The 65404-nt window shown below is 43.0% G+C and overlaps 1 protein-coding gene across 1 annotated transcript; it reads right to left on the reverse strand.

Moving 5' to 3' along the window:
• Positions 1–20398: 20398 nt before the first annotated feature.
• LOC308154429 (creatine kinase, testis isozyme-like) lies at positions 20399–60317 on the reverse strand (the record flags this gene model as incomplete). The annotated part of the gene is made up of 9 exons (XM_080527590.1): positions 20399–20594; positions 20721–20910; positions 21098–21221; positions 21479–21650; positions 22687–22819; positions 22944–23098; positions 23352–23506; positions 59970–60067; positions 60282–60317. 9 exons carry the CDS (start codon positions 60315–60317, stop codon positions 20416–20418), a joined length of 1242 nt encoding a protein of 413 aa, XP_080383716.1. The 3' UTR covers positions 20399–20415.
• Between the last annotated feature and the right edge of the window lie 5087 nt (positions 60318–65404).

Raw genomic sequence — 65404 nt, forward strand, 5'->3', positions numbered from 1 at the left:
GATGCATAGGTTTGACAATGTTAAAGGAGCACAGTCTAATACTGGGCTACTGAGATGCTAACCCGCGGACTCTGGTTGACGCGCCGTGCGTTCTAGTTTGATGTGTTCTGTTGGTTATACACGATCCGTAGTCATTGGTTTGCTGCATAAAAAACCTTTATTGTGTTACTAAGTGCCACATTCCAAATGGCTTAATCACTGGTATAAAACAATAACAATCACAAACTCAGCGCCCTTGCGGTCAAACCTATTTGCCCTTCCGGGGTCAACACCTGACGATAACAACAATTGTACTACCTTATAAAGACCTGCCTCAGGTGTGACAGCGCCACCCCATGCCCACACAGTGAATTACCACACATATGACAGGACCATATCTGGCTCTTACCATGATAATTAACCTCTTCTGCATGTGCAGCCACTCCCCGTGATAATCTGACCGTAATCCTGTATGGTGGTACGATGCTTGTAGGAGGTGCTCTCTGAGAGACATACTTAGATAGAGAACACTTTAATTCATATATTTGTATTCATTGCCTATTATCTTGTTAAATGTTGATATTTAATTTCTATATATTTTTTTCTTTCTTTATATCCTAATGCTGTATGTAAAGCACTTTGATGCAAGAATGACACTATTTACAGCGCTGTCAATTTTCAAATATTAGCATATTTATTATTTAAAGCACTATTATTTTAGCACTTTGAATTGCCCTTGTTGTATAAAATGTGCTATACAAATAAACTTGCCTATGTAACCCTGTATATGTTCCTATTCTTACAGACCAGCAGAGCTCCAACCCAGGTTCAGACAGCGAGCCCAGCTCCACCACACCAGGAAACTATCAACAACACAGGAGCTCGAGGCGGAAGAATCACCTTAAAACACACCCACAGATTTACACCGGAGAGAAGACCTACCGCTGCCCACTGTGTGGGAAGCGTTTTAGTGTAGCAGGAGCCCTGAAGAAGCATCAGAGAATACACACCGGAGAGAAACCATACCGCTGCTCCCTTTGCGGGAAGAGTTTCAATCAATCAGGAAATCTGAAGAGGCATCAGAAAATACACACCGGAGAGAAACCATACTACTGCTCCCAATGTGGGAAGAGTTTTAGTGAAGGAGGACATCTAAAGAATCATCAGAGAATACACACAGGAGAGAAACCATACCACTGCTCCCAATGTGATAAGAGTTTCAGTAAAGCAGAACATCATAAGATTCATCAGAGAACACACACAGGAGAGAAACCATACCACTGCTCCCAGTGTGGGAAGAGTTTCAATCAATCAGGAAGTCTAAAGATTCACCAGAGAATACACACAGGAGAGAAACCATACCACTGCTCCCAATGTGGGAAGATGTTCAGTCAAGCCGGACAACTAACGATTCATCAGAGAACACACACAGGAGAGTAACCATACCACTGCTCCCAGTGTGGGAAGAGTTTTAGTGAAGGAGGAAGCCTGAAGATGCATCAGAGAACACACACAGGAGAGTAACCATACCACTGCTCTGGAAACGACCGTAGCTCTACGTCGGGTATTACGGTACCTACTGGTTATGCAGAGTTATTTCAGGCATGTGAGCCGCACTGCCTATACTGTAATTCATGCGAAGTGAATGTGGCTCGTAATAAAATTAACGATGTTGTTATCAGCCGAGAAAATGAGTTAAGAAATGATTTTCTTTTACAACTTGAGTATAAGCATTTGCCTGGTTAGTAATCAAATGTTAAATCACCCTTCTCTGCCCTCTCCCGCTTCCAGACCAACGCCTACCCTATATTTTAGCACTTGGCTTAATTCAGCCGCTTTTCTTTGAGCCGCTATTCACCTGCGTTCAATTTAAAGTATATTTGGTATTTATAGAAGGAAGCACGTACGCAATGTTAAACAAGCGCAGCTCGTTTTATAAATAATGCTTACGTCCGTTTAGAAAAATTTGCTTACGTGAAAGTCAAAGATGACGTTCAAGTACCTTTTTATAAATGAGGGGTGGCCAACCAGTTGGAGACTAAGAGCCCCAAAGAATTGTTGGGGTACCAGAAAGAGCCACATCATACATGCAGGCTCACAAAAGCTCTCACTCACACACACGCAATACATTTCCAATAGGCTATGAGACTAGTGGTGTCATTTCAGCAAAAGCCAAGGTATGGCAAGGTACAGAATAGGGGGGGTTGAGGGGGGGTTTCAAATCAGTTGTGCAATTCATAGCTTTCAGTCACGTGGTTTCTTCCCTAGCAACCACCAACCTGACAGGCAAAAAGTATCATAGCAACATCGCTCAACATGGCTGCCTACTATTTAGACCACCTCACTCATGAAGAACTATCAAGATATACGACGGTGATAGGAGTGGAGGATTGACACCATTCAAATAGTGTTGGATTCCCTGTCTTCTACTCTATCCGGACACGTTGGAATTATTTTCCTAACCCCCGGAGAATCAAAGTTATTGACCTGCAAAGGGTGCCTCCTTGACCGGCTTTCCCGTGAATAGAACCGGTTATGGAGGTGGTACAAACATAAGACTATTATTGCTAAATTCACCATCAGTATACGGTCATTTTGAGCCCTTAACCACCGCGCTGACACCCCGAGAAGATATACTTTTAATATGAAACTCGATCAACCGGGCGTTCACCGGCTGCTGGACGAAACTCCCAACTCTCGCTGTCGGCGAGGCGAGGCGAGGGAATATTTATATATCCGGGAATTCGCTCCTTGCTGTGTCCACGGTGATAGGAGTGGAGGATCGACTCCATTCAAATAGTGTTGGATTCCCTGTCTTCTACTCTATCCGGACACGTTGGAATTATTTTCCTAACCCACGGGAAATCAAAGTTATTAACCCGCAAAAAGTGGGTTTTGCCCGTGGGTTTTGCCCGCAAAAAGTGCCTTTTGCCCGTCAGGTGGGCGTTTCCACTATGCTGTGACGTCACATGAAAGCTATGAATAGTCTATTTTGGTGAGTTGTTTCTATACAATTGACTTATATTACATTAACTCTTTCACCGCCAGAGTTTTCTGAAAAAGTTGCCAGCCAGCGCCAGCCTTTTTGATCATTTTCACTCATCTTCAAAAATTCCCAGAATATTCTGTTCTATGAATATGTAAACATTGAATACATCAGAAGAAAGAAGAGACCTTCTTCTTGCACACAAAAAAAGTTTGATTCTATCTTCTTCCTAGCATGTTCAGTGAACACTGCAATGTTGGTGATTTTCATCAAAAAACTAATTTTCGGACAAAAAACAGAGAAAAACGCGTTTTTGTGAAAAACTGTTTATTTTCACCCCCAAGACCCGTTTGACCCATTTAACATTATAAAACTATAATACACATATATTATAATATAATACACTACATTTTATGTATTTATTTATTTTCTAATATTCATTATAATAATAATAATAACAATACATTTATTTTATAAGGCGCCTTTCATGGCACTCAAGGTCGCCGTACAACAACAAATTTAAAAACAGTTACAAAATTCAAAATACATAGAAATACACAGTATAAACATAGCTTTATGAATCATTGCCAATATTTGTCCTTGGTGTGGTACAGTGTGGTACAGCTAGTGTGTAAAGGGACATTACAGGCTTTACAATGGAACCATGTCTCTTTACGTTTTCCCTTTTTTATACAAACCCTGCAACGCCTGGTTGGGTTCTGCTTTTTGGAAGTTGGGGGGATTTTTACAAGTGTATGGGCTCCCATATTCCCATCCAGCCTTCCCTGAGGGTCCTGGTTTGGTGCTCTAAAGTAATGAGGTCTGGGGTAGCCTCTTGCTTCCTCAGCACCAGTTTCCTCACCACCTGTCTGTCTGTCTACCTCAGCACCTGCCTCAGCACCTACCTACACAGGCGAGGCAGGTGCTGAGGTAGACAGACAGACAGGTGGTGAGGAAACTGGTGCTGAGGAAGACACTGCCTTGCTGGTCCATGACCTCACAACCCTTTCAATGAAGGAGTGAAATGTGTTGCATCTGCCCTGTGGGTTTCTAGCTTTGTAGATGACAAAAGCATTGAAAAAAAGCATTGAAAATGTCAAAGAGATATGTAATGAACTTCTTTGGCCACTTCTGTGTCTTCCTGACAAACGGGTAGTACACAATGTTCTGGTCTGGTTTGTCAACTCCATTCATGTTCTTATTATACTCAACAATGCAGGCTGGCTTTCTCTTTGCTACTTTTTCTTTGCTGCCTCTCTCCCAGACCTCAACAGTTTCCATGGTGTAATCATGTAGAGTTGGTACCATTTTTACAATATTTTTGTCGCGCCAAGCGAGGACCATGATGTCACTGTGACGCATCAGTGTTTCGCCCACCTTCAGGTCAGCATTGGACACATTTGTGATCACTGGTGGTTCACCTCTGTGCATCCTCAGGTTACCACAGACGTGTGTGTTCAGACGAAGGAGGCGCTCAGACAAAGCTACAGAATTATATAAGTTATTCATGTACAATCTGTAGCCCTGACCTGCTAGTTGACCAAGTAGAGAGACAGCTGTGTCTCCCAGGGGAGCGCTCTCTCCACAGTAGGGCTTCAGTGTGTAACAGTACCCTGTCTCTGAATCACATAATATGTATGACTTGATGCCATATTTGATGGGCTTTAGGGGATTGTACACCCTGAAGGTTAGGCGACCACGCCACAGAAGCATACCCTCATCTATGGAGATATTGGTGTTGGGTTGATACATCTCTTGAAATTTGGACCCAAGGTAATCTAAGATGGGGCGGACCTTGTACATTCTGTCAGTACAATCGGCTGGCATCGCTGCATTATTACTAAAATGAAGGTATCTCGATATGTTTTCAAACCTGTTGCGAGACATGACAGAGTTGAAGTAGGGGGTAGCTAACATTTCATCAGTGGACCAGTACATTTCAAGCTCAGGCTTACGAATGATACCAGTGAGAAAAAAGAGCCCCAGGAATGATTTCATCTCTCTAAGTGTGACAGGTTTCCATGCATGTGATCGAGCGTGTGGTGATTGTGGAGAGCCACTCACAGCTTCAATACATTGAGCTGCATACAAGTCGGTCTGAACAACTATGTCCTGGATCAGTTCATCAGTAAGGAACAACTCAACATAGTCAACTGGTTGTTCTGATGCCAGCTCAGCAGCAGCATTGATAGGTCCAGGTTTCGCAGTGAAAGGAATGTATTTTGCCTGCCAGTCTTTGTCATGCCACACCTTCGTCATGCCACACCTTCTCACCAACAGGGGCCCTTGCTTGGTCACCAGCTGCGCCGCGCCCACGACCTCGTCCACGGCCACGTCCGCGCCCAGCTCTGTGCGGTGTTTGATCTGTAAATAATTAGAATTAGTATATTTATTTATTATTTTATTTATTTATTTATTTATATATTTATTTATTTATTTATTTATTTATTTATTTATTTATTTTATTTTATTTTATTTTATTTATTTATTTATTTTATTTTATTTATTTATTTAGTATTTTATTGTCTGTCAGCTGGTAGAAATATAAATACAATAACATTATCTGTGTCTTTTTTACACGTGGGGCAGGGGAACGTGACCTTGCACGCGACGTGACCTTGCGCCCACGTCCGCTCATGTCCACGTCCTAGTCTGCGCCCATGCCCGTGCACAGCTCTGCGCAGTGTTGGATCTGTAAATAATTAAAATTAGTAGGCAAGGCCAGGTAAGTTTATTTGTATAGCACATTTCATACAACAGGGGCAATTCCAAGTGCTTTACATGTATTATTTAAAAATACAGCAAGAGGAGCATAGTAAGAAAATAAAAATTACAATGAATAAAAGCAAATATAACAAGTAAATAGATAAAACAGTTAATAAGACAATGTAGCTGGTAGAAATATAAATACAATAAAATGATCTGATGTGTGTTACCTTGGACAGGGGAACGTGACCTTGCACTTCGGGTCCAATCTCGGTCTGAACCCGGGTCTGAATCTGAATCCGGCAGGGGGGGGCTTGAAGGCTTAGCACTGTGCACTGTTTGATGTCTAAATAATTAGAATTAGTATAACACTAACTAAAACTATATTCCCGCCCGCACCAGCTGGTAGATATCTGTGTCTTCTAGCAAGGGAATGTGACGAGTCACTTGTATCCGACGAGGGGGGGCTTGCAGCCCTCGCTGGTCCTGATGTTGCCGCTTCATTCAGTCTTCGACGCATAGCAGTAGCACTGTGCACTGTTTGATGTGTAAATAATTAGAGTTAGTATAACACTAGCTAAAACTATGTTATAAAACTAAGTTGTGCAGCAAACTCTTGGCATTCTACTGTTGACAAAATACATCCAACATCTAAATAGCAAAAAAGATCGTTTTAGTAATATTGTTACTAACGTCAGAACTGGAGTGAGAGATAGCCATTTGCACATGAAGAGAGAGTCTCTAAAAGACTCACTTTTTTTTTCTCCAAAACCGCCTCCGGTCTTGCCGACTCCAGAGGGATAAAGTTTATAACGTTGACCCAACGTTACTGTATGATAATATTGCACATTAAAGAGTACAGCATTCAGTGAATTGTCTTACCTTGTCCATCATCTTCTACCAGTGGCGGCTGGCCAATAGAGGGCGCTGGGGCGCCGCCCCCACCTTCACTTCCTAGTTGCGACTTGTAAAGGTTTTTTAAAAATAAACATTGTTTATTCACAAAATGCGGCTGATATTCTGTCGGCGCCTATCAGCATTCATTAAAAATCCTCCAATACAATAAACATTTTATCTGTGTGTGTGTAAAATTCACTGTTAAAATACATAGGGGAGGAGTCGGGGCGCCGGCCGAATGCAAGTCTATGGCACTGCAAATACTTTTGGCTTACACGTGAGCTGTAGCAGCGCTCCAATTGGCTGTCTCCTATTTCTCGGCCGGATGCGCAGATTATAGGCTTACCTAGGCTGCAGCCTAGGGCCACTACCACTAGGGGTAGTAAAAATTAAAAAAATCTCTGAATATCCCTGAATATCCGGTTGTTAAGTCTGACGTCAAACGTGACGTTTTGCAATTTGCGGCTCCAAACCAGAAATTCTCCGCACCAGAGTACCAGTGTACTACAGCGGTAGAATGACAGTTTAATCGTTTTTTAGACTCTGATCTATTCATACAACAAGGGACACGGCAGCACTTTCCCGTTGTCCCCATATTGTCAGGGTATTTGAGCCTCGGAAAAGCGCTATATAAATATAATTAATTATTATTATTATTGCGGCATTTCGAAGACAGCGCTTCAGCCAACTTTGGACCCGGAAACGACAACAGGAGAGGAGAGCAATAGAGACAGAACTGAGGTGATAACAAACAGTTCAGTATGACAGAGACAACTAATAGAAAGACAACTGTATGATTATAGAGTTTACATGTTCAAGGAAATATTGTATGATAATAGAAAGGTACACTTTAATTTAATTAAAGAAGTAACAAAGAACACATTTATTATCACAATTGCATTGTGTTCCATGTCTTTCTCCATTTGAATAAATAATGCCTAGTTGAATGGCTAAACAAGACAACTGTCTGGACAGTACTATATACAGTATATTCTCATGCTAAAATCGACTGTAAATCCAGATTTTAAAGTTGATATTCTTCCCCGTGGAGCATGCCCCCATAACCTGTGCCCCACCCAAAATGTTTAGCACCAGCCGCCATTGCTGATACCACTTGGACAAATAACATGTTAATGAAACTTAGCTGATTGACACGTCTTGCCATACAAATGCGGAATGCGCTACAAATTACAATTAGCCTACTCTGATTGGTATGGTACCAATTTGGACAAAACGTAGGTGTCTTGTTATAGAGATTGTTAGAAGCTTCGAGGTGACGCGATTGTCCTTTATTTAACTTGTGATGGTGCAGTTAGTGATAGTTTGTTATAATTAAAAACGGAATAATAGGGTGCAAAGAGGAGAGCGCGCCTCAGACCGCACCTTTTGGGCAATAGACTGTTTTGAAGTAATACTGTCAAATCCTTGAAATGAATCAAATAAGCACTACAAGCTCCGGTAACTTTTCAGCCTACTCAACTCTTCAAATAAATGCAAAATGCTAAAAAGTAATTTTTAAAAAGTAAATGTTTAAATTGACATATTCGTCTATTACTTGTCATTTTATATAGGACACATATAATGGACTGTATACAAATATTGTGCCTTCATCATGGCTAAACTTTAGTACCAATCTACTCAGCAACACTTCTGGAATATGGAGCGAGTGAGTTTCAACCATGAGCTGTGTCATACATGTTGATGCCCTGTAGGCCTACACAAATATTTTTCCAAGGCTAAACTTAGGTTAGGTTATTTACTACCATTTCACTCAACATTTCAAGAATATGGATCAACTGAGTCTCAACCATATGTCTGTACAGTCCTTTATACCCTCAGCTGCCTCCCTGTGGTTACAGGAGTAACGTTCAAATGGTATTTTCACTAACTCTTAGCAAGACTGCTTTTGAATAATAATAATTTTTAAAAGCATTGTGACTGCCAATGGCACCTGGGGGGTGTTCCATCAACAGCCATATTTTGATAAGTCTCGCGAGACGACCATAGATTTGTGCTTGATTTGTGCTTGGTGACTGATGTGTGACTTACTTTAGACAAATGTACTTGTACTTGTAAGTCGCTTTGGATGAAAGCGTCTGATAAATGTAAAAAAGCGTGCATACTTTTGTTGCAAAACACAGCCATAATAGAAAGTCTGATAATTCCAACAGAGGGCGCTGTTTACTTATAGTAATGTGCCTCCCTCAGGCTAAACAGGGAGACATTAACCGTAATCTCATAAGAAGACGGCAGACACACCAGATAGGACTGGCTCAGATAGGACTGGCTCAGAGTTTTCTCTCAGTGAAAATGTCACAATCAATAACTTTTCCCATTCCATCATAACGCTGGAGAGAACAAGTATCTCTTAAATACTGTCTTCAAAAGTCTCTCCACTAACTCAGCCAGCATGGTGTTTCTGTTCAGAACAGGCCTTAGGAGGAGAGTCTCCCTACGCTGGGGCGGCTGTGGACACCCGTCTGGTCATCCTGACACCCGTCTGGTCATCCTGACCCCAGCAGCTATTGATCCAGTCCATACAGTAGCTGTGTCCATACAGTAGCTGTGTCCACACAGTAGCTGTGTCCATACACTAGCTGTGTACATACACTAGCTGTGTACATACAGTAGCTGTGTCCATACAGTAGCTGTGTACATAAAGTAGCTGTGTCCATACAGTAGCTGTGTCCATACACTAGTTGTGTCCATACAGTAGCTGTGTCCATACACTAGCTGTGTCCATACACTAGCTGTGTCCATACAGTAGCTGGTCCATACACTAGCTGTGTCCATACACTAGCTGGTCCATACACTAGCTGTGTCCATACACTAGCTGTGTCCATACAGTAGCTGTGTCCATACAGTATATGTCCATACAGTAGCTGGTCCATACACTAGCTGTGTACATACACTAGCTGTGTCCATACAGTAGCTGGTCCATACACTAGCTGTGTCCATACACTAGCTGTGTGCATACAGTAGTTGTGTCCATACAGTAGCTGTGTCCATACACTAGCTGTGTGCATACAGTAGTTGTGTCCATACAGTAGCTGTGTCCATACAGTAGCTGTGACCATACAGGAGCTGTGTCCAGACAGTAGCTGTGTCCATACAGTAGCTGTGTCACAGGTAAGGGTCACCGGATCCTTCAATCGATCCAGACAAATCGGGCATCTGAATTGGTCCTCCTCTACAAACATTTTAGCTGCTCCCATTTTGCCAACAGTCTATACACAAAGTTGGAATTATATCAATTTTGAGTTTTGAACAAGTTGTGCCTCAACATTGAATGTGTGGTCGTTCTGGTTGAACTGGTACAACAGTCACTGGCTGCAGTGCAGTGTTCTTCGTCAATATAGTGTGGAACAGTCACAGACTTGGGACCTAACACACAGTGCCCCTAGCATGGCACAATGCAGCAGTCCCTCAGCCGCTTCTCCGGGGTTAAAAGAGTAGGCACTATTTTACCCTCTACCTGTTGAATAGAATACTGCAAGTAATACATCTTTTGAATTACTTATATTCAGTACTCAAGTTGTGAAAGAAAATCAGGGGGGATGGTGGATTTTATCATATGGGGACAATTTTAGCATCCCCACAGCTTCAGTGACTTCAGTGTCAGTGACTTGGTAAAAATGTCATTGCATGTGTGCGTGCCCCACCCCCCCCACAGTATTTTACTCAATATGCGCAAAACTAAATGTTGAACAGTGTTTCCTCCAGGAATTTTTACAATGGTGGCGGGTGGCCGTGACCGCGCATGAAACGCGCACGCGCGCTCAAAACAGCGTTTTTTTTTTTTTTTTTTTTTTTTCTAATCACAGCCAAAACTAGAGGATGGCCAAAAAAAATAAATAATGAATATACAGAATATAAACTTGTGACTGACAGTCACATACACACACAAAGATCATCAGCTATAATATAATACGAAGTAGGCCTACATGAGCACAAAAGCGGCTAACGTTACTGATTAACTGTTTACTGTAGTGCAGAGAGATGGTAGTCGTAGGCGGCGTATCAAATGACAAAGCTAAACGTTTAATGAAGGACATGAACGATTGTCAACAACACACTCAAGCATGCCTGGATATTTGTAAGAACTCTCGCGAGATTTATCAGACTAAACCTGGATTTTCCCTTTAGCGATGTTGATGGAATACCCCCCGGATGTCACTACGGTGGCCTGTACACAATAACAATAATACCACAGTTCACATTTAGACCAATCAGGAGCCCTTGTGTCACGTCGTCAACTGAATGTCATTAATCTGATTTTGGATCAGCGGTTAGAGAGAGATGGGCGTGGATTTAGGTGCACTTTTAGTCAACATCCATTATAGCGCTGATCTAGGATCAGATATATTTTAATCAGCTAAAATTTTTTTTTTTTTTTTTTTTTTTTTTGGGAGAAATCTGAATGGTGGCGGAGGAAATTCCTGCATGTAGAGGAAACACTGTTGAAATTGCAGTAATACCACGTTCATTGATAAAATGACATAAGGGATGGAAAGGGTGGATGGCAGTTTTCGTGGGGGGATGATTTTTACTGTTTTTATTTCAGGGGGGATGCCATCCCCTCAACTTGAGTGCTTGCTTATATTGTCTTGTGTGTGAGTGTGTGTGTGAGTGTGTTTGTGATTATATTGATTCATTATTATTAAAACTGCACTACACCAGCGCATATGTAAGTTAAAGAGAACACACCTGTGATGATGTCATTTCACTAAAGCGCAGGCGCTTCTGACGCTTCATCAACAATCATCTGTCTAGACCTCGAGACCTGCACTGGAATATAGTCCAGCAGCAACCACAGGAGCCAATATCGATATTATAGACTTGTTGAGCTGTTTTTTATTTTGGAATATTTGACGTCTACTTGATACAACATTCTGCAAACAGACATAGCCCTGCCCTGAGTTAGAACAAACTGTAAAGAAAGTTAATACACTAAAAAGAAAAATTAAACAAAGTTGCTGACTAAATCTGAATTTCCGGGAAGAATTTCCAGTGATCATACTTTCTAGTGAAGAAGTAGACTTCATCTGTTTCTAGGCAACCAGCCATTATACTGTAGCATAGAAGATAGGTAACCTGGGTCTCTACCTGTTTCTCTGCTGCAGCTGAGACTGTACCATGGCCTTTATGAGCATCTACTGTACATAGATAACAGATACATTGATTATTAGTCCGGCAGTATATCTCCAGCAGTTTGTCATGAGGACAGCATATCCCAGCCTGAAGTTGTTCAGTTGTTCAGTTGTTCAGTGGCACCAATAACCTTGTTTTTTCCCGGGGTTTAGGTCATGGTGAAGTTTAAGGCAGTGGTGTAGTCTAGTTTTTTCTAGTGGGTATATTGTGATTTTTCCCTCCCAGCCTCATATCGTTCATTTTGGAACGCCATAAAAATAAATCTGCGCTCCCTGTCTAACGTTATATATCTAACATTACATAACATAACATTACAAGGTTATAAGGTTGATCTGTGCATGATAATGCTGCATTTTGACATATTTCATGTCGCATTTCCCCCCGTTGATGGTGTATGACGCTATAGTCAGTCCCAATGGTCCAAAAGTCAAGTGCTTCGTAACACAGACAGGGTGAATTTTATGAATGAAAGTGTGAAAGTTCTGTCACAAAACGCTGTCACGTATCCTCGCACATTTTTAAGTGGGTATACGGAAATCCTTGGCCTTTCCTAGTGGGTATACGGTGTAGTCCTGCGTATCACGTAGACTACACCACTGGTTTAAGGTGACTCTCACAATAGTTGTGTATCATAGCCCACACCCTGTATTTTTGTATTTTTGTATACTTCACTATATACAACATATTTATCATAGCCTGTAAAATTGGACATTGTATATAATCTCAATGTATATATACCACTGCACATATACATCCAGTCACCATTGTATGTCATTGCACATCACGCTACCATTTGCACTTAACTGTATAGATTGCTGTAAATACTGCTGTAAATACTGCTACTTATCACTGCAATATAATTGCTATTTTTGCATTTCTGGTTAGACGCACAATAATTTTGTTGCATTTTCTTGTAGCCTACTATGTAATGACAATACAGTGAATCTAATCTAATCGAATCTGTTATATATTGAGTACAGTCCATTATGTGTCCGCTATACAGTACAGCAAGGTTAATTTTGATATTACGAACCCTTAAAAACACATATTATACATTGAGATGATTATTATGTTTATATTATATATAGGTATACCCCAGCAAGCACCGACGGACCTGGACGAATTCGGACCAGCCCGATAACGGCCAGACCACGTAATATCACAACTAGTTAGTATCTGGCCCAGAATACCACCCTATTTCAACTAAAACATTTTTTTTTAAAAATATATATATTTGTCGGGAGAAAATACCCAAATGTGAACCCCCAGCAACAACCCGTCAACTCTGTTGTGACAGACATCAAAGTGGTTTTGATAAAACGGGCCGATTGCGTCACAGTGATGAGCGTGACGTCACGGGGCGAAAACGCCATAAATAGCGGAGGTTCTCCGTTGTTCAGACACTCCCCTTACCACCATCATGCCCCGCAGACCAGCTCGCAGAACCTCCCGCCCCGTCCGTCGCCGCCGGCGCCCCAGGGTTAGCCGGAGGAGGAGGAGGGGAGGCCGGAGGAGGCGGTAAGACCGAGCCGGTAGGGGAGGCCGGAGGAGCCGGTGTTACTTTAAATCATTCATCCCTTATGGAAGGGAGAGTGGACGGAGGGGGCCTTCCTCACCGTCCCTCCCCCCTCCCTAAGGGGAAGGATTTTCTCTCATTTTGCGTGTCTGTCTGTACGCACAGAGCCACACAATAAAACCTGCATCAATTGGAGATCACCTGCTCTTGTCTTCACTGGTAACATAAGCAGTTATGGAACTAAGTAGGAATTAGAAGGGTAAAAGAGAACTGATCAAATATGAATAAAACATTAATAGAATGTAATAAAGATAATTTAAAAAAGAATATTATAATACAGTATGACATCACAAAGACACGTGACCGGTCTCTTGAGCTGAGGGGCATGATTTGTCCAAAACAAACCCAACCAATTATAATGTGTCGTTGCTTTATCCATTTATTTGGTATTTCTAAATGCTTAAACAAGTTTAACGTATGCGCTTTTATGTTGATGAAATCTTCACTGACAAACATTTGCACCGAGCGGAAGTACTGTAGCAATGACAATAAAGACCATTCATTCAAGAAGGTGGGCGGAGATCCACTGTTGGAGCTCAGAGAACACGGACCGATGGGACTGGCCTGGGTCACACTTCACTTTGGGCTTTGTGAACGAGACGAGTGAAAGGTTATGGCTGTGTTCCAATCCTGCTATTAGAATAGGCCTATATTGTGGTTCTACCCAGGGCCGCTTTAAGGGGGGGGCTAGCTGGGGCGGTGGCACAGGGCCTCGCGCTTTGGAGGGCCTCGCGTGAGGCAGGGTAAAAAAAATTTTTTGTTATTTTTTGTACCCTGGCTGGCGAGGCCCTCCAAAGCGCCAGGCAAGGGACCATATTATTATTTTTGCCTTTAATACATTTCTAAATGTTCACACATGACAGGGAGATTCTTAGCAACAGAAAAAAGTAATTTCCCCCTATGACACCTTACGTGAAACGTGAAAAGAATTTTTGGCCGCGCGTTGACACTTGTTGTGCATAGTGACTGCTTAGTGCAACGGACAAAATGCAGAGGGAACGAGACCGAGGAAGAAAATGTTAATCGGGTGCTGAAAAAAGAAATACAAATAAAAGAAAGGAAGGCTTCAGGGCCTCGCTTAGAGGTTCGTTCGAAACATTTCTAAAAACAAGTGAGTCTCCCGTTAGCACCGAAGAAGCTAACGTTACTGCTAGCACTAGCAATGCTAGTAGTAGCACGGCACAGCCCCCCCTGAGAGGCAAAGATGATGTCTCTGAGGTGGAGGAGGACAACTGCTACACCGGCAGCAGTGGGGCTGCCCAGCCCCAGGTGATGATGGTCAGGCGTGGCGAAGTAGAGGATACGGAGGCGGAAGATGGAGCTACTCAGAGCAGCAGCAGGGCTGAGAGTGATGGAACGCAAGACGAGCCTACGGTGTTAGATATGTCATGTATGATGATCCTGGTAAATTGGCCGGTACATATGGACTCTACAGTTACAGAAGTGATCATTAGAAGAGGTCTTCTCATCTGACATCCACTCTTATCCAACAAGATTCAATAATGACCTCCACTTACCTTTCTGTCGAACTTCTAGCCACCAATTTAACATTTGTTATAGAGGTCCGAAAATCTGGAACACCTTGAGCTCGCCACTGAGATCAACACCTCGATCGGCTTTCAAAAAGCAGTTGAAAAAATATTTAATCTCGTTATAAGCTGTTTATTTTATATTGTAGTGCTTTTCCCGTTGAAAGGTGGGCTAGATGGAAATCTATGTTTATTTTTTTACTAATCTTACTATCCTTGTATCTATTTTCAGTTATTTTTGTTTGTTTTGTTTTTGTCTTGTGTGTTTGTATGTGCTATCCTACCTTTCTGCCCGATGGATATGATTTTGTTTGTGGTTTCTTTTCTCCTATTGACGTGCAGTAAGTGTCCCTTGATTTTCATTTGAAACAATGATATGGACGTGGAGTGGAACTCTGTACAAGCCTTCTGGGCTTCGTTCCCTCCTTGCACAATTTCTTGTGTGCTAAATAAAAAAACTAAAACTAAACTAAAGGTCCCCCAAAGATGAAACCTGGATTTAGTTATCCTAAAAATAATGAGAACAGGAACTTTAGTGAAACTTTATTTCTCCGAAAACTACCAAATGGGGAAAAAATAGAAAGAAAGTGGCTTGTGTACTCTCAAAAACGGGACATGTCTTTTTGCTTTTGCTGTAAGCTTTTCAACATAAAGGATAGGCCTACATGGTGGTGAGTAACATCTCTATTCATGTCAATAATGGCTTGTGCGTATTTAATGTTGGGTATGATGACTGCTTTATCCTAAATCCTAATCCTTTACGAGTATAAAAGGTTTGAAATGAAACAAACATGGTTGTAAACTATCTAAATAAGTAGATATGCTATTGTCTATCAGCACAGCATGTGAGCGCATTTCTTGCAATATATCGGTGCGTGCGTGTCGCGCGGTTATAACAGTAGCCTACATCATTATAAAAGGCCTCGGATACATATGTATTGTGTATCTAAATCTAATTTTAAAAATAATAATAATAAAAATAAAAATAAATCCTCCAATACAAAAAAACAAACAAAAAAAAAGGCCTCGCAAATCTGACTTCGCACAGGGCCTCGCATATCTCCCAAGCGGCCCTGGTTCTACCCCTCGCAGGGCACTACACAGTGTATTCACTTGACACGTCTTGCCATACAAATGCGGAATGCGCTACAAATGACAATTAGCCTACTCTGATTGGTATGCTACCAATTTGGACAAAACGTAGGTGTCTTGTTATAGAGATTGTTAGGAGCTTCGAGGTGACGCGATTGTCCTTTATTTAACTTGTGATGGTGCAGTTAGTGATAGTTTGTTATAAATAAAAACGGAATAGGGTGCGCCTCAGACCGCACCTTTTGGGCAATAGACTGTTTTGAAGTAATACTGTCAAATCCTTGAAATGAATCAAATAAGCACTACAAGCTCCGGTAACTTTTCAGCCTACTCAACTCTTCAAATAATTAATTAATTTTTAAAAAGTAAATGTTTAAATTGACATATTCGTCTGGCAAGGCAAGTTTATTAGTACAGCACATTTCATACAACAGGGGCAATTCAAAGTGCTTTACATACGTTATTTAAAAATACAGCAAGAGCAGCATAGTAAGAAAATGAAAATTACAATGAATAAAAGCAAATATAAGAAGTAAATAGATAAAACATTTAATAAGAATGGAAAAAATACATTGATAGAAGTGTTTGTGTTTAATCATAACTGGTGCAAAACATTAAGGTTTTTAGCATAGATTTAAATATTTTAAGGGTTTGGGGCCTGTTTGATTTCTTCAGTGAGTTTGTTCCAGGAGCATGCAGCAGCGTGACTGAAAGCTGCTGCACCGTGTTTTGTTTTTACTCTTGGAACGATTAGCTGATTAGCCTCAGCTGACCTTAGGGACGAACACTCCCATGATCCCATCTCTTTCCTTTACCTTCTTTGGTGCGTCTTTGTTTGTCACTCATTGTATTTCTTATTTCACAACATCTTCGGAAAAACTCTTGGTTGGATGTAACTCGGACGGTCTCATCTCTGGTCTCAGTGGTTTTTTAAGTCTTTGTCTGTTTCACCTTCACCCTTCACCTCAGTTCTACTGCTGTGTGCCTATGTCTCCTCCCTGACCTTTCTGTGACCTTTAACCTTCGACCTCTCACTGCTCTTCCTCCCCCTCAGGGTCAGTATTGACCCGTCCAAACGGCAGACAGCCAAACCTTCCACCCCTCCTGCACAGGGAGACAAGACTCTTAGTAAGTCTTCTGTCCAACCGACCTCTCCTCTCCTCCTCCCACTCCCTCCCTCCCTCCTTCTCTCCCTCCTTTTATCACCCCGGCGTTTGCGGCCTGTGATCCATGTCTTACATTCTTTCTTTCTTTCTTTCTTTCTTTCTTTTCATGTATCCGTAAACAAAAACAAAATAAAATATATACACTACTTTTTTTCAGAATCCATATTTTCTTCCAGATTCAGGAGCGGAAGATATAGAGAGTTGTAGGAAGTCGCAGATGGAGATATAGCGACAGCGTAAGGGATCATTAAAAAACCCTACCCCCCCCCCCCCCCCCAACCCTAACCCCCCCCCCCACAAAGAGAGCTCTCACCCTGTCTGTGTTTCAAGTTTATGTGAGAGAACAAACTCTGATGATGCACACCCCAGTCCTGTCCTGTCCCGTCCCCCCTTCTCCCATATGTGTATGTAAAACCCTCACAGCCCCCCCCCCCTGTCCCACATAACAGCCTCAGAGCCTTTTTTTCGGCCCTTCTATTCTTGCCCCCTATCTTCTCCTCCGCCTGTCCTGCCCTGTCCTGTCCTGTCCCCTGCCCTGTCCTGTCCTGTCCCCTGTCCTGTCCTGTCCTGTCCCCTGTCCTGTCCTGTCCTATCCCCTGTCCTGTCCCAAGCCAGCCCAGAGACCCCCAGGAGCAGCTTCTCTCTGCCTCCCTGCTGGCTGACGTCCAGGCTGGTCTGCATGTCCTGATGTCCTGATGTCCTGATGTCCCCAGCAGGGGACTGGGCCTCATGTCCCTACCTGTAGTCTCTCTAGCCGTCTCTGCGCTCTGCAGCGGCCTGTCCTGTCCCCTGTCCTGTCCCACGGTGACTAGCAATCTGCTTGTCCTCTCCTGACACACGTCCAAGAGAGAGAAGAAATAGAGGACACACCTCCTTCGCCTCCTAAAGAGACACTGTCCAACTTTCACCCCCACCTCCCCTCCCCTTCCCTCCCCCCCTCCCCTCCCCTTCCCTCCCCCCCTCCCCTCCACCCTCCCCTCCCCTCCCCTCCACCACCCAGACCAGAGTAGACAGCATGAGTCCTCCCACACCAGCAGCAAGTCCACATGGTGGCGTCTTCTGCATGCAGTGGAAGTGATGCACAGTGTGTCTGGTTATGCGTGGACTGTAGGTGAAGTGTGTGTGTGTGTGTGTGTGTGTGTGTGTGTGTGTGTGTGTATGTGTGTGTGTGTGTCTCTGTGTGTTTGGGTGAATCTCATGTTCTCATGTTTATCAAGCTTTACACAAGCTGTCATCTGGTCATAGCATCATCACCATCACTGTGTTCCCTGTGCTGTGTGTGTGTGTGGTGTAGAAGCATCTCTTCTTCTTTGTTACTTTTTAAAATCTGGGTTTCAATGTTTTTGGTGAAAGAAGCAAGAAAGTGTGAACCCCCAGTCTGACTGATCATGTGACTGGTCATGTGACTGGTCAGCTCGAGCTCCATTTGATTTATTCCAGATATTCTTGAGAGAATCGTCAATATTTTGTCCTGTGTCGGGGTTTCATGTTAAGATTGTTCTGATGAGGTGATGATATTTTGGTGGTGGCTTTCTTGTTTTTATAACTTCCAGTTATGTAACTGTTACTTGTTCTCTCTCTGTGTATGTACGGTAAACAATATCTCTCTCTTGTTCTCCGTGATCTTTCAATGATAAAAAAACGTTCTTTGGGAAGTCAACATTTCAGTTTTTTTGTCTTCCCCCCCCCATCCCCTCTTCATCTTCCTCCGCTTCCTCAACGTCTGACAGAGTCTCAACCGAGTTTGAGAGAACCGGGAGATTTGAGGGCTCAAGGTGAGGTATCTGCGCTGGTCCTGACCCCCACAGGCTTCAAGCCTCCTCCTCCCGCCACCATGCTATGAACCCCCCCCCCCCCCATCCATCCAGTCAGTCAGTCAGTCAGTCCCTAGCCCCCCCGGTCCATCCAGGATGTCTTCCCCCTCCTCCCATTAGAAGCTTATGAGGGGATCTGAATGGGGTGTGTTGGTGTTGTTGGTGCTTTAAGTGCGTGCCCCCCGCCTGTTGTGATTGTGCCCCCCCCCCCCCCCCCGGTCTGCATGACGCCACTCTGCTTGTGTGCTGCATAACCGCCAGTCAGTCGCATGCTCACGACCCCGCAATCAACAGCATGGTTGTGTTGTCGGTTTATTGAGACCTCTGTGTGTCTGTACAGGTTTGATGGATACATTTTGTCCATTTCCTGTCTCCTGTGTGTCATTTCCTGTCTTCCTGTCTCCCACCCTGCAGTCGCCATGTACCTGGGGATCAGAAAGGGGAAAGGGCGGGCGGTAAACCCCGCTCCCTCAGGTTCACTTGGAGTATGCGGACCACCAGCTCCCTGGAGCCCAGCCACATCATGAGGGAGATCCGCAAGGTGCTCGACGCCAACAACTGCGACTACGAACAGCAGGGGAGTTTCCTGCTGCTGTGTGTCCACGGAGACGGACACGCTGAGAACCTTGTCCAGTGGGAGATGGAGGTGTGTAAGCTGCCCCGCCTCTCCCTCAACGGCGTGAGGTTCAAGAGGATATCCGGCTCATCCATCACTTTTAAAAACATTGCTTCCAAAGTCTCCAACGAGTTAAAGCTCTGAACACAAGGGCCGAATATGATCTAGAACGTATTTAAGCTGTACAATCATTAAAGTAGCAGTTTCCAAATGTTTTTTAACAAGAATACACAGAGTATGTATTGAATATTATAATGTATAGAGTAATGCTTTGGCAATAATCACTGAATAACTTACTAATAACTACAGTATAATCTGGCCATATTTGGCCAACATAACGAGTTGAATATGATTTGTCATGCTGTGAACGTGGACAAAGAGCATTTATAGTCTTTGGTATTATTTATTTCATCTTTTCTCTCCTCATGAAACCTTAGCATTGTTTTCAGTGTACATAATGTATCTTACTTCCAGACAGCCACACATTGTTATACTCCATTTTTCTTTTATATTGTTTAAAAGTAGAGCTCATGGAATTCATGTAAAATGTATGCTCACAAGGTCAGAGTCACCCGTGTCTCAATTAAAATGTCTGTAAACATGGTTCACAGTCTTGACTTCTCATGCTAAGGGTCGATCGTGTGGCTTATTTAAATACCAAGAAGGATCATGGGTAACTTCAGCACGCATGCAGTGACAAAGAACAAACGCAGTCAACCACAGATCGAAACATTTTATTGTTGTGTTTTCAGATCCACTCTCACGTTGAAAGAAGACCTTGAGTGAGAGAGTAAGTGCTCTTTAATACAGAGTGCATTCCAGGATAGTGTCACACATTCATTCAGACATGGGGAGGGGGAGGGAGGGAGGGAGGGGGGGAGGGGTGTCCAACCAGGGGAGAGTTTACTTCTGGGCGGGCATCAGGTCATCGATTGACCCGCCCTTCTCCAGCTTCTTCTCCATCTCCACCAGCAGCTTCACGCCGTCCACCACCATCTGCATCAGCGCCACCTCAGAGAAGCCCAGCCGGTCGGCGTTGGAGATGTCGAAGGTTCCTCCCACAGCCGCGGTGTCCACGCCACCTGAGAAGAGGCCAGACCGTTAGTCACCAGCCATCAACACAGGGGTTTCAGAACCGATACAGTATTCCTTCTGGCAAATGTATTGTCAGCATTACATGACGACATCATCATCATCATCTCCTTTACCTGTTCCGCGTTTCTGAAGCCTCAGCTTCTTGAGGATCTCCTCAAACTTGGCGTGCTTGCTGACGTTGGGGATCTTGACGTGGACGCCGGCGCGCAGCCCCGTGCCGAGGTTAGAGGGGCAGGTCAGCACGTAGCCCAGGTGCTCGTTCCACATGAAGGCGTGGCCGTTGTCTTTGAACAGAGACTCGATCTGCGGAGAAGGAGATTCGGGGGGTGGGGGCAGAATTTAGTTAAGGTCGACATCGACGTTACCACAGAGTCGATAACTAGCAACATTTTTATAAAAACACCACGTTCTGAACGTGTGACGATGGTAAGTTACGGTGGAGATGATTGGCAGGTCTAGCTCGCCCAACCAGACGCCCCCTGGGTCTCACCTTGGTGAGGCCGGTGCAGAAGCGTGTGAACACCTCCCTCATGTTGCCTCCATTCTGCATGGAGATGACCCTCAGGTGGTCCTCCTCGTTCACCCACACCAGGAACGTCTTGTTCTCGTTGTGCCTGAGACAGAGGAGAGCCTTAAACAACCTTCCTCTGAGCTCAGGAAGTAAGGCTTCTGAAGCACCAAATGTAATGTATGTATAAATAAGCCTTATTAACACCAGAACAGCCGTGGGTGGGGTCTTTTGACCGTGAGAGTAAAATTATTTTTATATCTTTGCACTTGATCAAATTTCAGGACCACTAGTGGTCGTTGTGTGTAAGTAGCAGCTTCCCATTGTAAAGACTATGGTCGTTTGACCCCCGAGGCGCCTCACCAGATGCCCCGGCCGTCGGGCCAGTCCCGGCCCATCCCGGCGGACAGCAGCAGAGGAGACACGGGCTTGTCGAACAGGAAGTGGTCGTCGATCAGCAGCTGCTGCTCCTCGTCCGTCATGTTCTTCAGGGCGTAGTACTTCCCCTTCAGGTCACCTGACAGGGCGGCCAGGGCTGGAGAGGAACGGACATGTTAGCTCCTCTGGGGCTCGGGCGGTAGAGCATGGCGCTAACAGCGCTTAGGTTGTGGGTTCGATTCCCGCTGGGACCGTATATACTAAAATGTATGTATGCACTCACTGCAATGTAAGTGTCTTTGGATAAACATGTCAGCTGAATGGTGTATGTTATTATATTATTATATCAGCTCCGTTTGAGTCTCCGTTCATCTGGAGGATTAAATGTGTGGTGTCCCTCTTCTTACCTTCACTAATCCTGCCATGTAACAACAGTATTATTAACACCAGTATTATTAACACCAGTATTTACATTACAAGCCACAAATGACCTGTTCAAAACAGCCAAACAAAGCCAGTGACCTAAAACTGTTTAACAAAGACATCCCCATACGACTCGCCAACTCTCCTGTCAATAACTTGCATTAATTCGGCTTGCCACTAGAGGGGAACCTCTACACAGTAATGTGGAAATGCATCATGACAGGGTGGCGTGCAGAGCTCCTGACCCGTTGCTGTGCAGAATGCTGTCTGTCCTCTGCTCCGTTATAGGTCATGGCTGGACAGAAACATCCACCTTTATCCTAAGCCTGCTTAGTGGTGCGTCAGCTTCTGTCCACCGCAACCCCCTCCCCTGTCATCCTCATCTAACCCCGCCCCTGTCACCCTCATCTGAACATCTGTGCTCAACTCTACGTACCACCCTACCCCTCTATGTACCACCCTACCCCTCTATACCCCCCTACATACCACCCTACCCCTCTATGTACCACTCTACCCCTCTATGTACCACCCTACCACTCCATGTACCACCTTATCACTCCACTATGTACTACCCTACCCCTCGACGTACCACCCTACCACTCCATGTACCACCTTATCACTCCACTATGTACTACCCTACCCCTCGACGTACCACCCTACCCTACCCTACCCCTCCATGTACCACCCTATCCTACCACCCACGTACCACCCTACCCCCATCACTCCAAGTAACATTTAAACCCTCGCCACACGGCCCCTCTCCTCCGTACCCTCTATGGAGAGCTTCTCGATGCCCCTCCTCTCCCCGCGGCTGCAGTGGGGGGGCAGGCAGAACCCGCGGACGCTCCGGCCTGTCCGGACGCGGGAGCTCAGGACGTAGTTGGGGTCCAGGTCATCTCCGCCCTGCAACAACACACAGCGGTTAGCCTCTCTGCAGGAGGGTAGAGGGCTTCAATAAACCATGGGTCTCCCATCTCCAGAGAGACAGACTGACAGCCGTGTGTCAGGGAACAGAACAGCACCGGACCTTCAGGTTCTCTGGGTTCAGGTCGGTCTTGTGCTTGTCGGAGGGTTTGTAGCCTCCGTGTCTCTCCTCGATGACGGGGTCCAGCAGCTCCTTGAACACCTCGTAGGTCTCCTCGTCTCCCGCCACGCACCCCACCGTCATGATGAAGGGATGGCCTGGAGGAGAGACCAATCAGGAGGGGGCTTAGATGGAGACACACACTCAGGACCAATGACCAGGGTGGTGTTCCATCAACAACGCTAAAGGGAAAATCCAGGCTTATTCTGATAAGTCTAGTTATCCAAAATAAGCCTGGATGTTCCTTTATAGACGTTGATGGAACAACCCCCAGGTCACTGACCAAAGCTCAGAATGTCATCAAGCTCAAGGCCTATACTGAGACTGAGACTGGGGATGGGTGTGTGTTACCAGGATTATCAACCCCTGTCTGAATGACCCCGTCTATGGTGAAGCCGTTGGGGGTGGCTCTCTCTCGGAGCTGCTTGTATATGTCCTGGGTACATATACAGGACTCCTCGTCAGGCGACAGCCTCTTGATTGTCACTTTGGCCATTTGGTCATTGCTGAACAGTAACAACAAACACATTCTACAGGGTAAGGGGAAGCTACCTGTTATGCTTTAAAAAAATGCATATGGCATTTTTGAAATCTACATTCTCCTTAAAAGTGTTCTCCTTACTTGGTAGGCTAGTAAGGTAGGTTAAGTGTTGATTGTAAGTCGCTTTGGAATAAGCCGGCGTCTGCTAAATGCCAAAAATGTAAATGTAAGGGGGCAACTGTCAGCTAGTGATATTCTTGTTGCCTGTTAAATGTTATTATGGCATGCCTGACTAACCAAATAATTGACCTATGTTCCAGCTACTAACACTGAGTGAGAGGCAGACCAATTGAATAAACTGCAACTATACACTTGATGCCGAAATGTTGCTGTAATGTTTTAACCCATCGGCAAGGTCATTGTGCAGAACAGAAGTGTGTCCTTGAAACGTGACGATCAGAAGCCGCCACATCGGATCCAGAGACGCCCTAAACGCCCCTCGCTAAACCCCGTTACCAGGCAGGACAGGTGTCTGGGTGGTTGAAAGCCGCTTGACTCTTTACCTGGGTTATCTACCCCGGTCTGTCTTGTATGTAAACCAATACACTAGTCTTGTATGTAAAACCAATGCACTAGACTTGTATGTAAACCAATACTACACTAGTCTTGTATGTAAAACCAATGCACTAGTCTTGTATGTAAACCAATACTACACTAGTCTTGTATGTAAACCAATGCACTAGTATTGTATGTAAACTTTACATACAATACTAGTGCATTGGTTTACATACAAGACTAGTGCATTGGTTTACATACAAGACTAGTGCATTGGTTTACATACAAGACTAGTGCATTGGTTTACATACAAGACGAGTGTGTTGGTTTATTTGGGAATCAGAAGAGCTTCATAATAATTGTTTGGGATTGTCAATGTCTCCATGTAGAAGAAGAGCAGTATTATGTATGCATCAATGCAATCACGATTCCCAGTTGTTAACTGACCACTAAAACCCATTAAAACCCATTGAAACCATTAAAACCCATTTAAATCATTAAAACCCATCTTTTTAATATTGCCTTTAAATTACTAAATGGTTAAATGATGATTACATAATGATTAAAGCATTTGAGCTGCAATGTTTGCAGGAAAAGTGCTATACGAATAATGGTTATTATTATAACCATTATTGTTATTATTATTATTATTATTATTATTATTATTATTATTATTATACAGTTTCTCCTCCTGTCTTTTTAAAAGATTCCGACGTCATCAACTGGAGCCGAAAATAACACATTTCAGTCGTTTGATCGCATCTACGAAGCGCAGCGTTTGCGCCGATTCACAGATCTGCACCGCATCTAGACCGCCTCGTACTTCAGATGTCAATGTAACTGAAGCAAACACGGTGTCATAGTCTGTAAACCTGCGCCTCTTCCGCCCAGTTACAACACTCACCAACCAGGACACGTGGAGACTGATGTGAGAGCTCCTGGATCGCCATCCTCATTTGGAAAACACCGTGATATCAACAGCAACCTTTTATTTGATGTTTTAATCCAGCTGTTTTTCAGAAGGTGGGTCAAGAAGCTGATGAACGGTGTGAGAGGTGAAAGCGTAGCTACTATAGCTAGCATCGTTGAGACCAGTTCAGTTGTGCACAGGGACCTTGCCGGATAACACTAGCTGGCTAGTTTGCTTGTCTGTGTAGATTAAAGATGTGTACAGTTTCTCCAGGTTGTTTATTGTTAGGCTATGCTTGCACCCTTGGCTAGCTAGCCACCGCTGCTCATGTAGCTAACTGCTCCTTTAGTTTAGTTTAGTTTAGTTAGGGTTAGTTTACTCCACTGGGATATATTCTATATCTATATTATATATACTTACAGTTTCTCCATATGTTCTGCCGTGGTTGTGGCTGTTTCAGGTGAAGCCGTCAGGTGAAAATAAACGGTCAGTTAATCAGAGTTATGATGATAAACTGTCACTTTAAATGATACAATGTTTGAATCTAAACAAGGCGCGTGGCGTGTGTGGCGCGTGTGCATGCATTTGATGATTAACAACATTTTGTAGAATGTTTATTTTTGAGAGAGGAGATTTCTGCCTGCAGGCAGGTCAAGGGTTAGAATTGAGTGTCATAATTTCTAGGTTGTTGTTATCTATCTATCTATCTATCTATCTATCTATCTATCTATCTATCTATCTATCTATCTATCTACATACAATATCTGTGTCCATACACTAGCTGTGTCCATACAGTAGCTGTGTCCATACACTAGCTGTGTACATACAGTAGCTGTGTCCATACAGTAGCTGGTCCATACACTAGCTGTGTCCATACAGTATCTGTGTACATACACTAGCTGTGTCCATACACTAGCTGTGTCCATACAGTATCTGTCCATACAGTAGCTGTGTCCATACAGTATCTGTCCATACACTAGCTGTGTCCATACAGTAGCTGTGTCCATACACTAGCTGTGTCCATACAGTAGCTGGTCCATAGACACTAGCTGTGTCCACACACTAGCTGTGTCCATACACTAGCTGTGTCCATACAGTAGCTGTGTCCACACACTAGCTGTGTCCATACAGTAGCTGTGTCCATACAGTAGCTGGTCCATACACTAGCTGTGTCCATACACATACACTAGCTGTGTCCATACAGTAGCTGTGTCCATACAGTAGCTGTGTCCATACAGTAGCTGTGTCCGTACAGTAGCTGTGTCCAGACAGTAGCTGTGTCCATACAGTAGCTGTGTCACAGGTAAGGGTCACCGGATCCTTCAATCGATCCAGACAAATCGGGCATCTGAATTGGTCCTCCTCTACAAACATTTTAGCTGCTCCCATTTTGCCAACAGTCTATACACAAAGTAGGAATTATATCAATTTTGAGTTTTGAACAAGATTAAATGTAGAGCTGAGATCGACGCAAATGTGCCTCAACATTGAATGTGTGGTCGTTCTGGTTGAACTGGTACAACAGTCACTGGCTGCAGTGCAGTGTTCTTCGTCAATATAGTGTGGAACAGTCACAGACTTGGGACCTAACACACAGTGCCCCTAGCCTGGCACAATGCAGCAGTCCCTCAGCCGCTTCTCCGGGGTTAAAAGAGTAGGCACTATTTTACCCTCTACCTGTTGAATAGAATACTGCAAGTAATGCATCTTTTGAATTACTTATATTCAGTACTCAAGTTGTAAAAGAAAATCAGGGGGGATGGTGGATTTTATCATATGGGGACAATTTGAGCATCCCACAGCGTCAGTGACTTCAGTGTCAGTGACTTGGTAAAAATGTCATTGCATGTGTGCGTGCTAGGGGTGGGCATCAATGATCGACGATCGATAATTGATCGATAAGGATCTTGGTCGATCACAAAATATTTTAATCGATAATCATTAATAAATTAGTTTTTTTTTTTTTAAAGGACATTAACGTTTTCAGTCATCCTCCTATTTGTGAGTAACTGTTTTTTTTACTGCTCCTATGGTGAGTTACGTAAAATGTGTTTTTAAGTTAAACAATTTAGGCTACTCACTGCCTTGTTTAAGAGGATTGTTATCTGACTGATGAATGTGTGCAATAGCAACACAAATAACGTTTTTCCCCCAAGGAAAACATGCTTGTTATTTCTTGTAAAAAAAAAGAAAAAACACTTTTTTTTTTTGTAATGAAAAAAAAGCGTATCGATTAATCGATAATTGGTCGTTAATTCTTGCGATTATCGAAAAAGAAATGTTGATCGTTTGCCCAGCCCTAGTGCGTGCCCACAGTATTTTATTCAATATGCGCAAAACTAAATGTTGAAATAGCAGTAATACCACGTTCATTGATAAAATGACATAAGGGATGGAATGGGGGGATGGCAGTTTTCGAAGGGGGATGATTTTTACTGTTCAAAACAATGTAGCCTACATTGAATCAAAAGGTCTGGTGTCAGCTCCATAGAGCTCCCTCAGCAGACACATGATGCGATGCTCTCTTCCTTCTGTCCAGTCGTGTTACCCCTAACTCACCCTTGGCCCAGCGTAGAGTAATTGTGAAATACCAGGTTATTTCTTGCGTCTTATTTGAACATAATCATATGGTCACCAGTTTGATGGTGATGGAGCGCTATCTGACAGAGAGAAATGTTATTGTCACCACTCTAGTGTCTTTTTGGGGGTTTTTTAAGTAATTTTTTCTGAGTGGGGCAGTCCCACTCACATTTGTCATTTTATTGACAGATACAGTAGAGAATCTAGACAGGAAGGATGGGTGAGAGAGAGAGAGAGGAGGGATGACATGCAGGATGTGTCCCCGGCCGGAATCGAATCGCTTACATGGTCAACGCTTAACCCGCTACGCCAACCTAAGCGCCCCCACTCTAGTGTCTTTATGGTGTTTTGTGCATCACACATTTTTTCATCCATCATACGTAGTATTACATGTTACCTGCTCACAGTACATGTCCTGCTCACAGCATGAAGGGGAGATAAGGCAACGTCTGGGTGGGGGCCACGGGTGTGGTTAGAAAGGCTTGTGTTTGTGCCTAAGGCAGGGGTAGGGGTCTAGCCAAATAAGGAGGACAATGAAACTGATTGGAGAGGAATCAGTCGAGTCGAAGATGCTTGCGCAGAGCACGATAATATAATTTTGAGTTGAGTGGTATCTCAAACTGTTTTGATAACGCTTCCAGAGCATTTGTTGCAGGCAACTTGTATACAATGTCTCGACTCTCAGGTGCAATGAAACATGCCTGATTGTAGCTATATCCTATCCTTACCTTATGATTATAACGCATATATATTTTGGGGTCACCAGTATTACTTTGCAGTGAAGTTATGTGTGAGATTCTGAAACTGAGTTTGGTAGGGAAATGTATAGGGCTGGGTATCGCCACTGATTTCCCAAAACAATTCGATTCCGATTCACAGCTCCCGATTCGTTTCGATTCACGATTCGATTCGATTCGATTCCGATTCGATTCCGATACAATATCAATTTTCCTTGAATATGAAGAGATTCTCAGAACTAATGCTATAAATGGTTCAAGGAACCCTATAACATGTAGCATTGTTAAACATATCAATGTTTACATTAAGAATTTACTCCAAAGCAGTTACATGAATGTACTTCTTATTGGAACATAAATGAACATCATTGACCAACATTTTGCTAAATCAGACACTACAAAAAGTGCTTTTTAACGTGCTTTACTGCAGCCAGTGTAAATAAAGGGGCTACAAACATAGCCTATCGGTAAACAAGACATCACATATCCCTCAGGACTGTCTCAAATAGCTTATTTGCATAATATATATATATATAATACAAAATAAAAATGTGCAAAACTCAAACGAAAATAGTGCAATAGATGAGGGTATTTTGGGGAACAAAAAAACACATAGTAAACCATAATGTCCATGAAACTAAAGCCCTTCATTACTGCTTTCTCACTTTTTGGAGATTGGAAGATTTTATTCAGGAATAAACATACTTGGAAAATCAATGATTATTAAAATACTGTAGTATACAGTAACAATAAGTTAGTGGAAACACCACAAACACCACAGGCTTGTTTCGGATCCGCTTTTCCATGTTTCACGTCAGGGTGATTCCTCAATAAGTGGTTCCGTAGATTTGTGGTGTTTCCACTAAATTTAACCTCCACTGCGCACAGCTTGCATATGGCTTTGCTTTTGTCCTGCTCATCTCTATCGTCATAATTTTTACATCCAAAATGCACCCAGACATCTGCCTTTAAGCCTGGTCGTTGCGTGAGATATGATAAATTCTTGTAGCGCGAGATCTGGCCACGAGATCTCGTTGCGGGTTGAAGCTGCAAGCAAAAAAAAAAGAAAAAAAAGAAGAAAAAAAGATCGATCTCGGGATTTATGAATCGATAATCGCTCATTCAATGAAGATCGATTCAGAATCGGGAAATCGATTTTTTGAACCCAGCCCTAGAAATTTATGAATTTCAAAAATCTAAAATGCTGGGAATTCATTTTCTCTGTCTAAACGGGAGGGCTGAACAGGGATATTCTTGAGCACAACCTTCAAGTAATGTTCAAACTAATTAAGACATTGAGAAGTAAATGCTTTTATATTCCACAATGTCTTGTGTTCATTTAGGAATACAGTAATCTCCCTGCATATTCAACAGATACAATAGCTGATCAGATTGTATAGATTGCAGTTATTCATGGAAGAGTTGTTCTGTGCCAAATAACTGTGCGTGTGCGTGTGTGTGTGTGTGTGTGTGAAAAAAAAAACTAAACTAGCTTCATGTTATATGTGAAATTATAAGATGGTGTCATGTTTCGACCTCTGTAGGGCCGCTAACTTTTGACTTTATAAGTTGTTCAAAAAGCCAGTGCAATTTAGCGCTTTTGATATTCCCTAGATCTGTTAAAGCTGTGAAACTAGCTATTGTCTCAATATTTATTGTCTCAATGAATGGACCAGCTGCAGGGGAGAAAGAAGAATGGGTTGAAACTAATCTAAAATAATGCACATTAAGAACAAAGGAGGTAGAAAACACACACACACACACACACACACACACAGACACACACACACACACACACACACACACACTCTTATTTACTTGGTGCTGCAGGAGGCGACAGGCCCGAGCCTAAAAAGGAGGAAATACAAAACATTGTAAGTTCCTCTGTATTTCTGACCTCTAAATATTATTATTATAGTTTGCTCCTTACCAGAAACACACACACACACACACACACACACACACACACACACACACACACACACACACACACACACACACACACACACTTTGACATTATGAAAACAGTCAGTTACAATAGTGCTGAATTGACAACCAGTTATGCCTATAAAACAGACAGTATAAAGCTCATGAGTACAAGAAGCACTGCCTTCTCCATATTGAGCGGCTACCAATAATAGCAGATACTGAGCAATACTTTGCTAACTGTTTGGCCCTTCTCTTAGATAGGCCAGCCATTTGAAGGCCTCTGACAACAAGCTTGTGAACATGGCCCAGGCTGCCAAATATGACAACTAAAAGTTTACATCTGTAACCCAGTTGTGATATGGCCTGCTCCAGCTGTTGGTATTTCAAGAACTCGGTTGAAAAGGCTTCCTCTATGTTAACCTCACAGTAATTGTTTGATTTCAAATAAACCAAACAAACAATGTTTTATTAGCCATGCAATCGATCATTCAATCATAGGAATGTGGTCATTTTTTACACACACCCAAAAACACCCTGAAGCTTTTGGAGTGTAGAGCCAAAAGAGGAAAATATGCTTCACTGTCCCATTACTTAAGTGCAGGGCACTATAGATTTATAACTCATGCGCTTGCTGAAAATATAATTGTTTTCACTAGCAATGATTCATACTCAGCCAGACTCTGTGTGCCATCTCCATTCAATGTTTAACCTTCTTCCTTTCCTCTCACACTTCCAATCTCATGGTTGGTTCTTTGGAGGGCCCAGAGTCTGGCTCCCAGGTTGAACCCTCCTACATTGTGAGCATGGGGCCTCTGGAGGCACCTGGCCGGCAGCTTTGCATCGTTGCCCCTGTTTTTTCTTTTTGTTGTTGTTATTTTTTCCGAGTGGGGCAGTCCCACTCATATTTGTACATTTTATTAGACAGATACATCGAAGACAGACAGGAAAGTAAGGAGAAGAAGGGAGAGAGAGGGCATGTCAGCAGGGCATGGGCCGGATTCGAACCCATGTCGACATGGGCATGTGTGCACTGTAGACCGTGGTGCTAGACCACTGGACCACCCCAGGCCACATCGTTGCCCCTGTTGATAGGATGGCAATACCCCTGCCTCGAGAGGGCCTGAGTTAATGCTCTTGACAAGCTGTTCAAGCTCTTGCGGGTGTTTGATCTGGGTTACCCAGAGCAGCTTGGCTCCTTTTATGGCTTCCTGGAGCACTTGTATGGTTTGGATATGACCCCACACGCTGCCCAAGACTCGCCCTGCAGCAAGAGGTCCAAAGTGCTTGAACTGGTGTCACGACTCCACATGCCTTCCTGACAAATAGAAACGGGACACATAAGACATGACTTCCCCCCCGACCGCTGTTTTCTTTATCGTGTCATGTTGCCTTCTCAGTGTCGTGTGATGTGACAGGTGTAACTCAAGACTGAAGATTGCTTTACTATATTTATTAGCAGTTCCTCTATAGTGTATTGGATTGTTTTACCCAAAATGTTTAAAAAGATATATGTTGTATTGAAGAGTATATTGCATTATGGATATTGGGCACTGAAGTGATGCCTCCTCTTTTGTATTGAGATATTCCTGATCCTGTCATTTTTTTGGTAAGAGTCATATATTTGATTTTTTAAAGAATAAATGTAATGGTTCAGAAAAGTGATGGTACGCAGTTTGTCATGTGAACACCTGTACACTGCACAATGTATCATGATCTGAACATATGAGATCACAAATCTTCTTGTTATACTGTATGTGTGTGACTACCATACCATTAAACTAAGATAATAAGATGGTTGTCATCATTTTTCAAATCTTTATTAATAAGTAATTACAGAAAAAATAAATGACATTTCTGTCATGGCTTCCGCATTTACGAGAGAGTCGGAATGTGAGAAAGCATAATACTTCTACGTGATCCATTTTTAAAAGCGTATTATTCCTATATTAAAATAACACATTTTATGCTGATGAGAATTGTATTCCAACTTCATATTCCTTATGTTTCTAATGGACAATGTTCTACCCGTCCTGGGTACTGGACTGCAACTGTGGCAGTCAATTATTTGACCCAGGGTTGCCAGATGGAGCGTATTCCCGACGAATGGGTTACTTTTGATCACATTTTATTTTACAAATATCATTGGCAACAGACATACAGGCCTCCTACCCAATGGGCACCTACCCAATAGTAAATAGCGGTTTTCTGACAATCTAGGTTTTGGGCTGGTTTTTGGTGGATTTAGCTATTCTTAGACTGTAGTTAGGCTGGAATTGTTGATCCCATCTGGCAACCCTGTTGATTGAACGGTCGCGGCTCCTGTTAAACAGACGTTGGACGAACTTCTTCTGTGTTCTGGAATAATACGGTATTTTATATATATATATACTCACACACGACATACCTATACAAACTAAGGATATGTAAACAAACACCTTATCTGTCACTGAATTAGCTATTTGTTTGATCATAACTTCCTTTATTTTTCGAACAGTGCAATTACATACCCAGCCATCACCGTGTCTTGAGACATCTTAAGACACATTTGACATCTTGACAGACAAAATGTCTTATTTTGGTTAATTAAGACATCTTAAGACACATGTGATGATATTTTGGTTAATTAAGACATCTTAAGACATCTCAAGACAAGGTGCTGGCTGGGTATGTACCATACGAGCTGCTAGCTAGCTAGCTCAGCAGACACGTCGACGCTCCGGCGCTCTCAGAGCTCATTTACGAACGCGGCCTTTTGTTACCAGGCTTGTATTATATCATATATATTATATTCCTTAAGTCATTGAACAATAAGTAATTGATATAAGTAATTGATTCCATAAGTATTTGAATAATATCGATGATTCGGTGACAGTCCATCTATCCACCATCATCACCTATGCTACCTGTCGAGTCAGTTGGCTAGCTGAAGGTGATTCAGATATTCAATACAATTGAGTTGACACGTATTTGACACTTGAGTGACATTCTTGGCATGGATTGTTTAATGTATCTAGCAAGCTACAGACTACAGGTATATAACAATATAATATAGAGGTTTGTCCCGTTTCCATGGGAATGTCTTCATCATATTTTCATCCATTGTTGCTGGGTCATGATGTCCTTATGCAGACTATGAGCTGAACATTGACTGTGTGAAGAGGTGGAGACACTTCTATTCAAACCAAAGCGTTCCTGTCTTGCTGTCATAGCCAGCTCAACCACGTTGGCAGAATCATCACTTGAGTTTATTGTTGTGTGTGTGGTGGGGGCTGTATTATTATTGTTATTATTATTTTAGCTCTATTCTCCAACAGTTTGGATTTGAAATCAAACAATTACTGTGAGGTTAAAGTAGAGATTCTCAGCTTTAACTCAATGTTTTCTTTTTCTTGGGTTCACCATTTAGAAAGTGCAATGTTTTTTGACATACTCCCCCTATTTCAGGGCTAGAGTAAAGGTATTGGAAAAAACATATAATGTCCACATGAAGTAGGCTACTCATGTTTAGCATTTGTTCAACAATACTTTGCTGCAATAACTGGCTGAAGTCACTGACTCTTCCGGATGCTTTTTGCCTAAAATCGTATCATCACCGCTTTTTGACTCTGAAATAAGTTGCTATGGCTATGCTCTGCTATGTTTGGGGTCATTGTCTTGCTGTATGATGAAGGGTCAGGGGTCATGGTCAGGTTTAGGGGTCAGGGTCAGGGTCAGGGTTAGGGGTCAGGGTTAGGGGTCAGGGTTAGGGTCAGGGTTAGGGGTCAGGGTTAGGGGTCGGGGTCAGGGTCAGGGTTAGGGGTCAGGGTTAGGGGTTAGGGGTCAGGGTTAGGGGTTATGGGTCAGGGTTAGGCCCTGTGGTGAAGCTCCTCCTCCTCCCATGATGCACTGCAGCGGGTGGGCTTCTAAACAGCGGCGTGTGTCTCTGTCTCTCTAACTCTGTCTCTCTGTCTGTCTCTCTCTGTATGTCTCTCTCTGTATGTCTCTCTCTCTCTAACTCTGTCTCTCTAACTCTGTCTCTCTCTCTGTCTGTCTCTCTCTGTATGTCTCTCTCTGTATGTCTCTCTCTCTCTAACTCTGTCTCTCTCTGTCTGTCTCTCTCTGTATGTCTCTCTCTGTATGTCTCTCTCTCTAAACCCTTCCTCCAACTTGGATCTGGATACCCTCAAATTAAAGAGGGTGTTTGACAGTCTGCACTTTAAGGCCATATTCATTCTATGACTATAACTTGAATATGTTTTGGTAAACAACTAAAATAACAACAGTTCTGTCAAAGAGTCCAAATGGACCTAACTGTAGCTTGGCTACTGTTTTCCAATTCTGGAAAAAGAAATGTTCAATGTTTTGATTAAATTCCGTCACTCTGTTTTAATATTTTGATCATCTGTGTTGGTAGGATTCCCTGCACTGTGAACTGTCCATCTGGGCAGAGAGATGGAGGCTTCTGCTTACTCAGTGTCGGAGAGCCAGAGGACACACCTTGGGTCCCCTGATGCAGAGGCAGAAGGACAGAACCACCGGAAGGACAATCTTATTAGGCTCCAGCCACCACCACCACCACCACCACCTCCCACCCACAGGAACCATCACTCTCCCAACATTAAAGAAGAGTACGACACACCGTGGGACAGGTTTCTACGGGACTTTATCAAAAACCAAAAGGCCAAAGATGAGATGCTCAGCAGAGAAACGTCAGGGTGTCACCTCTCTGAAGCAGCGAATGACATGGATAGTGACAGTAATGACATGGATAGTGACAGTAACGGCAGTTCAGAGGTCAAGACTGGAGGTCAGGAGGTCAGGAGGTCAAGATCGAAGAGTGCTATGGTAGGAATTCCTCTCAGCAAAGGCCAACCACAGGCCGCGCTAGAGCTGACCAATCACATCCTGAGTCAGGTGGTCACAAGAGCAGCTCAGTGATTGGATTACAGGAGCAGCAGAGAAGGACAGCGGCAAAGGAGCAAAGGAAACATAGTTGTGGTCATGAGGACATGCGCCAGTGCTACGTCCAGTGTGGGAAGAAACTAAACACGGCGGATATTGTGAAAATACAGCAGCGAATAAGAAGACCAGACCAACACCGTTGTGCTACAACTGATCAGTAAGTCACACATGCTGCTAACGCTAACACATGCTGCTAACCCCTAACACATGCTGCTAACGCTAACACATGCTGCTAACCCTAACACATGCTGCTAACCCTAACACATGCTGCTAACCCTAACACATGCTGCTAACCCTAACACATGCTGCTAACCCTAACACATGCTGCTAACCCTAACACATGCTGCTAACCCTAACACATGCTGCCAACGCTAATACATGCTGCTAACGCTAACACGTGCTGCTAACCCTAACACATGCTGCTAACGCTAACACATGCTGTGGATCCTGTCCACAATGATCCTGTTCAATAATTCACCATAGGGTGCCAGGTGTACAGTATGCTAATGGTGGTCATTGAATTGATATGATGAGTCATACTGCAGGTGCATGACTATAATCATACTGCAGGTGCATAAGTCCATTTGTATTTGTATTAGCTCAGTATTTACACATTTCAACAGCAGCTTAACAGTTATTAAAGGGCAGTTGGTAATTAAACAGTTGGTAGTTAAAGGGCAGTAGGTAATTAAACATTTGGTAATTAAACAGTAGGTAATTAAACAGTAGGTAATTAAACAGTTGGTAATTAAACAGTAGGTAATTAAACAGTTGGTAATTAAACAGTTGGTAGTTAAACAGTTGGTAATTAAACAGTTGGTAGTTAAAGGGCAGAACTAGGGATGCACGATATGCATTTTTTTCCTACCGATACCGATACCGATGTTTACCCGCTTCTCGTGGCCGATAACCGATATGATAACCGATATGAGAACAGATATAATTTCACAGTTGATAACCTGTAGTTCATGCACACCTGAAGGTAAGAAAGGCTATGTAGTGAGCAAATATTGATGATTTAATATTCCATAGTGATCTCACCAAATCTAACTTACATCACTATTGTTAACACAACAAAGAGAACACTTCTGACTCTTCAAATGTTCATTTATTATTTCCTCTAACAAACAGAATCTGTTATAGACACTGTGCACAATGCTTTTTTTAGCCAAGATCTGGCCTCCTTTTATGAAAACAAAAAAGGCTCACCTAAGAGTAATTAGATCAAAAAAGTGTCAAAAATAAAGTGCATCTTGTCTATCCCTGTAAATTGAAAATGCATAAATAAAATATCAAAAAATAAATAAATAAAGTGCATCAGTCAATACAAAAATAAAGACTTTTATAGAACCAAAAGTTTTATAGAACTTTTACAGAAACTAGTGCCAAATGGCTGCTTAGTCTGCAGATAAACAGAATGACACAAGGCACATAGTAGGCTACACTAGTATGCTTAATAAAGCAACTGAAAAGGGCTGGGCTATGCTACTTTTAGTGCATGAGGATGAGGTAGGTTGTGATAAAACGTATCTGGCTTACGCTAGTATCGATCAGACTATGGATGTGTGTGGCGACTGTATCATACAGAGCAGGCAGGCACACGTCTGCAAAATAGCGGCGGCTTGGGAGTGTATACCGGGGCTCTAAATGTGAAATTAGCTGGCGAAATCCTTTATCTTCTACTACAGAGAAAGGCTGGTCGTCGAGGGCCATAAACTCCATTATTTTTTCATTGATTGCTTGAGCCTTTGAGCTGTCTCAAGTAAACTTCCTGCAGTTTTCAAATGCGTGTTCAATAGGCACAGCAGCTTTTTTTTTTCGCGGCTAGGCTACCTTCTGCTACTAGTGCTTGATATTCCTTCCATACAGCGTGCTTGCAATGGTGAATCTTAAGGTGACTTGAGATTCGTTGTGTTGTAACTCGTAGACCTTTGCCCTCCTCTCCGAACTTTTGTCGAACATGTGTTGCAAATTGCAAACGCACTATCTGCCTCAGAAACTCTGAAGAATGTCCACACCGGGGAAGACATGTTTTGCTCTCGTCTCTACACTGCGTGGCTGTACGCAGGCGCAGCATCATGAGCGCGGAAACCGGAAGCAGAAATATTTAGTGATGCTCCGATCTGATCGGCGCCGATCAGTATCGGCCGATATGGCCTTGATCGGTTTTGATCGGAGTTCTCAAAACGGCCGATCAAACACGACCGATCAGTTTACAAAATGGCGTCGCCAGTCTGGAAATATTACACAGTGTCGGAAAGAGACAACAAATATGCCGTTTGTAATGTCTGCTCAAAAGAAATACCTGAGGAACGCATGCAAGGTCTTTCAATACCACGAATATCATACGGCATTTGCTGCGTTCGTCGATTCGCTCAGAGAGCGCCGAAGCGCACACTGGGCTCGACGTCATAAAGGGACCGAGTGCTTTGATTGGTCGAGAGGCGTTCCACGAGTGCTGGTCAGAGTTCCAGCGCGACTTCACGAGCGTAGTGTAGGTAGTGTGCAGCGACGTCATGTGACCCCGCGAGCAGGAAGTCACTTGGCCCATAGCAACAACTATTAGCGCTTGAGTTTTAGGTCTTCCTCTGTGCACCTTGCACAAGTGTAGATAGCGAGCGACTTTTCAGCAGCAGGACATATTTTAGATGATGAGAGGAACAGGCTGAGTGCCAAAAACGCTGAGATGCTTGTATTTCTCAAGGCTAATCTGCCAGTGATGCTGCTTAATCAGAAGTAAGGTTTGAGTCTGAAATCTCCTTAGGTGCAATGTTTTGTTTTTTTGTTTGATTGATTATTGCTGACTTGCTGTCTTTTCTCCTCCTAAATATGACTTGAAACTGACTGACTTGAAACAGTATTTTATATTTAGCTGTAGCCTGTTTATGTTGCTATAAACTGTTTAGTTTGGGTATGTTTATTGTTCCTCAGGAAAGCTACAGTATACTGTATAAGCTCCAAGTTCTCTAAGAGCCCCTAGTTCCTCTCATTCGAGTGGAATGTTGCACATTTGATGTGACAGTGTACATTTTATTTATTATGATTTTTATTTTCACATTTTATTTGTTTTTCCTGAATTAAGCTACAGGTGGTTGTGAATTCAATAAAACAGATTGTCGTCAATTCATGATACTTTCTCATCTCCTAATTTCATTTAAATACTTAATATACAATGTCAATGGTGGTAGTGGTGGTCTAGTGGATAGTGAGTTAGTGATCTAGTGGTCTAGTGGATAGTGAGTTGGACTTGTGATCGGAAGGTTGTGAGTTCAAATCCCGCCTGAAGCCACACCACTACTAGTGTGCCCTTGGGTAAGGCACTTAGCCCTCAGTTACTCCAGGGGGAATGTCCCTGTAATTCGTAATTGTAAGTCGCTTTGGATAAAAGCGTCTGCTAAATGGCAAAATTATTAATTAAATTATTTCAATGGTGTTAAGAATAATTAAAAACATAAATAATGCTACACAATAAATAGAATGCTTCAATTGCCATTTTCGACGCTGTGATCGGTGATCGGTGATATCGGATCGGCAGATCACTGATTCCAGTGATCAGTGATCGGCACCAAAAACCCTGATCGGAGCATCTCTAGAAATATTTCCGGCTTCATATTATCGGCTCTATATCGGCTAAAATTGTATAAAACCGATAAATATTTAATAACATTAATTTCCCATTATCGGGCCGATAAATATCGGTGCTGATAATATCGCGCATCCCTAGGCAGAACTATAAGCATGTCTAACAGATGAATGTCATGTATGATAAGGCAGCAAGCTGGCTTGGAAGGGAGCTGCCAGTCAAGCGTGCAAAGGCCACGCCCACACAGCCTCAGAACTGTCTGACCAGGAATTAGAGCCTAACTAGAAGATTATTTTCATAGTTTTTTCATAGTTTATTTTTCCTGGACACAAAATACAATTGGAACCATTTAATGATTACTTTCCAGACCCTTTAATTACAGCAAATGCCATCAGTAATATTATTATTGCATTTGCAGGACGTGTGTCCTGTCAGTCTAGATGGGAGTTCAGTGAACTGTTTGTCTGTCATGTCTAATCGACCTGCGTTGTTTCTGCCTCCAGTGTTTCTAGCCGCAGGTCCTCTTCAGCTGTAACCATGGTAACCATGTATGAACCAGAATGCACCGAGTCCCCTGGATCTGGCCGTGGTTCTCCAGCCCTGAAAAGCCCACAGTGGGGTCCAGAGATGGTGGCAGTGAAGATGGAGGAAGAGGATGTAGAGGAGAATGGTGTGATGGTGAAAAGCCCACGGTGGGGTCCAGAGATGGTGGCAGTGAAGCTGGAGGAAGAGGATGTAGAGGAGAATGGTGTGATGGTGAAAGAAGAGGATGGAGGAGACCAAAGGAGGGAGGAGGGAGTGACGGTGAATCAAGAGGACAGAGGAAGAGTGGAGATGAAAGACAGTGAGATGGATGGTAAGTCTTTGTTATTGGTGAGTGTCATTGCACTGTTGTAAAACCAATGCTGCCAGTGCAGTGTAAGTCAGTCAGTACCTGCATCATCTGACAGTCCTGCTCTCTCCCACTGTGTGGGGTTGATATATCAGGGATAGTTCCCCAATCTAACCCAGTCCTGGACTACAGGACAGCCACATGTTAACACCGTTATCCCCAATCTAACCCAGTCCTGGAGGCCGTTCCACTAAAGTGGATTAGTATATCGGCGATTTAAATAAATCAGGCGATCAGGCAACTCGGGATTGGAATTCAAGCCTCAGGTGATTCCTCGAACGAGGATCAGGCTTGTGTCATGAGTGTTCACAGAACACCGGCTTAGAAATCCTCGATATGGGCGCGTGCACGCAGACATAAAGAGCCCCGAAGAGTCGATCTGTCGAAATAAAGATACTCCACTCTGCAGGGGTCCTACATTTGCGCAGCATTCCGAATTATTGATCTTTATGAAGACGGAAAAATAAGATGTAAAATAGTGCAATACTGCCGCAATTAACAAGGCGAGGGAAATGGTTTGGCAAGAAATTGCTGACCGATTAAATGCGTAGGTCATACTAGCCCCAGTTATTGTTATATGTTCATATTTTAATAAATTAATATTTACTACTGTGGTGATATCCGCAGCAGGCTACAAGCCGTCATATCGTCACAATGGCCTAGTGGTATCGACCGCTGCTATAGTATTTATTCGTCTTTTTAAATCGGTGGTTCAAATCCTTCTTCAGACACACTTTTTACTGCATTTCGTTGTCTGAATCTAATCTAAAATCTCATCTAAAAAAGTATGTAGGCTATAAAATTGTGGTGCAGGCTAATTTACAAGAACTGACACGATTACAATGGTGTTTGAAGCCTTTGCATGAAATCTTCGGTTAAATGTAAAAAAATAAAAATAAATACTTATTCAAGTCTCGAACTCGCAACCTTCGGAACTCTAGCTGGTTGCCTTAACACTAGGAGCGCCACGGGATCGCCATTCATTCCACCGCAATCAGGTGTGAAACAGCACGAGCAGATTTTAACATGGAGAAGAGTGTACTGACGGACAAGGATCGCTGGAGGGCGATGTCACACAAGGCCGTCTGCCAGGCTCTTGACACCTTTTTCCCAGAAAGGCGCAGTGATGACGTTTCACATTAGGGTTAGCTGTACGTCTGTACGTGCCCCCCGGAAGCAGGGGCTGAATTTAATCCGCCAACGAAACGATAGATTGAGACTGCGGGAGCTTTACTAACGAATTAAAGTTTATTATAAAAAAATAATAGTAATAAATATTGCAATATTGTGTTTGTATACTGTGTTTGTTTGTCAATATTGTATTGTGATCATATATATGAGCTTCACAGTTATAAAGTCTGTTTATTTGTCATGACGCCGGTCACGTCAGTCACCAGTGGTGTAGTGTAGTTTTTTTCTAGTGGGTATAGCCTACTGTTATCAGGCTCATAGTTCATTTCACCATAACAATAAATCTGCGCTGCCTGTCTAAGGTTATATATATATAATCTAAATATTATAATTAGGGATGTCCCGATCCCACTTTTTCACTACCGATACCGATACCGATACCTGGGCTTCGGGTATCGGCGATACCGATCCGATATTTGTATACATTTTTTGACCCCTGAATAATAACAAATACCTCCCCAGTATATAGTCCACACCAACAACAGTTAAATTAAAGACTGCCAGCCTTTATTAAAGCAACAAATGCGACGTGTTGTGGATTGGAACTACAGATCATAAGCTTTCAAATGATGTGTCATACATTGAAATCCCAAAAAATATGAAGTTAGAGTCATTTGAATGTTGTTAGACGTCAGGCACCTATAGGGTTAACCTCTTTGTAATGAAACCGGAAGCACACAGCGCAGCGCTATGCGCATTTTAAGCGCATATAGGACTCGCGTGAAGCGCTATGCGCATTTTAAGCGCATATAGGACTCGCGTGAAGCATTTCTGCGACACGTGTTTCTGTTCACTGTTTTTATTTCCTCATCGCTTATACACATAAGTTTGACTGCGGATGACAGTAGGATCGGATCAGAGCCTTTTTTTTTCTTCTGGTGCGATCCCCGATCCAGCATTCAGGACCAATATCGGGTCGATATCCGATATCAGTATCGGATCGGGACATCCCTAATTATAATAATAATAATAATAATTCATTGGATTTATATAGCGCTTTTCCGAGGCTCAAAGACGCTGACAATATGGGAAAAACGGAAAACACAGAAACAACAAGCAACAGATAAAATGAGCACATAGAACACAGAGTTAACGAACGGGGAAGGGGAGGTTGTATGCATGTCCATGGGGGGAGGGGGGTGGGAGGGTTAGGGGAGAAGGTTAGGGATAGGGGAGGTTGTATGCATGTCCAGGGGGGGGGGGGCGGGGGTGGCAGGGATGGGGGAGATGGCTAGGGGTAGGGGAGGCTGTAGGCGTGGGAGAACAGGTAGGTTTTGAGGTGGGATTTAAAAGTGAGGAGTGAGGGTGAGTCTCTGAGTGGTTGAGGGAGAGAGTTCCAGAGGCGGGGTGCGGCTCGTGAAAAGGCACGGTGACCGAAGCCTTTGAGTTTTGAGGGTGGGACAGTGAGGGGAACAATGGATGAGGATCGGAGGGTACGGGTAGGGCGGTGGGGGAGAAGGAGGTCAGTCAGGTAAGGGGGGGCCAGGCTATGGAGGGCTTTGTATGTGAGGATGAGGACTTTGAATTGTATACGTTCTTTGATGGGGAGCCAGTGGAGAGAGTGGAGGACAGGAGTGATGTGGTCACGGGAGCGGGTGTTTGAGAGGAGGCGTGCAGCAGAGTTTTGGACCATCTGGAGTCTATGGAGGGAGCGGGAGGTGATGCCGGTGAGTAGGGAGTTGCAGTAGTCGAGGCGGGAGGAGATGAAGGCGTGGATGAGGGATTCAGCAGCGGGGGGGGAGAGGCAGTGTCTGATTTTTGCAATGTTTCGGAGGTGGAAGTAGGATGTCTTGACAATGGAACTGACGTGGGGATCGAATGAGAGGGTGGGGTCCAGAATGAAGCCGAGGTTGCGAGCCAGGGGGGAGGGGGTGATGGTAGTGTCGTCGATGGTGAGTGTGATGGGTCCGGTTTTATTGAGGGTGGATTTGGTGCCGATGAGGATGACTTCGGTCTTTTCACTGTTCAGTTTGAGGAAGTTGTGTGTGAGCCAGGTTTTTATTGCGGAGATGCAGGTTTCGATGTGAGTGAGGGGTGGGTTCTGGGTGGAGTTTGTGGTGATGTAAATCTGTGTGTCATCAGCGTAGCAGTGGAAGTCCAGGTTGAATTGGCGGATGATGTGACCGAGGGGGAGTGTGTAGCAGAGGAAGAGCAGGGGGCCGAGGACTGAGCCTTGTGGGACCCCCTGTGTGACAGAGGAGGAGGAGGAGGTGTATTATATATCTAAAATATCTAAATGACATGTTATAAGGCTGATCTGTACATATAGTGCTGCATTTTGGCATATTTCATGTCGCATTTCCCTCCATTGATGGTAGCCTATATGACGCTATATATATTCATAATGGTTCAAAATTCAAGTGCTTCGTAACACAGACGGGGTGAATTGTATGAATGAAAGTCACGTCCTACACCACTGAAATAAACAAGAATAACTAGTTTCTAAAGAGAGTTCCATTCACTTGATGTAATGGATCATGCGAGGGGGAGCGTAATCTTATTCATGATGATTGCTTGCCGATCAGCAAACAAAGCATTCTACCATCCCCCCCTCACCTCCCACCAGAAAGGCTGTACTCAGCCTGGTGAGTAGTTGAGTAGGTTAGTTGTAGGCTACTCAACTCTCTCTGTTGTGTGGAGCAAAGTAATTGAAGTAGCCTACATTTGATTATGTAATCATCAACTAATATTATATAACGAACAGATATTTATAATAGGCCTACAGTATATAATGTATTATTATTTTTTCTGAGCAGTCCCACTCATAATTTTTCATTTTATTGGACAGATCTAGTGAAGACAGACAGGAAAGGCCACCAGTATATCATGTATTGATAATGTATTATTTCACTGCCTCAGAAAGTCATTCAGTCGTGTGAAATGACGTGCGTTGTGCATTGAATGACACTATTTACAACGCTGTACATTTTCAAATAATGCAATAGGATATATATATGAATTTACAGAAACACCATCATGAATGGAAATACGCAAGAGCGTGTAATTGACAAATAAAGTTTGTGTGTTGTGGTGACACCACGTAAATACACATCACCCAGGCAGGAGAGAGAAAGAGTTGGGGGCAGAGGGGAGCTTTCATTCATAAAATTCCCCCCCGTCTGTGTTACGAAGCACTTGAATTTTGGACCATTGCGACTGACTATACCGTCTTAGTTACAGCGCTGTAAATAGTGTTATTTTATTATTACCAAGGCTACAGAAACATGTTCACACAATGACGAACATGTGATGCATTTTATATTATATTCTTTGAACAACAGAACGGGACAGCCGTGAGAAACAGCCTTATATCGTACCTCCATTTTATATAGAAAAATATGATGATCATTCAGGTTTCATTTGTCATTGTACTTATATAGGGTACAGTTGTATTGTGTGGTCGGGGTGAAACTAATGAATCCCTGTGTCTCACAGGAGCGCGTATACATGAAAGAGAGGAGAGAACGAATACAATGTTATTGGAGAATAACAACAGAATATATAGAGAATGTTATTGGTTTATATATATAAACAATATTATTATATACAATATTATTTTGTAATAATATTGTCAGCCAGCCCCTGCAACTGCTCACGGGGGTTCGTTCGTTTTGTTTTGATTGCATAATGTGGCTGTACACTTGTAGTGTAATGTAGTGTAATGTAGTGACAAATAAACTTGAGGCTTGAGTGATCTCACAGGAGCGCGTATAGCCTCTGACTAGCAGGTCTGACTATAGGAAGAAGATTTTGTGTGCAGGAAGAAGGTCTTTCTTGTGATTACATATTCATAGAACAGAATATTCTGGGAATTTTTGAAGATGAGTGGAAATTATCCAGGCATACTACGGACGAACACGGAGAGACAGATATTTCAAGGAACATTTTTATTTACTTGCAATGTTCACGTCAATTATTCCAAATAAAAAGTATGGTAACAAATAAACACCAATATATAAAAAATATATAAAAAAGGGGACACACACTGTGTAAATATAGGACAGTCTGCGTAAATATAGAATAGTCAGCACTTCCAGCACACCGTTGCTGGCTTTGTGCATGTACCACAGACAAATCTTCCACACGACTGGCAGATCTTGATCGCTTTGTTCCCATGACACCTGGCACCTTGACACTTTTTTTTTTCACCTGTGGGGGTGTAGGTGGCCTGTTGAGTTGCAGTCGCCTTCTCGCTGCTGGTGTAGAAGGAAGCCTTGTAATTACCAGAGGGTCACGCAGCTCCCCTGCTAGCTTATGAATGAATTGCTTCCTGGTTATACTGATGCCCATGCACTGGCTGTACAGAATGCGTGCATTAATTGCAGCCATGTCCAAAATGTTGTAAAACACAGCTACAGGCCAACGGCGGGTCCCTCCTTTTACTGTATATTTCCTCGTCATCTGGTCCAGAACATCAACACCGAACTTAGTGCTGTTGTAGTAGGCAACCGTTTCGGGCAGTTTCTTAGGACCATCATCAGTAGAAACGGTTTGATGCAGTGTGCTGAGGAGGCATACATTTTTTTTAGGTTTCGCCTGGTAAACTGTGAGTGTGGCTTCTCCAGCCCTCAGCACCTTGCTGGAAAATCTTTCAGTCTGTGCCCGTGTACATGGGGGCAACCCCCGTCTGATTTTATTAATTGTGCCAACAATTGTGGTTTGTTGGGCCAAAAGGGTGTTTGCCAGTGGCAAGGAGGTGAAGTAATTGTCTGTCGTGACATTTCTTCCTTTGCCCACGAACGGCTCCATCAGACGCAGCACAACATTGTCTGATAACCGCTGACCTGCCGGCCTGCTTTCATCTTTCCCTAGGTAGGGATGTGCGTTCAACATGTATTTGGTGTCCACGTCCGCTGCAACCCAGAACTTTATGCCAAATTTGTCAGGTTTATTGGCCATGTATTGTGTGAAACGACATCTTGCTTTGGTCGGGAACAACTGTTCATCCACGGTGATGTTGTCACCAGGTGTGTATGATGCAATGCTGTTTTTCACAAATTTATCAACAATTTCTGAAATCATGGCAAATCTATCCACCGGAACGCGGGCGGCTCGTGTGTTCTTGTCGTCAAAGCGTAGATAGCGCATGATATCTCGGAACTTCTGGCGACTCATTGTGTCCTTGAAGAAATCGACTCCGAGATGTGATGACCAGCAGTCATCCATCCTCACGGACTTGGAATAATAAACTCCTTTGTAGTAAAGGAGACCCACGAATGCCTTTAGTTCGTCCATTGTCAAATTGAACTTCTCAGCATTACTCCGGTCAGCTTCTGCCTGAGTGTACTTTAGAATCTGTTGCCACATTTCCGTGTCAATCAGACACAGTAGACTGCTCAACGGACTTGTAATGTTCGATTTGGCATAACGAGTCGGGCCTGGAGCTGTCTTTATGATATTGGCCTGTCGTGCCCTGCCTCTCCGAGCGCCTGGGTTGCGCTGTGTTGGGCCTGGTTGCTCAGTCCACACTGTGCCGTCTCGACCCTTCTCTTTCATGGCTTCACATGCGTCCTCAGTGTCAGAGTCGCATTCGGAAGCATCTGCGTCTGATTCAATGACATGATCGCCTGCTGCCTGTAAGACACAAGAAACTATTAGTTGAACGAATGAATGGTCTTTATTGTCATTTATACAGTAACAAGTACCGTACAATCTACTATAGAAACACTTGCTGTACGCTATGCTATAAATAAGGAATAACTTTTCCTGTAAACATATAAATATCCTATCTTTTCCTATCATACACCAGTTCACTATGCTGTAAATACCCTAACTTTTCCTAAACCTTATGTAAACATATAAATATCCAAACTTTTCCTATATAAACCTTATGTAAACATGGGTTGTCCTATTGCACATAAATATCCTGACTTTTCCTAGATAAGCCTTATGTAAAAACATTTCACATTGTTTTAATGTAATCATGCACAGAAAAACAATAGCCTATATGATGCAATTTGATATTAGCACGGGACAGTGTTGTTATCTTACCATGATAATTCGCTCATCATCTCCTGATCCTCCATCCGACTGATCCTCTTGCACGTCATGTATGAATGCTAAAACCTCATTAGGTTGCCAATGGCGTCTCTGGAACTCTGGACGACTCATCACAGCAAAAATAACGAGGAGGTGTGCTCTCTAGACTGTAATGCAGGCTAATTTATAGGAATAGGTGTGTTCATATGCAAACATACAATGGAGTTTATTTGTCATGTTGATAGGCTATAGGGGGGATGATCATTCTCGATCGGTTCGCCTATGTATATCACCATATTTTTCAATATAAAACGGAGGTCCGATATATGCCAGACATACTCGAAAGTAATGCATTGTATTTTACAAGCCGGGAAGCTTCATGATGGCTTTGCGATCTTTACCATCAACGACCAATTCAAAAACCCATCAACATTGGAATGTGTCCATTCACATTTGAATCAAAGTCGGTCAAAATGGGGGGACCCAACCTTGCCAGATGGCCAGTTTTCAAATTGTGTTGGTAAAATTGGTTTGGGGCAGAATTCTGTATGTGTGAATCAATGATGAGAATAATAATGTGTTATGATATATATATATATAGGGGGGTGAGATTCACAAAGGTCAAAAAAGGTATTGTACACTCAACAAATTGTGTGTAATATGTGTGTGTCACATCATAATGTGATCCTACTACCATAAGCATTGAACTACAAGTCAACATTTAATATTATTAACTCTGTGACTGCCAAACCTGGAAAATTCCGTGTTTTATGATTTATGCAATATTATCATACAGTAACGTTGGATCAATGTTATATACGTTATCCCTCAGGAGTCTGCAAGACCGGAGGAGTCTCTCTTTTAGGGTCGAATTCAGCTCTACATACTACCGTAAATAGTATGCGAGATTCCTCGAGAGAACTCTCATGTTCTGACGTTAGTAACAATATTACTAAAACGATCTTTTTTGCTATTTAGATGTTGGATGTATTTTGTCAACAGTACATAGCCAAGAGTTTGCTGCACAACTTAGTTTTATAACATAGTTTTAGCTCAGACCTAGATTGGAGATTGGTTCAGATTGATTCAGATTGGTTCAGATTGGGTTTTCTCAGTTTTTTGTCTGAAAAGTAGTTTTTTGATGAAAATGACCAACATTGAAGTGTTCATTGAACATGCTAGGAAGAAGATAGAATCAATCAGTGTTTACATATTCATAGAACAGAATATTCTGGGAATTTTTGAAGATGAGTGGAAATTATCAAAAAGGCATATGTGTACTACAAACGAACACAGAAAGACAGATAATTCAAGTAACATTTTAATTTACTTGCAATGTTCACGTCAATTCTTCCAAGTAAAAAGTATGGTAACAAATGTTATACCAATATATAAAAAATATATTAAAAAGTGAATAGGAGGTCGCCGGAGTGCTCAGCGTGGGCGCTGTCACACAGCGCCTTTGCCACAGCACCCCCAGCACACCGTCGGGGGGGGCACACGTTGTGCTTGGGTTCGGGCTTCGGCGCTGCGTGGGACTCATGTTTGTGGCATGGCGGTGGGGATGCATAAGATATGTATATGTCTGAATGATGGTTGATTGCTATTATTGAAAAGGAAGGTGATGGGTGTTGCAGCATTGTGTTGCCGTGGTCATCCGTGTTCCCGCTGTGGGGGGTGACAGCGTTCTGTGGATGATTGTGGTAACGCAGTGTTGCAACAGGCATAATCATCGTGACATCATTTGACATCACCGCTAAGCAGCATGGGTAATGTAGTATAATGTTCGAAAACGATTATTATCAATTTTTTGTTCACTGCACACTATCAAATGAACACACTGAGGATTGAAACAAATAAAATTATTAATACACTCTGCAATTGGCTACTACAATGTTGCCAAAATCAACTATCTAATGTTCGAAAACGAGTGTACAAATATTAATCTGTGTATATATCTATGTAGGCTACAACTAGGGGTGCAACGGTTCAGTTGGCCCACGGTTCGGTACGGTTCGGTATTTTGGGTCACGGTTTTCGGTACGGTTCGGTTCAGAAACAAATGCTACTATTTATTTACAAACTGTTACTTTACTTTATTTTGCTTATACATAATATGGAACTTTAACATACACATGTATATGTTATGTATATAATGTATATATAATTGTATATAAACAAAAAACACTTTCAAATGTCCAAAAATAAATAAACACTTTCGAAAGTAAAAGTGCACTTTAGCCTTGACAGCTGGTAGCCCGTATACAAACAGGAGGAAAACAAATTCACACTACAAAAGTAACACTTTCCACATAGCGTTCCAACATGTCATGTGTTGTATTCCAACGAGTTGCGACATCGTGGATTAATTTGTGTTTTGGTAAGTCTAACATATCTTGTTTAATTGTCAGAATATGGTGGGCTGTGGTGCTTTTGTGGAAGAAAGTGACTGCATGTCTGATCTTACCCAGGAGGCGGGACACCGGGGTTATTGCCACTGCCTTCTTGGCGGCGAGATTTACGATGTGCGCAAAGCAGCCGATCTGTGGCCCCAGTCCACCAGCTTCATGGATCGCATTTACGATAATTGCTGCGTTGTCTGTTGTTACGGGAATTGTTATGTTTGGCCTCTCCAACTTCCACTCAGTCACTGCATTTGTTAGTTCCTCTGCCAGGTGCGCGCTGGTATGGCTTTCGTATAGTGGACGAGTTTGCAGTACTGCGCTCTTCATCTCCCAATCCGGTGACATGTAGTGGACCGTGACAGTGAGGTAACTCTCCGTTGCCCGGGAGGTCCAACCCTCCGTAATCAGTGCAAAGCTCTGTGTTTTTGCCAAATCGTCTTCAATGCCTCTGCGCGTTGTTTGGTAAATACCGGGGATTATTTTGGTGCTGAATGATGTACGGGAGGGGACACTGTAACGGGGCTCGAGAGTTTTTATCAGATTTCGAAAACCCAAATCTCCAACCACCGAAAAGGGCTGCAAATCCTTTGCAATGAACATCCCCACTGCATTGGTTATTTTTTTGTGTTTCTCTGAAGTGGTAGTGTACGTCTGTCCGAACGCATCAGAGAGAGACTGCTGTCTGCTCACTGACGCTACCTGACTGGCTTTCCTGCTCCCAGTCAGTGTTATCGTTGAGTGGTAGCGGCGAATATGCTGGTTCATGTTAGAGGTGCAACCATTTGCATATGGCACACACTTTAAGCAGAGCTTGCAGACAGTAATATTTCTGTCCACTGTTTTCCCCCCCTTATTGTCGTATTCAACGGGAAAAGCGAAATGACCCCACACCGCAGACTTGTAGGAATCCGGGGCTTCCTCAAACTGTTGCGGCACTCTCAGAGCTAATTTACGAACGCAGCCAAATCGCAGCATAAACCGAAAACCGTCACGGTTCACTAGTGAATTGAGCCGTGGAACGCAAACCGTACCGTCCGTTAAAAAACCGAGAACCGTTGCACCCCTAGCTACAACCATCTTGCCTGTTGTGTACTACAGTTATTATTATTATACACAACAGTGTTGTGTTATGTGTTGTGTATATGTGAGTGAGACTGTGGTCTACAGTGATATACAAAAAAGACATTATATACAATATTATAAATATATATATTTTTATAATATACGTTGATGAGTACAGGCAGCACTATAGACAGGCAGCACTTCAAATGTCTGAAGGGATTGGGAGACATACTGTACAGTTTATAATTTTCATTAGGGATGCACGATATGCATTTTTTCCAACCGATACCGATGTTTACCCGCTTCTCGTGGCCGATAACCGATATGATAACCGATATTTATTTATTTTTTCTTTCCTAGCACCAGGGGAGCCCCCCCTCCCAAATGTCGTTGTTTGGTACCTGTACTATATCAATGACAATAAAGACCATTCAGATATAATTTCACAGTTGATAACCTGTAGTTCAAGCACACCTGAAGGTAAGAAAGGCTATGTAGTGAGCAAAGATTGATGATTTAATATTCCATAGTGATCTCACCAAATCTAACTTACATCACTATTGTTAACACAACAAAGAGAACACTTCTGACTCTTCAAATGTTCATTTATTATTTCCTCTAACAAACAGAATCTGTTATAGACAGTGCACAATGCTTTTTTTAGCCAAGATCTGGCCTCCTTTTATGAAAACAAAAAAGGCTCACCTAAGAGTAATGAAGTCCTCATCCAGCCACTGGGCCGTCAAACTAAGCATACTGACTGGACTAACGTCAGAAGTCCATATGTCCGTGGTAAAACTTATCTGGCTTACGCTAGTATCGATCAGACTATGGATGTGTGTGGCGACTGTATCATACATAGCAGGCAGGCACACGTCTGCAAAATAGCAGCGACTTGGGAGTGTATACCGGGGCTCTAAATGTGAAATTAGCTGGCGAAATCCTTTATCTTCTACTACAGAGAAAGGCTTGTCGTCGAGGGCCATAAACTCCATTATTTGTTCATTGATTGCTTGAGCCTTTGAGCTGTCTGCTGTCTTCCTGCAGTTTTCAAATGCGTGTTCAATAGGCACCGCGGCTAGGCTACGTTCTGAAGGCTAGGCTACGTTCTGAAGGCTAGGCTACCACCGCGGCTAGGCTACCTAGTGCTTGATATTCCTTCCATACAGCGTGCTTGCAATGGTGAATCTTAAGGTGACTTATGAGATTCGTTGTGTTGTAACTCGTAGACCTTTGCCCTCCTCGCCGAACTTTTGTCGAACATGTATTGCAAATTGCAAACGCACTATCTGCCTCAGAAACTGTGAAGAATGTCCACACCGGGGAGCGGATTTGCAGAACCTAGGATGGTAGGGGATGGTAGGGCAATACCGCTACCTGATTGGTTGGCGAAGCACTCGTGAAGAGCCCCCTCATTGGCTGGCGAGGTATTGCCCTACCTTCCCTGCTTCGCCAACCAATCAGGTAGCGGTATTGCCCTACCTTCCCCTACCATCCTAGGTTCCGCAAATTCGCCACCGGGGAAGGCATGTTTCGCTCTCGTCTCGTCTATACACTGCGGCTTCATTATCGGCTAAATATCGGCTAAAATTTTATAAAACCGATAAATACCGATAAACATTAATTTCCCATTATCGGGCCGATAAATATCGGTGCCGATAATATCGTGCATCCCTAATTTTCATAACTGTCTGGTGCCGATAATATCGTGCATCCCTAATTTTCATAACTGTCTGTACATATACATATCTTATGTATCCCTATTGCTTTATTTAGCCTATATATGTTTACAAATATCAGTCTTATCCACTGAAGCCCCTTGTGTGTGTCCCCTTGTGTGTGTGTGTGTCCTTGCTCCCTCTGCTGATATAAAAGAGAATTGCAGCCGTGGAGAAAAATAATACCAGGCCAAATACACAGACACACACAGAAATCCTGCTAAAACGCTTTATACTAACTCGATTTTGAAAATGTAAAGATGCTGGGTGGTAGAACGCACATATCTAGGAAAAGTCATGAAAGGAGGGTCCTGAAATGTGATCGAGTGCAAAGGTAGAATTTTTTTTGTACTCACTCACTGGTGCTGTTTAACACCTCACGGATTCCCTAGTGTTAACCACTGCGCCAGCCAGACCGCTGTGTCAAAAGCAATGCAAGTTAATAGACATACCTATTTATTTTATTTTATTTTTTACACTTTTTAATTTATTTATCTATCGATCTATCTATCTATCACACTTTCAAATTATCAAATTATCTATCTATCACACAGTCAAACTATCTATCTATCTATCTCGTAAAAAGTGGGAACTAATATTTCCTAAAAGACACTTGATGGAACTGTCGTTCGGGATATAGTTTCCGCCTGTGAGACAATTTTGACGCACGCATTACTTTAGCCAGCCTCTTAGCCTGCTCGCGACCAGAATAACTCGGGAGGCTATGTTGCATAGCAACCAAACAGGGAATTATTTGAGCCACATTGATGGACCCGAACGCAAGATACAATTATCGCCGATTAGAACTTTATCGAGGATTAGAAGATAATCGACCTTCGTGGAATGGGCCCCTGGACTAGAGGACAGCCACATGTAAACACCGTTATCCCCAATCTAACCCAGTCCTGGACTACAGGACAGCCACATGTAAACACTTTTATCCAAAGTGACTTACTACTTTTGTCTAAAGTAAGTGAATCAGTTTACAAAATTGGGGAATAAAACATAATAAAAACAGACAAGAGAGAAATATGATAGAAAATCAATTTTAGGAATAGCAACTGCACTCTACTGCCCTCTACTGCTCTCTACTGCCCCCTACTGCTCTCTACTGCTCTCTTACTGCACTCTACTGCTCTCTGCTGCTCTCTGCTGCTCTCTACTGCTCTCTACTGCCCTCTACTGCCCTCTACTGCTCTCTACTGCTCTCTACTGCCCTCTACTGCCCTCTACTGCTCTCTACTGCTCTCTACTGCTCTCTACTGCCCCCTACTGCTCTCTACTGCCCCCTGCTGTTCTCTACTGCACTCTACTGCCCTCTACTGCTCTCTATGGAGAGGTATGGAGGGGCGGGGTTATGGATGGCCTTGAAAGTATGGAGAAGGATTTTGTAATCGATGCGGTGTTTGATGGGGAGCCAGTGGAGTTGGTGTAGAATGGGGGTGATGTGACTGATGACAGGGGGTTCTGGTGACAATACGGGCAGCAGCGTTCTGGACCAGTTGGATCTTGTGGAGCAGTTTGTGGGGGAGACCAAAGAAAAGGGAGTTACAGTAATCTAGGCGGGAAGTGACGAGGGAGTGGACCAGGATTGCGGCGCTGTTGGGAGTGAGTGAAGGGCGGAGGCGGTTGATATTACGAAGATGGAAGTAAGCAGACCTGATGGTGTTGTTGACGTGGGAGTGGAATGAAAGGGTGCTGTCGAGGACGACACCCAGACTCTTAACCTGGGGGGAGGGGGAAACCAAGGAGTTGTCAATGTTGAGGGTGAAACTGGGGTGCTTGGTGAGTGTGGATTTGGAGCCAATGAGAATTACCTCTGTTTTATTACTGTTTAGTTTGAGGAAATTTGAAGTGAACCAGGATTTAAGTTCATGTAGACAGGCACAGGGGGAGGAGGGAGGGAGGGTGGAAGTGGGTTTGGAGGAAACGTAGAGCTGGGTGTCGTCCGCATAACAGTGGAAATGAATGTTGTATTTATGGAAAATCAGACCAAGTGGGAGGAGGTAGATGATGAAGAGGATAGGGCCAAGGACAGAGCCCTGGGGAACACCAGAGGAGAGGGGGGACGGATGGGATGTGAATGATTTTAACTGTATAAATTGAGTGCGGCCAGAGAGATAGGAATGGAACCAGTGTAGATGGGTGTCAGATATACCAATGGAGGCTAAACGGTTAAGGAGGGTGGAGTGCGATATAGTATCAAAAGCGGCGCTCAGATCGAGTAGGATGATCATGGATATGAGTCCGGAGTCAGCTGCCATCAGGAGGTCATTTGTGATTTTGAGGAGGGCTGTTTCTGTGCTGTGAAGGGGGCGGAAGCCAGACTGGAACTGTTCATAGAGGTTATTGTTTGAGAGATGAGTATGAATCTGTAAAGCCACCACTTTTTCCATGATTTTTGAAAGAAATGGCAGGTTGGAGATGGGACGGAGGTTATTGAAGATGTTGGGGTCTGAACCAGGTTTCTTCAGAATAGGTGTTGTGGCTGCGGATTTGAGAGATGATGGGACAGAACCAGAGGTGAGGGAGGAATGGATGATTGCAGTTATCAGGGGCAGGAGAGAGGGGAGGGAGGCTATGACCAGGGAGGAGGGCAGGGGGTCAAGTTGGCAGATGGATGGCTTGGATTTCCGGATGAGTTTAGATAAATCAGCAGCAGAGGGGAGATGGAAGCAGGAGAGAGGTACAGAGAGGGGGGGATGGGGAGATAGGGGAGATGGACAACTGGACATAAGAGGGGTCAGTTGCTGGTGGATGTTGGCTATTTTTGAGTTGAAAAATTACATCAGGGAGTTACAGTGCTCAGTGGAGTAGAAGTGTGGGGGAAGGGAGTCGGGGGGGCGGAGTGAGTAGTTGACCACTGAGAACAGGGCCCTGGTGTTCCCAGCACCAGCAGTGATTTTGTCTGTAAGATATTGGGATTTGGCTGAGGAGAGGGCGTCTTTGTAAAGGAGGATGTGGGCATGGTGCATCTGTTTGTGAACAGTGAGACCGGTTTTTCTTGAAAGCCGCTCCAGCTGACGTCCTTTGGCTTTCACTCTACTGTCACACAATTATTCAGAGCTTTGAACGAGATTATTAACACCCGAACAGCCATGGGTGGGGTCATTAACACTAGAACAGCCACGGGTGGGGTCATTAACACTAGAACAGCCATGGGTTGGGTCATTAACACTAGAACAGCCATGGGTGGGGTCATTAACACTAGAACAGCCATGGGTGGGGTCATTAACACTAGAACAGCCATGGGTGGGGTCATTAACACTAGAACAGCCATGGGTGGGGTCATTTGACCTAGTGAGTAAAAAGAAATTCTACCTTTGAAGTTGATCAAATTTCAGGACCCTCCTTTCATGACTTTTCCGAGATAAGTGCGTTCTACCTCCCAGTATCCTGACATGTTCTAAATCTACCTCGTATAAAGCTATTTCTATAACAGGTTTTACCCCAGTTACATACGCAGTAGTGATAGGATATTATATGTCTATGTACAGACAGTTATGAATGATAAACTGTACAGTAGGTCTCGCTATAGCTATCGCAGCAAAGTACTTGCAGTAGCCTACATTTGATTACCGGTATGTCTGTAATCCTCAACTGATTTTCATGGAACAACATGGAACAAATACAATTTTATTTATGATACAGTATATAATGTGTATAAAGTGTATTTATGATACAGTATATAATGTATATACATTTTCAAATATTAGGGTATTTATGACTATTCTTTTTTAATAATGATAATTAACCTCTTCTGCATGTGCAGCCACTCCCTGTGATAATCTGACCTTAATCCTGTATGGTGGTACGATGCTTGTAGGAGGTGCTCTCTGAGAGACATACTTAGATAGAGAACACTTTAATTCATATATTTGTATTCATTGCCTATCATCTTGTTAAATGTTGATATTTAATTTCTATATATTTTTTTCTTTCTTTATATCCTAATGCTGTATGTAAAGCACTTTGATGCAAGAATGACACTATTTACAGCGCTGTCAATTTTCAAATATTAGCATATTTATTATTTAAAGCACTATTATTTTAGCACTTTGAATTGCCCTTGTTGTATAAAATGTGCTATACAAATAAACTTGCCTATGTAACCCTGTATATGTTCCTATTCTTACAGACCAGCAGAGCTCCAACCCAGGTTCAGACAGCGAGCCCAGCTCCACCACACCAGGAAACCATCAACAACACAGGAGCTCGAGGCGGAAGAATCACCTTAAAACACACCCACAGACTTACACCGGAGAGAAGACTTACCGCTGCCCACTTAGTGAAGCAGGAGTCCTGAAGAAGCATCAGAGAATACACACCGGAGAGAAACCATACCACTGCTCCCAATGCGGGAAGAGTTTCAATCAATCAAGAAGTCTGAAGAGGCATCAGAAAATACACACCGGAGAGAAACCATACCACTGCTCCCAATGTGGGAAGAGTTTTAGTGAAGGAGGACATCTAAAGATTCATCAGAGAATACACACAGGAGAGAAACCATACCACTGCTCCCAGTGTGGGAAGTGGTTCAATACAGCAGGAAATCTAAAGATTCATCAGAGAACACACACAGGAGAGAAACCATACCACTGCTCCCAATGTGGGAAGAGTTTTAGTGAAGGAGGACATCTAAAGATTCATCAGAGAATACACACAGGAGAGAAACCATACCACTGCTCCCAGTGTGGGAAGAGGTTCAAAACAGCAGGAGATCTAAAGATTCATCAGAGAACACACACAGGAGAGAAACCATACCACTGCTCCCAATGTGATAAGAGTTTCAGTAAAGCAGGAAATCTAAAGATTCATCAGAGAACACACACAGGAGAGAAACCATACCACTGCTCCCAATGTGGGAAGAGTTTCAATCAATCAGGAAGTCTGAAGATTCATCAGAGAACACACACCGGGGAGAAACCATACCACTGCTCCCAGTGTGATAAGATGTTCAATACAGCAGGAAATCTAAAGATTCATCAGAGAACACACACAGGAGAGAAACCATACCACTGCTCCCAGTGTGGGAAGAGTTTTAGTGAAGGAGGAAGCCTGAAGATGCATCAGAGAACACACACAGGAGAGTAACCATACCACTGCTCTGGAAACGATCGTAGCTCTACGTCGGTTATTACCTACTGGTTATGCAGAGTTATTTCAGGCATGTGAGCCGCACTGCCTATACTGTAATTCATGCGAAGTGAATGTGGCTCGTAATAAAATTAATGATGTTATCAGCCGAGAAAATGAGTTAAGAAATGATTTTCTTTTACAACTTGAGTATAAGCATTTGCCTGGTTAGTAATCAAACGTTAAATCACCCTTCTCTGCCCTCTCCCGCTTCCAGACCAACGCCTACCCTATATTTTAGCACTTGGCTTAATTCAGCCGCTTTTCTTTGAGCCGCTATTCACCTGCGTTCAATTTAAAGTATATTTGGTATTTATAGAAGGAAGCACGTACGCAATGTTAAACAAGCGCAGCTCATTTTATAAATAATGCTTACGTCCGTTTAGAAAAATGTGCTTACGTGAAAGTCAAAGATGACGTTCAAGTACCTTTTTATAAATGAGGGGTGGCCAACCAGTTGGAGACTAAGAGCCCCAAAGAATTGTTGGGGTACCAGAAAGAGCCACATCATACATGCAGGCTCACAAAAGCTCTCACTCACACACACGCAATACATTTCCAATAGGCTATGAGACTAGTGGTGTCATTTCAGCAAAAGCCAAGGTATGGCAAGGTACAGAATAGGGGGGGTTGAGGGGGGGTTTCAAATCAGTTGTGCAATAGTCTATTTTGGTGAGTTGTTTCAAAACAATTGACTTATATTACATTAACTCTTTCACCGCCAGAGTTTTCTGAAAAAGTTGCCAGCCAGCGCCAGCCTTTTTGATCATTTTCACTCATCTTCGAATATTCTGTTCTATGAATATGTAAACACTGAATACATCAGAAGAAAGAAGAGACCTTCTTCTTGCACACAAAAAAAAGAAGTTTGATTCTATCTTCTTCCTAGCATGTTCAGTGAACACTTCAATGTTGGTGATTTTCATCAAAAAACTACTTTTCGGACAAAAAACAGAGAAAAAAACTGTTTACTTTCACCCCCAAGACCCGTTTGACCCATTTAACATTATAAAACTATAATACACATATATAATAATATAATACACTACATTTTATGTATTTATTTATTTTCGAATATTCATTATAATAATAATAACAATAAATTTATTTTATAAGGCGCCTTTCATGGCACTCAAGGTCGCCGTACAACAACAAATGTAAAAACAGTTACAAAATTCAAAATACATAGAAATACACAGTATAAACATAGCTTTATGAATCATTGCCAATATGTGTCCTTGGTGTGGTACAGTGTGGTACAGCTAGTGTGTAAAGGGACATTACAGGCTTTACAATGGAACCATGTCTCTTTACGTTTTCCCTTTTTTATACAAACCCTGCAACCCCTGGTTGGGTTCTGCTTTTTGGGAGTTGGGGGGATTTTTACAAGTGTATGGGCTCCCATATTCCCATCCAGCCTTCCCTGAGGGTCCTGGTTTGGTGCTCTAAAGTAATGAGGTCTTGGGTAGCCTCTTGCTTCCTCAGCACCAGTTTCCTCACCACCTGTCTGTCTGTCTACCTCAGCACCTGCCTCGCCGGTAGACAGACAGACAGGTGGTGAGGAAACTGGTGCTGAGGAAGACACTGCCTTGCTGGTCCATGACCTCACAACCCTTTCAATGAAGGAGTGAAATGTGTTGCATCTGCCCTGTGGGTTTCTAGCTTTGTAGATGACAAAAGCATTGAAGAAACTGATGTCAAAGAGATATGTAATGAACTTCTTTGGCCACTTCTGTGTCTTCCTGACAAACGGGTAGTACACAATGTTCTGGTCTGGTTTGTCAACTCCATTCATGTTCTTATTATACTCAACAATGCAGGCTGGCTTTCTCTTTGCTACTTTTTCTTTGCTGCCTCTCTCCCAGACCTCAACAGTTTCCATGGTGTAATCATGTAGAGTTGCTACCATTTTTACAATATTTTTGTCGCGCCAAGCGAGGACCATGACATTGTCACTGTGACGCATCAGTGTTTCGCCCACCTTCAGGTCAGCATTGGACACATTTGTGATCACTGGTGGTTCACCTCTGTGCATCCTCAGGTTACCACAGACGTGTGTGTTCAGACGAAGGAGGCGCTCAGACAAAGCTACAGAATTATATAAGTTATTCATGTACAATCTGTAGCCCTGACCTGCTAGTTGACCAAGTAGAGAGACAGCTGTGTCTCCCAGGGGAGCGCTCTCTCCACAGTAGGGCTTCAGTGTGTAACAGTACCCTGTCTCTGAATCACATAATATGTATGACTTGATGCCATATTTGATGGGCTTTAGGGGATTGTACACCCTGAAGGTTGGGCGACCACGCCACAGAAGCATACCCTCATCTATGGAGATATTGGTGTTGGGTTGATACATCTCTTGAAATTTGGACCCAAGGTAATCTAAGATGGGGCGGACCTTGTACATTCTGTCAGTACAATCGGCTGGCATCGCTGCATTATTACTAAAATGAAGGTATCTCGATATGTTTTCAAACCTGTTGCGAGACATGACAGAGTTGAAGTAGGGGGTAGCTAACATTTCATCAGTGGACCAGTACATTTCAAGCTCAGGCTTACGAATGATACCAGTGAGAAAAAAGAGCCCCAGGAATGATTTCATCTCTCTAAGTGTGACAGGTTTCCATGCATGTGATCGAGCGTGTGGTGATTGTGGAGAGCCACTCACAGCTTCAATACATTGAGCTGCATACAAGTCGGTCTGAACAACTATGTCCTGGATCAGTTCATCAGTAAGGAACAACTCAACATAGTCAACTGGTTGTTCTGATGCCAGCTCAGCAGCAGCATTGATAGGTCCAGGTTTCGCAGTGAAAGGAATGTATTTTGCCTGCCAGTCTTTGTCATGCCACACCTTCGTCATGCCACACCTTCTCACCAACAGGGGCCCTTGCTTGGTCACCAGCTGCGCCGCGCCCACGACCTCGTCCGCGGCCACGTCCGCGCCCAGCTCTGTGCGGTGTTTGATCTGTAAATAATTAGAATTAGTATATTTATTTATTATTTTATTTATTTATTTTATTTTATTTTATTTATTATTTTATTTATTTATTTTATTTATTTATTTAGTATTTTATTGTCTGTCAGCTGGTAGAAATATAAATACAATAAAATTATCTGTGTCTTTTTTACACGTGGGGCAGGGGAACGTGACCTTGCACGCGACGTGACCTTGCGCCCACGTCCGCTCTCATGTCCACGTCCTCGTCTGCGCCCATGCCCGTGCACAGCTCTGCGCAGTGTTGGATCTGTAAATAATTAAAATTAGTAGGCAAGGCCAGGCACGTTTATTTGTATAGCACATTTCATACAACAGGGGCAATTCAAAGTGCTTTACATGTATTATTTAAAAATACAGCAAGAGGAGCATAGTAAGAAAATAAAAATTACAATGAATAAAAGCAAATATAACAAGTAAATAGATAAAACAGTTAATAAGACAATGTAGCTGGTAGAAATATAAATACAATAAAATGATCTGATGTGTGTTACCTTGGACAGGGGAACGTGACCTTGCACTTCGGGTCCAATCTCGGTCTGAACCCGGGTCTGAATCTGAATCCGGCAGGGGGGGGCTTGAAGGCTTAGCACTGTGCACTGTTTGATGTGTAAATAATTTGAATTAGTATAACACTAACTAAAACCATATTCCCGCCCGCACCAGCTGGTAGATATCTGTGTCTTACCTCTAGCAAGGGAATGTGACGAGTCACTTGCATCCGACGAGGGGGGGCTTGCAGCCCTCGCTGGTCCTGATGTTGCCGCTTCATTCAGTCTTCGACGCATAGCAGTAGCACTGTGCACTGTTTGATGTGTAAATAATTAGAGTTAGTATAACACTAGCTAAAACTATGTTATAAAACTAAGTTGTGCAGCAAACTCTTGGCTATGTACTGTTGACAAAATACATCCAACATCTAAATAGCAAAAAAGATCGTTTTAGTAATATTGTTACTAACGTCAGAACTGGAGTGAGAGATAGCCATTTGCACATGAAGAGAGAGTCTCTAAAAACCGCCTCCGGTCTTGCCGACTCCAGAGGGATAAAGTTTATAACGTTGACCCAACGTTACTGTATGATAATATTGCACATTAAAGAGTACAGCATTCAGTGAATTGTCTTACCTTGTCCATCATCTTCTACCAGTGGCGGCTGGCCAATAGAGGGCGCTGGGGCGCCGCCCCCACCTTCACTTCCTAGTTGCGACTTGTAAAGGTTTTTTTTTAAATAAACATTGTTTATTCACAAAATGCGGCTGATATTCTGTCGGCGCCTATCAGCATTCATTAAAAATCCTCCAATACAATAAACATTTTATCTGTGTGTGTGTAAAATTCACTGTTAAAATACATAGGGGAGGAGTCGGGGCGCCGGCCGAATGCAAGTCTATGGCACTGCAAATACTTTTGGCTTACACGTGAGCTGTAGCAGCGCTCCAATTGGCTGTCTCCTATTTCTCGGCCGGATGCGCAGATTATAGGCTTACCTAGGCTTCAGCCTAGGACCACTACCACTAGGGGTAGTAATAATGTAAAAAATCTCTGAATATCCCTGAATATCCGGTTGTTAAGTCTGACGTCAAACGTGACGTTTTGCAATTTCCGGCTCCAAACCAGAAATTCTCCGCACCAGAGTACCAGTGTACTACAGCGGTAGAATGACAGTTTAATGGTATTTTAGACTCGGATCTATTCATACAACAAGGGACACGGCAGCACTTTCCCGTTGTCCCCATATTATCAGGGTATTTGAGCCTCGGAAAAGCGCTATATAAATATAATTAATTATTATTATTATTGCGGCATTTCGAAGACAGCGCCTCAGCCAACTTTGGACCCGGAAACGACAACAGGAGAGGAGAGCAATAGAGACAGAACTGAGGTGATAACAAACAGTTCAGTATGACAGAGACAACTAATAGAAAGACAACTGTATGATTATAGAGTTTACATGTTCAAGGAAATATTGTATGATAATAGAAAGGTACACTTTAATTTAATTAAAGAAGTAACAAAGAACACATTTATTATCACAATTGCATTGTGTTCCATGTCTTTCTCCATTTGAATAAATAATGCCTAGTTGAATGGCTAAACAAGACAACTGTCTGGACAGTACTATATACAGTATATTCTCATGCTAAAATCGACTGTAAATCCAGATTTTAAAGTTGATATTCTTCCCCGTGGAGCATGCCCCCATAACCTGTGCCCCACCCAAAATGTTAAGCACCAGCCGCCACTGCTGATACCACTGGGACAAATAACATGTTAATGAAACTTAGCTGATTGACACGTCTTGCCATACAAATGCGGAATGCGCTACAAATTACAATTAGCCTACTCTGATTGGTATGGTACCAATTTTGACAAAACGTAGGTGTCTTGTTATAGAGATTGTTAGGAGCTTCGAGGTGACGCGATTGTCCTTTATTTAACTTGTGATGGTGCAGTTAGTGATAGTTTGTTATAATTAAAAACGGAATAATAGGGTGCAAAGAGGAGAGCGCGCCTCAGACCGCACCTTTTGGGCAATAGACTGTTTTGAAGTAATACTGTCAAATCCTTGAAATGAATCAAATAAGCACTACAAGCTCCGGTAACTTTTCAGCCTACTCAACTCTTCAAATAAATGCAAAATGCTAAAAAGTAATTTTTAAAAAGTAAATGTTTAAATTGACATATTCGTCTATTACTTGTCATTTTATATAGGACACATATAATGGACTGTATACAAATATTGTGCCTTCATCATGGCTAAACTTTAGTACCAATCTACTCAGCAACACTTCTGGAATATGGAGCGAGTGAGTTTCAACCATGAGCTGTGTCATACATGTTGATGCCCTGTAGGCCTACACAAATATTTTTCCAAGGCTAAACTTAGGTTAGGTTATTTACTACCATTTCACTCAACATTTCAAGAATATGGATCAACTGAGTCTCAACCATATGTCTGTACAGTCCTTTATACCCTCAGCTGCCTCCCTGTGGTTACAGGAGTAACGTTCAAATGGTATTTTCACTAACTCTTAGCAAGACTGCTTTTGAATAATAATAATTTTTAAAAGCATTGTGACTGCCAATGGCACCTGGGGGGTGTTCCATCAACAGCCATATTTTGATAAGTCTCGCGAGACGACCATAGATTTGTGCTTATGGTGACTGATGTGTGACTTACTTTAGACAAATGTACTTGTTGTAAGTCGCTTTGGATGAAAGCGTCTGATAAATGTAAAAAAGCGTGCATACTTTTGTTGCAAAACACAGCCATAATAGAAAGTCAGATAATTCCAACAGAGGGCGCTGTTTACTTATAGTAATGTGCCTCCCTCAGGCTAAACAGGGAGACATTAACCGTAATCTCATAAGAAGACGGCAGACACACCAGATACGACTTGATGACTCAGAGTTTTCTCTCAGTGAAAATGTCACAATCAATAACTTTTCCCATTCCATCATAACGCTGGAGAGAACGAGTATCTCTTAAATACTGTCTTCAAAAGTCTCTCCACTAACTCAGCCAGCATGGTGTTTCTGTTCAGAACAGGCCTTTGGAGGAGAGTCTCCCAACGCTGGGGCGGCTGTGGACACCCGTCTGGTCATCCTGACACCCGTCTGGTCATCCTGACCCCAGCAGCTATTGATCCAGTCCATACAGTAGCTGTGTACATACAGTAGCTGTGTCCATACACTAGCTGTGTACATACAGTAGCTGTGTCCACACAGTTGCTGTGTCCATACACTAGCTGTGTACATACAGTAGCTGTGTCCATACAGTAGCTGTGTACATAAAGTAGCTGTGTCCATACAGTAGCTGTGTCCATACACTAGTTGTGTCCATACAGTAGCTGTGTCCATACACTAGCTGTGTCCATACAGTAGCTGGTCCATACACTAGCTGTGTCCATACACTAGCTGGTCCATACACTAGCTGTGTCCATACACTAGCTGTGTCCATACAGTAGCTGTGACCATACAGGAGCTGTGTACATACACTAGCTGTGTCCATACACTAGCTGTGTCCAGACAGTAGCTGGTCCATACACTAGCTGTGTCCATACAGTAGCTGTGTCCATACACTAGCTGTGTCCATACAGTAGCTGTGTCCATACAGTAGCTGTGTGCATACACTAGCTGTGTCCATACAGTAGCTGTGACCATACAGGAGCTGTGTCCATACACTAGCTGTGTCCATACAGTAGCTGTGTCCATACACTAGCTGTGTCCATACAGTAGCTGTGTCCATACAGTAGCTGTGTCCATACACTAGCTGTGTCCATACAGTAGCTGTGACCATACAGGAGCTGTGTCCAGACAGTAGCTGTGTCCATACAGGAGCTGTGTCCAGACAGTAGCTGTGTCCATACAGTAGCTGTGTCACAGGTAAGGGTCACCGGATCCTTCAATCGATCCAGACAAATCGGGCATCTGAATTGGTCCTCCTCTACAAACATTTTAGCTGCTCCCATTTTGCCAACAGTCTATACACAAAGTTGGAATTATATCAATTTTGAGTTTTGAACAAGATTAAATGTAGAGCTGAGATCGACGTAAATGTGCCTCAACATTGAATGTGTGGTCGTTCTGGTTGAACTGGTACAACAGTCACTGGCTGCAGTGCAGTGTTCTTCGTCAATATAGTGTGGAACAGTCACAGACTTGGGACCTAACACACAGTGCCCCTAGCATGGCACAATGCAGCAGTCCCTCAGCCGCTTCTCCGGGGTTAAAAGAGTAGGCACTATTTTACCCTCTACCTGTTGAATAGAATACTGCAAGTAATACATCTTTTGAATTACTTATATTCAGTACTCAAGTTGTGAAAGAAAATCAGGGGGGATGGTGGATTTTATCATATGGGGACAATTTGAGCATCCCCACAGCGTCAGTGACTTCAGTGTCAGTGACTTGGTAAAAATGTCATTGCATGTGTGCGTGCCCCCCCACCCCCCCCCCCCACAGTATTTGACTCAATATGCGCAAAACTAAATGTTGAAATAGCAGTAATACCACGTTCATTGATAAAATGACATAAGGGATGGAAAGGGTGGATGGCAGTTTTCGTGGGGGGATGATTTTTACTGTTTTTATTTCAGGGGGGATGCCATCCCCCCTCAACTTGAGTGCTTGCTTATATTGTCTTGTGTGTGAGTGTGTGTGTGAGTGTGTTTGTGATTATATTGATTCATTATTATTAAAACTGCACTACACCAGCGCATATGTAAGTTAAAGAGAACACACCTGTGATGATGTCATTTCACTAAAGCGCAGGCGCTTCTGGCGCTTCATCAACAATCATCTG

The sequence above is a fragment of the Nansenia antarctica genome, assembly GCF_963989245.1.
Source record: "Nansenia antarctica genome assembly, chromosome: 3".
In the NCBI taxonomy this organism is placed as follows: domain Eukaryota; kingdom Metazoa; phylum Chordata; class Actinopteri; order Argentiniformes; family Microstomatidae; genus Nansenia; species Nansenia antarctica.